Genomic DNA, 71,788 nt, shown 5'->3' on the forward strand with positions numbered 1-71,788 from the left:
GTGACGGAACAGTGAAGTCAACTGGTGTGCGCTACACGATCACTCTCCCCGAGGCTGTGTGCGTGCGTTCTGAGGCACAACTCGGTTATTTAGACAGAAACATTTGCTGAAAATCAGGGGAACGACAGTGGGGGCACGGTGTGCCTTGGCTCCCCCTGGTGGTCAGAGCTACGACTTGGGGTGCCCCTTGACAACCACCCTGAGATACGTTTTCAAGTGTAAAACAACAATACGAATTTAAAAACACGGTTTAAATTAACTTTTGTTACGATGCTTTCATTTACGTTCCACGTGTTATTTCAATTTAAATAGAGTGGTAACGTATATTATTGGGTCTTTCGATAAATTCTAGATTTGAAGCTTTCGTGACTGCAAGGATTCATACTCTTAGTTCTTTCAGTAAAGTCACGTAGGCAAAAAATGAAATAAAAATAAAATAATAAAATCACGACGTTTCGGAGGCAACACAAGTCTCCGTCATCAGGTGGGACTGTCACAGCCAGATTTGCTGCATCAAGTGAGGCAGGGATTCCAAGATGCAAGCTCTTAAATACAAGTTAAGGGGGAGAAGAGGGGGGGGAGCTTATCAGAATGTGGTAGCCAATGAATGGAACGTATCGGGAGGGGGGCGGGGCTAAAAGAGAGCACGAGGTGCTCGTAGGCGTCGACGTGGACGTGTTTGTGCACAAGTCCCTGTTGGTGCACATGATAACGCATTGGAAGGGGGGGGGGGGCTAAAAGAGAGCACGGGGTGCACGTGTACGTGGACATGTCTGTGCACAAGCACCTGTTGGTGCACATGATAGAAGAGAACGAATATGCCCATGTTTATACCAGTGTTGGCTGACAATAAAGAGAGTACTGTTAAATGCTGGGGATGTTAACACTCGGTAAAGTAAAAGTGCCTGTCAGAAAAGATGGTCCAAAAACGAGTAGTTAAATCTCTTTTGCATGGTTAATAACATCTTTCCAATGATTACTAAGTTTGTACCCATCATCACGGTTGAAATTATGTCTGTGTTTGTATATCTGAATGACTTCCTGTACAAACCTTTGATGGTAGCCAGAGGGTTTTGCAGAGCACCATGGTCTCATCCCCAGCGTTTAACAGTATTCTCTTTATTGTCAGCCAACACTGGTATAAACATGGGAATTTTCGTTCTCTTCTATCATGTGCACCAACAGGTGCTTGTGCACAGGCATGTCCACGTACACGTGCACCCCGTGCTCTCTTTTAGCCCCCCCCCCCTTCCAATACGTTATCATGTGCACCAACAGGGACTTGCGCACAAACACGTCGACGCCTACGAGCACCTCGTGCTCTCTTTAACCCCGCCCCCCTCCCAATACGTTCCATTCATTGGCTACCACATTCTGATAAGCTCCCCCCCCTCTCCTCCCCCTTAACTTGTATTTAAGAGCTTGCATCTTGGAATCCCTGCCTCACTTGATGCAGCAAATCTGGCTGTGACGGTCCCACCTGATGATGGAGACTTGTGTTGCCTCCGAAACGTCGTGAGTTTATTATTTAAATTGTTTTTATTTTTATTTCATTTTTTATCTTTCGATAAAGTCACGTAGATAGGTTCAAAGAAAATAGCAAACAACGTTGACGTTTCTCCTGATGACGATTGCTTGTGTTGCGATCGAAACGTCGTAGTTTTAAATTTTTATTTTCTTTGAACCTATCTACGTGATTTTACCGAAAGACCCAAGAATATGAATTCCTGCAGTCACGAAAGCTTTAAGTCAAGATTTAGCAGAAGCGTAATTTTGCAAAGAGGTACTACGGAGCTGTAGTGGCTGCGTTTTGCGAACACGGAGTGCCCCTACAGCGTTAAATATTCGAGACCGTGAGCGTTATGACGTGATTGGACAAGAGGAGCCGCGATACAAATCAATTATACTGGTAGGAACGAAGTGGACCAGACCACCAATAGATTAATGTGTCCGTCCGTCCGTCCGCGTTTGTCCGTCCGTCCGTCCGCGTTTGTCCGTCCGTCCGTCCGCGTTTGTCCGTCCGTCCGTCCGCGTTTGTCCGTCCGTCCGTCCGTGTATCAACATCGCCCCCTACTGCAAACACTTGGCATGACCCTGTCTGACAAGATGGCCGCCCGCTCCCCCTGCGATGTGAATTAAACAAGATGGCCGTCGCTTCCGGCGCATCACGGCAAAACTTTAAACTTCGCTTCAAAATTACTTTACTGAAACGCAGCACGTTTATTTAAAAAATTACGTTACTGAAACGCTGCACGCTTTTTAACACAGAGACAAGAAACATTTATTAACACAGAAACGAGATACATTTAATCGCCTTATTTGTGCACGAAAAGCACGGCACGAGGCCTAGTGCGGCAGGCTTCGTGAGGCCTAGTGCGGCAGGCTTATTAACACGGAGATGAAACGCAGCACGTTTATTTAAAAACAATTACTTTACTGAAACGCAGCACGTTTTTTTAACACAGAGACAAGAAACATTTATTATAACACAGAGACGAGATACATTTAATCGCCTTATTTGTGCACGAAAAGCACGGCACGAGGCCTAGTGCGGCAGGCTTCGTGAGGCCTAGTGCGGCAGGCTTATTAACACAGAGATGAAACGCAGCACGTTTATTTAAAAACAATTATTTTACTGAAACGCAGCACGTTTTTATAACACAGAGACAAGAAAGATGTATTAACACAGAGACGAGATACATTTAATCGCCTTATTTGTGCACGAAAAGCACGGCACGAGGCCTAGTGCGGCAGGCTTCGTGAGGCCTAGTGCGGCAGGCTTCGTGAGGCCTAGTGCGGCAGGCTTATTAACACAGAGATGAAACGCAGCACGTTTATTTAAAAACAATTATTTTACTGAAACGCAGCACGTTTTTATAACACAGAGACAAGAAACATTTATTAACACAGAGACGAGATACATTTAATCGCCTTATTTGTGCACGAAAAGCACGGCACGAGGCCTAGTGCGGCAGGCTTCATGAGGCCTAGTGCGGCAGGCTTATTAACACAGAGATGAAACGCAGCACGTTTATTTAAAAACAATTATTTTACTGAAACGCAGCACGTTTTTATAACACAGAGACAAGAAACATTTATTAACACAGAGACGAGATACATTTAATCGCCTTATTTGTGCACGAAAAGCACGGCACGAGGCCTAGTGCGGCAGGCTTCGTGAGGCCTAGTGCGGCAGGCTTATTAACACAGAGATGAAACGCAGCACGTTTATAAAAAAAATTTACTTTACTGAAACGCAGCACGTTTTTTTAACACAGAGACAAGAAACATTTATTAACACAGAGACGAGATACATTTAATCGCCTTATTTGTGCACGAAAAGCACGGCACGAGGCCTAGTGCGGCAGGCTTCGTGAGGCCTAGTGCGGCAGGCTTATTAACACAGAGATGAAACGCAGCACGTTTATTGTTGTTGTTGTGCATATTGGCAGTGGTACCTGACTCGGCTGAATCTGCAGCCCGGCAGCGGCAGAGCAGAGGCAGCGAGAGGCCTCGTCGCTGCTGCTATTCACTCGCTTATAGTTCTACCGTGTTCACTACATCTCTGTCGTGTTCACTACATCTGCTGTGTTCACTACATCTCTGCCGTGTTCACTATCATCTCTACATCTCTGCCGTGTTCACCACATCTCTGCCGTGTTCACCACATCTCTGCCGTGTTCACTACATCTGCTGTGTTCACTACATCTCTGCCGTGTTCACTATCATCTCTACATCTCTGTCGTGTTCACTATATCTCTGTCGTGTTAACTATCATCTCTACATCTCTGTCGTGTTCACTACATCTCTGCCGTGTTCACCACATCTCTGTCGTGTTCACTACATCGTATTCACACGTGTATCAACATCGCCCCCTACTGCAAACACTTGGCATGACCCTGTCCGACAAGATTACCGCCCGCTCCCCCTGCCATCACGGCAAAACTTTAAACTTCGCTTCAAAATTACTTTACAACAACAAACTTGCACCATCGCTACAGCTGCCGCGACGAGAGATGTGGGAGAAGCGGCGACCGCTGCCTTGCAGGTGAGAGGTGTGTATATGTGTGTGTGCGTGTGTGTATGCGCGTGTGTATGTGCGTGCGTGTGCGTGCGTATGCGCGTGTGTGTGCGTGCGTATGCGCGTTTGTGCGTGTGTGTATGCGCGTGTGTGCGTGCGTGTGTGTGCGTGTGTATACGCGTGTGTGTGCGTGTCTGTGTGTGCGTGTGTGTATATGTGTGATTGTGTGCGTGTGTGTGCGTGCGTGTGTGCGTGTCCGGCCCACTCGAGCGGCGTGATGAATGGGCGCTATTGGGCTTCGGATCGTTATTCACGGCGAACTGGAAGCGTAGCAACACAACTTCATTACGTGTGCGTGTGCGTGCATGTGTGTGTGTGTGTGTACGTGCATGTGTGTGTACGTGTGTGTGTGTGTGCCGTGCCGGCCTTCATAGGTGCTGCTCGCTAACAGCACTTGCCCCGACAGTCTGTTCAGGCTACACGGGGGATCTTTGTCTTTGTGTGCGTGCGGTGTGTGCGTGTGTACGTTTATGCGCGTGTGTGCGCGTGTGTGTGTGCGTGTGTGTGCGGTCGATATCCCTGTACCGGTATTAGTATTATTCCTACCAGCCCACCCCGCAGGGTCCTGTTTGGGGCCCCACATTACGGATTGCCGCACCAGCTGAGCTGATAATGTCGTTACTACGCCGCTGCTGAACATGCCTCTGATCACTTGCAAGGATTCCTGGTGGAGGATGAGGTATGGACTTGAACTTTGCAGAAGGTCTTGAACTCGCTTGCCCTTCTGTCCCTCAAGCTCTCGTCAAGGATTGTCAGTTGGGGGTGTTGCGTCTGTGTTGAATTGTTTCACTGTCTTCTAAACCATTGGAATGTTTTGCTCTAAGTAAGTTCCCCAAATGTAAATGAGACTACAGGATTCATAATAGAGGGTATTTTACGCGTCAGATCGTGTCATAAAACCCGCCGCCACCCGACACAGCCAATTCGTAAGGTTTGTCACGTAAACGTAAACAAAACATGGCAATGCATGACTAGTTCAGCACTAACCGGTGTGTTGGAGAGTAAACCCCACAACATTTACAATTCGACGTTTCGCCGGTAATTACGACCAGCCTCATCAGGCGACAGCCAGAGGAGTCCCTTGACACCTTCCTTAGTTTGGCTGTTGATATGGATCGACTGTGACAGGGGTCGGAAACCAAAATAACAAGAAGAGACATTTTTGTACTGGAATTCGGTAAAACAGAAACGTCCCTCGACATTTAAAGAGCCGCCACGGGGCACCGCGCAGCGCACCCAGTTGGAGTCGCATCTTGCCGCCGTGGGCGACATCCATACACGTCCCGGGGCCGGAGAGTCCGGGCCTTCACGTGGAGGTAAGACCCCGTGTGTGTGTGTGTTCAACCCGTGTGTGTGTGTGTGTGTTCAACCCTTGTGTGTGTGTGTGTTCAACCCGTGTGTGTGTTCAACCCTTGTGTGTGTGTGTTCAACCCGTGTGTGTGTTCAACCCTTGTGTGTGTGTGTTCAACCCTTGTGTGTGTGTGTTCAACCCGTGTGTGTGTTCAACCCTTGTGTGTGTGTGTTCAACCCGTGTGTGTGTGTGTTCAACCCGTGTGTGTGTGTGTTCAACCCGTGTGTGTGTGTGTTCAACCCGTGTGTGTGTGTGTTCAACCCGTGTGTGTGTGTGTTCAACCCGTGTGTGTGTGTGTTCAACCCGTGTGTGTGTGTGTTCAACCCGTGTGTGTGTGTGTTCAACCCGTGTGTGTGTGTGTTCAACCCGTGTGTGTGTGTGTTCAACCCGTGTGTGTGTGTGTTCAACCCGTGTGTGTGTGTGTTCAACCCGTGTGTGTGTGTGTGTGTTCAACCCGTGTGTGTGTGTGTTCAACCCGTGTGTGTGTGTTCAACCCGTGTGTGTGTGTGTTCAACCCGTGTGTGTGTGTTCAACCCGTGTGTGTGTGTTCAACCCGTGTGTGTGTGTGTGTTCAACCCGTGTGTGTGTGTGTTCAACCCGTGTGTGTGTGTTCAACCCTTGTGTGTGTGTGTTCAACCCGTGTGTGTGTGTGTTCAACCCGTGTGTGTGTGTGTTCAACCCGTGTGTGTGTGTGTTCAACCCTTGTGTGTGTGTGTTCAACCCGTGTGTGTGTGTTCAACCCGTGTGTGTGTTCAACCCTTGTGTGTGTGTGTTCAACCCGTGTGTGTGTGTGTTCAACCCGTGTGTGTGTGTGTTCAACCCGTGTGTGTGTGTGTTCAACCCGTGTGTGTGTGTGTTCAACCCGTGTGTGTGTGTTCAACCCGTGTGTGTGTGTTCAACCCTTGTGTGTGTGTGTGTTCAACCCGTGTGTGTGTGTGTGTGTTCAACCCTTGTGTGTGTGTGTTCAACCCGTGTGTGTGTGTTCAACCCGTGTGTGTGTTCAACCCTTGTGTGTGTGTGTTCAACCCGTGTGTGTGTGTGTTCAACCCGTGTGTGTGTGTGTTCAACCCGTGTGTGTGTGTGTTCAACCCGTGTGTGTGTGTGTGTTCAACCCGTGTGTGTGTGTGTTCAACCCGTGTGTGTGTGTGTTCAACCCGTGTGTGTGTGTGTTCAACCCGTGTGTGTGTGTGTTCAACCCGTGTGTGTGTGTTCAACCCGTGTGTGTGTGTGTTCAACCCGTGTGTGTGTGTGTTCAACCCGTGTGTGTGTGTGTGTGTTCAACCCGTGTGTGTGTGTGTTCAACCCGTGTGTGTGTGTGTTCAACCCGTGTGTGTGTGTTCAACCCGTGTGTGTGTGTTCAACCCGTGTGTGTGTGTGTGTTCAACCCTTGTGTGTGTGTGTGTGTTCAACCCTTGTGTGTGTGTGTTCAACCCGTGTGTGTGTGTTCAACCCGTGTGTGTGTGTGTGTTCAACCCGTGTGTGTGTGTGTTCAACCCTTGTGTGTGTGTATGTGTTCACCAATACCCTGCCGTCCTGCCCGAGTTGGTGATCATTAGGAGGATTCAATACAGAAGGTTGCGCTACCAACCACATGGCCAGGCCGGACAAGGGATATCCTGGAAACCCCGACTCTGGCCAAGACACTTTGCCGAGTAAACCGTGGAAGTTTTACTCAAGGAGTCTGATGACTGTGAGAGTCGGTGGGAAGTGTCCGCCACGAGAGTCCACGGATGATTGATAACACAAGTCAAAGTCGCCGGAGCATCGCGGCGGCTAGGAGATGTTAACTACCTCGTCTGGTATACAGCAGGTCGTGGGTTCTACCCCGACGCCTGCTGTGTATTAGAAGTGTGAGTGTCTCTCTCCCCGTGGTCGCGTGGATTTTTCTCCGGTTCCTCCGGTTTTTTCCCTCCCCCTCCACATCTAGAAACAACACGCTCAGAGTATTTGACTGCTATCATTTGTGGCCAGGTCGCTTCTGAAACAGAGCTATACTGTATAGTTCAGTGGGCCTTATCTGGTAAAATTAAAACAGTTTATAGGTTAGTTTCTCCAGAGCAACCGAACATTGCAGACAACTTCGTCCCAGCCAGCAACCAGACACCACGAGCAGCCCAGTCCAGTCCAAGGTTTTGCCTGTTGACCATGAACTTAACAAAATGACTCACTTTCTTTAAACTCAATAAATACTTGACATTAAATTTCTGTTTCGTTTTAAAGCTTTCGTGACTGCAGGGATTCATATTCTTGGTTATTTCGATAAAGTCACGTAGAAGGGAAATAATAAAATAATAAAAACGTCGTGAGAATGTTCTTTTTTCTTTTCATTACTTCCCTTCTACGTGACTTTACCGAAAGAACCAAGAATATGAAATTTCTGGTCTCAATATGTATCGTCGCAGTATTTTTTGCTAAACTCCAACACTTTGCAGACTATAGGTCCAGGCAAAGTACACTACAGTACTCAATTTGTAATTTGCAATTCCCAGCAGAGAGACTGCGGCACTGGTGAAGGTTGACGCTCGACGGAGCGACGGTGAACGCCTCAAGGCCCCCCCAGTCGAATCAAGTCACACTCTGGATTCCTCTGGGTTCCAGCGGCAGGGTCAAGCAAGGTGGTAAACGAGGTTGAGGTCGCGTGACCTGGAGACAAAGATTGACAATGAAAAGCCACGTAGATAGAAAAATGAAAAAAATATCACGACGTTTCGATCGCAACACAAGCAATCGTCATCAGGTGAAAAAAATATACCGGAAGAGCTACTGAGGCAGGAAAAAATATGAATTGACAATGAAAGTTGATGGGAAGATGGCGGGTTGCCCAGAAAAGGCTAATCCTGTGCAACTTGATGTTGTATGTATGTTGAACGCCTTTCCCATCGTGCTAGTTTGGAGGTGCGGGGGGGACAGCAAACTAAACACAAAAATACGTTAAAATGATGGAGGCGCTGAAACAGTGCCACAGAAATGGAAGTTGGCTTCACAAACTTCACTAAACCTCGACCAACGAATGTTGTGCCGGCTGTAGCGATTTTCATGCATTGTGTGAAATCCCCACCTTACTGGTAACACAGTACTTGTACATGGGCTAATTGTAAAAAAATTCAATACTTCATTTCATATATTGTGGTTAACAGGAAGAATTTACACCAAAAAGTGAGAATCTCAGGCAAATTTTTCCATGGATAAAATGGCTGCAGGTAAAGTGAAGTGGATACAATGTCTGGATCAGCATGGTTGTTTCTGTAGCTTGTATACTGACTGCATTTGTTTTGTTTTCCATTGCTATTGTTGGAATAAGACTGCCCTTTCTTTCTTCAACAGGTATGGCAGAACTAAGCAAAACGGATAACCTTTCAACAATACCTGGTTTGTAAATATATATATTTTTACTGGACTCACAAGGTATTAAAAAGATGTCTATTGTGAGGAAATGTGCTCCTAGTAAGGAGTGTCAAACAATTCGAAGTGCTAAGAAATGTATTGTTTTTTTGCAGTCTTAATTATTTCACATTTGGGGTGACATCGTGGTTGGTAACTTGGGCGCATGTCTGTGGATTGATATGCTCTTCCGCTGTTATGCATGGCTTTCTTAACCCTCAAAACTGCGGCAAATAACTACACCACTGCCCCACTTAAAGACAAATACCCCCCATATAGCATTAACAGACTAGGCACAAGTGCTGTTTGCGAGCACCTATGAAGGCTGGCATGGCACGAGGAGGTGGGTAGCCAACACCACGCCCCGCCACCTTGGTCACTCCAGTGGTGATGTTTACACACCGCTCCAGGTACTCATTTGAGGCTGAATCTGGTTCAAATAATCGTCATTGGTGTTGGCCGTGAGCGGGAATTGAAATTGGGGCGCCAGGTCCGTAGTGCAGTGCGCTAACCGCTACACTACTGCTCCCCAAACATATACACCCACTTACACCCACCTCAATATGCTGGTTGCCAACGCAGTGTTTTGTTATGTGTATGTGTAGGTGTTCCATACTCTGTGCATGTGCTGCGGGAGGGATATTGCTACAAGGACAGTGACAATCACACTCACGCAGATGGGACTGTGACTCTCCTGTTGAGTGTGCCGGGAGAAGCAGAAAGGTGGGTTCATTCAGCTCCTTCCTGTCTCCAATTCGAAAAGGTTTCCCATCGCTAGACAGAGTCCGCGTTTTGTACGTAGCAATGGTCGATTCAGATAAATCGCCCAAAATATATATGTAGTACAATACTTATTCACCCAGGAAAGCCAAATACTCTTTTTAGGGATGATCCTGCATTGGGTTGTTTGACCAACACCAGTACCATTGTATTTTTCCTAGCTATGATATGAAACTGGAGAACCTAGACAAATTATACTTTTTTTCGGTAAAGTCACGTATGTAGAAATACAATTTAAATAAGTAAAATAAAAATAAAATAAATCACGACGTTTCGAACGCAGCACAAGCGCTCATCATCTGGTGGAAATGGGGTGAAACATTTAGCGAGGGAACACACAGGGCGACACCACGTGCACAGCACATAGAGAACGGCAAACTGCACGTAAGCAAATGCAACAAGAAGATGGGAGATGAGAAACTCAACAGACCTTAGAAACATAATATGATGCAAACCAGTCGGCCAACAAAACAGACACTAACCTGGTTGACCACGTATTTCAAAAGACTGATAAATCTCTCGTGTTCATCATCTGGGCTGAACATGCCAACGGAAAACAGGACAAGGACTCATGAACAGACACGAGGTACATATACAGAGAAGACACACAGGGAAAGATATTTTTGGGCAGCCCAGAGGGACAACCAGAGCAACACCACACGAAGAGACATACACACATGCAGAGGCAGCCAATGCAGAATTGGGGGAGAGCATACAAACTCCACACAGAAATTTGCCCGAGTCAGGAATCGAACTCATGTCCTTCTAGATGTGAGGTACAAGTGTTACCACCATGCCACCCTGCTGCCCTCTTTATTGTACCCTGTGATTATTTGCAGCCCCTTCTTCTTTACCCTCCCAGAGGACACCGTGACAGGTTGATCCCGAGCTACTGGGAACTGGAGACCAACGTTTAGTTGCGTCAGTCATGGGGTTTGAGCGCGAGTTGGTGAAGGGAACACATTTTGTCTCGCCCCTCGCCGAGTACCTGACTGGTATGGGCGCCTCTATCCATTAGAGCTCCTCGGGTCTACGCGGCACTCAAGCTGTGCGTATGAGTTTTTGGTGTTTTACCACAGAGGAGTGTAAGTGTAACTGTGGTATGTTTAATAGACCTTGTGCCATCCTGGTGGACACCGGAGGACCGTGGGCCAAAGAGGAACTCATCACCTCCTTGCAGCGGACGGTGCAGGGCTGTGTGCAGCAGAGTCTGGCGCCGAGCGATGTCCTGCAGCTGGTGCACACGGTGGTCTGCACGCACGGGCACTCGGACCACGCGGGAAACGTGGGGTTGTTCCCTCACGCGCGGATCATCATGGGGTTTGATGTGTCCCAGGGAGACCTCTATGAAACACATGGGCTTGCCGAGGGAAAGGCGTACGTGATAAATCCGTATGTGCAGGTACCTATGTACGTTTTATAACCTGTTTGTGTTTTGTGCAAAGATTTGTTATTTCAACTTTCTTTTTACCTCTTGTGTATTTTACTTCACGTCTCCCGTTTAAAAAGAAAGTTTATCTCGTTGGGCCTGTGACTGATATGTTAAATGCGTTTTACCTGAGTGGCTGCGATTGCAAAGCAGCGGTTCCCAACCCAACAGGCACAAAAAGCCTCTCGGGTGTGAAGCGCATGCTATGGCATGGATATCGTGCAGGGGACATTTTGAAAATGTGTTTTAAATGTCAACGCCACGTTGTTGCTGCAAAACACGCATATTCAACCTGGTCTATTAAGCAGTACAGGTACACTTTGTCATCTTTTACTGCTCTTCAACTTGTCTGTGTCTTCTGGTAGTGTTTTACATTGCAACTTGAAACAGGTTGCATGCAGTATTCCCTCATTATTAGGGTTAGGGTTAATGTTTTACATTGCAACTTGAAACAGGTTGCATGCAGCATTCCCTCATTATTAGGGTTAGGGTTAATGTTTCACATTGCAACTTGAAACAGGTTGCATGCAGTATATTCCCTCATTATTAGGGTTAGGGTTAATGTTTCACATTGCAACTTGAAACAGGTTGCATGCAGTATTCCCTCATTATTAGGGTTAGGGTTAATGTTTCACATTGCAACTTGAAACAGGTTGCATGCAGTATATTCCCTCATTATTAGGGTTAGGGTTAATGTTTCACATTGCAACCTGAAACAGGTTGCATGCAGCATTCCCTCATTATTAGGGTTAATGTTTCACATTGCATCTTGAAACAGGTTGCATGCAGCATTCCCTCATTATTAGGGTTAGGGTTAATGTTTCACATTGCAACTTGAAACAGGTTGCATGCAGTATATTCCTCGTTATTAGGGTTAGGGTTAATGTTTCACATTGCAACTTGAAACAGGTTGCATGCAGCATTCCCTCATTATTAGGGTTAGGGTTAATGTTTCACATTGCAACTTGAAACAGGTTGCATGCAGCATTCCCTCATTATTAGGGTTAGGGTTAATGTTTCACATTGCAACTTGAAACAGGTTGCATGCAGTATTCCCTCATTATTAGGGTTAGGGTTAATGTTTCACATTGCAACTTGAAACAGGTTGCATGCAGCATTCCCTCGTTATTAGGGTTAATGTTTCACATTGCAACTTGAAACAGGTTGCATGCAGTATATTCCTCGTTATTAGCGAGGGACACGTTCTGGAAATGCTCGTGAATAGCACATTTCGCAGATGATGAAACTAACGAATTACCATAAATACGTATATGAGCTTTCTCATCACTTTCTCCCATCACGTTCTCTCTCACCACTTTGTTTCTCCATCAATGGAGTCATGCCGAGTTCCAGATGTGATTTACGGAGAGACAAAATTGCGGATAGCAAGTTGGTGAATAACGAGGGAATGCTGCCCTCTCAGCACATTGTCTACAGGCGTGTGGTCTCTCTGTGTGTCGAGTGCCTTTGTTAACTTGTTTGTGTTTTTGGGGCTCGGGCGAGTGGGTGGCGCAGGGGCCAGTGTTGTTGACTGGGCTGCTAACCCAAAGAGGTTAAGAAGCACTGCTGTAATGGGTTAAAAGCGTGCAAGTGTGTTACACAACAGAAGCAATTAAGCTGCAGCGTTTAACATGGGATATTGCTTTGAAAAAATGGAACAAAGTTAAGTGCAGAATGGTTTCATAGTTTAACCTCGTAGGCATTTTTCCACTAAATCCTGACAAAAGAATGTTTCAACATTGAGTAGGAATTTCATCTAATGGATAGGGGCATTTTGCTTCATTGTGCAAGGTACATTGCATGTACAGTAGTGGTTTATCATGAAGTAAATAAGTAAGAACATTTGTTATTGCACACTTATGAGTCCAGTCCATCACGAGTGAGCATTGATCGCACATTGAAGTCGGCTCTCTGAAACAACAACAGCAGCAGCGTTTGGAGTCTTGCAGAACTGGCTCAGACTCAGGGATGGATCCCACATGTGAGCTGGGAGCATGTTCCAGGTCTTTGGGCCGAAGAATCCAAAACTGTGCTGGGTGTATCGCGCACGAGGTTTACACGTGGGAACAGCAGCAGGTCGCCGCGAAGAGCAGCAGATCGTAGCCAGAGTCCATTTGGGTCTGTTGAAGCTGGTGCGCACTGATCGGCGAGATAGGACGTAGCAGGTTGATGTAGACTCTTGAAGACGAGTAGGCATAATTTGTACACAATCCTGTATTTAATAGGTGGCCAGTACAGTTCATCACGTATCAGACTCGTGATCGGATCATATTTCTGTTTCCTAACTATCAGACGAGCTGCAGCAAGAGCATGGTGATAGGCTATGGACGATGGTAGCAAGACTTTTTGTGGCAGAACCTACTGTGGCTTTGCTATAATCTCGAATTGTTTTCTATGAAAAATAGTCAACTTGTGTTTAGATGCGGAGATTCCATCCGTGCATGCAAATGTGCGTCTACGCAGGTGATACCCACGCCAGGCCATACGTGTTCGGACGTGAGTGTCGTTGTTCGCGACACAAGCGTTGGCACTGTCGTGGTGGCCGGAGACGTGTTTGAGCGGAGTGACGATGACGACGACTGGAAGGAGCACAGCCATGATCCTGTCACACAGCAGGTAACCCTTTCATTAAATACAACTTAAAACATGTTAATTGTATAATTATGTTTGTAATACTGTACTAACTACTTGCATTGGGGGTAAGGATGCACTTGAACTTTTGTTCAATATCTGTACATTAACAAATGAGTTTGAGGGGTTGTCCGGACCAATATTCTGCAGCACCATTTCCATGAGAGATCCCATTGGCTGTTAGACTAAACAAAAGTGCATTTGCTAAAAAATATTTACGTAATTGCCCATGAAGCTACTCAGCAGTGCTTAATGGTACTCTATTAATGTTTGTCTTGACTAGAGCTTCACGGTCAAAGTGTTCTTATGAATAACATCTGAAAACCCTGCTGCTGATGATGATGATGGTGTGTGAGAGCTCATTCATTGACAGAGGCAGAACAACAATAAAAAGCCACTAACATTCACAGTATGAAATGTGGAATAATTATGAAGATGGAATAGCATTGAATGTCATCATAGCAGCTGAAACTGATTTATCAGAGATAGTTACTAAATGTATTCACAGAAATGGCTCACTAACGGAATGGTGCTGATCTAATTTGTATCCGATAAAAATGTATATAAACGAACACACACTATCAATGCATACACACTGTCGATCAAGCTCTTAACATTTGAACTGATCAGGAATGACAATTTTTTTAAATTTCTATCCATATTAATTGTTTATCTCAAACAATAAAAGTTGCCAATCAAATATTAATATAAAATCATTGAAAATGTAAAAACAACCTTATTATTGAAATTAAAGTTGTTACTGTCTCTCCCACATTTTCTCCAATTGTTCCAGCACCGCCAAACTCTAAACAACATTGACTGCGTATACAGACTTTGCATTTTGGGAAATTGGCTATGGTGTGATCCTATATTGCAAACTTCAAGTACCTGTTTGCTGTGCGTGAATGTTTGTGTATATGCAGATCAGTCGGTCAAAAGTTGCATCATTGGCCGATGTCATTATTCCGGGACACGGGCCCCCGTTTCGAGTGATGAACAGCTCGGCAGCAACGGCCGCAACATTAACCTTGAAGCCACATTGACACGTAACACATACAGTGAATGGGGCATGACCCTGCTGTTCTTCTAGATCTTCACTTATTGCATATGGCAGAAATATGTTCACGAGCTAGATGCCAATGTTGAGGTTTGCTAGTCACGACGAGAGGGCCTCAGGAGAGAGTTCGTGTCGTTTTGCTGTTCCTCCATTGAATGAGTGCAGGCTACAGTGGATTACTGTGTGGCAGTGTTTTGTTGGTACACTCAAAGAACTCGTCCGATTGGTTTCTTGGCCTCTTGATCATATCTGGATTCAAATTAATGACGCCCATTTCGCTTAGATGGTATTCGTTGTGTTTGTATGTACGTGTGTTGAACTTCTTTCGCACCGTGCGTAGCCAACCGCCGCTAATCAGAGGTGTGTTTAAGGTAATATGAAAAGACCTAACAGACGGGGCCACCCAATTTTTCACTAATTGGCAGACATGTCAAACAATTTCACTTCAGAAGAGCCGTGAACTGTTATTAATTTGTTGTGCTTTGACAGTGTACATACAAGTGAAATATGTCAAAGGCTGCAAGAGTAGGCCCATTGTGTGCCGGCGTCATGGTTCAAATTTGCTAAATTTGAAATATCACCAGAAAATTAGTCCACTGGAATATACATCGCAATCATCTCCCCCGTACTGGCAAACACACTTGAACATGAGTTATGAGACCAGGCATGTTTGGGTAAACAAGCGTAATAAACAATACATGTATCTTGTGGGTCCCTTGTCTTCTTTCGTATCTCTTTTTTTAACCTTAGTCTACGTCTCATCTCTCATCTCACAGCAGCCTTAGTAGCTCTTATCTGCATTCCTCATCTCATCTAACACCCTGGTATGTTGTTTGCATAACCTGTGCGTCTTGTCTGGAGGGATGGGCAACAAGAAAAACATGGACACATACAAATAAGAGATCTATTGAGATACTAAACTATGCGACTAAACTTTTTATTTCCAAGTAAGCCCCATTGAGCTATATAGCTCTTTCAGAAGCGACCTGGCCACAAAAATAATAGCTCAACGAAGTGGCTTGTGGAAATTTATAGCAGCCATATACTCTAAATGCATGTTGATGATTAATATCGGGGGAAAGCTGGAAACAAATACACGTGACCACAGAAAAAACATGCAAACTTCAAATATGCAGGCGTCAGGGTCGGGATAGAACCCACGACCTCCCGCATACCAGACGAAGTAGTTAACATCTCGCCACAGATACATAGTCCCATACTGTACACAGATGGAGACTCAAAAATACATAAACGACGAGCCACAGTCGTGCGATTGTGGCCATGCAACCAAAACTATGGACAATATAGTCAACCACTGTCATCTGAGGAGGAATAGCAAGACGACACAAACTCTGCCTGCTGCAGGAAGCCCTCTCCTCGTGGCAAGCAGTCGACATTGGCATCGAGCTTCTAGGCGTGTTGCTGCTGCCACCTTGCGCGATAATGGAAGAATAACGCTCGCTTCCAGATTCGCTTCTGTGACAGTCTCGAACGCTCTCCCTTCCGATATTAGGAAGTCACTGGAGCTATGCACTTTTAAATCCGGATTGAAAACTCATTTCTTTGGAACAGTTTTTGTGTATTTAGTTTATTGTCCTTCCCCCGCACCTCCGATTAGCACGGTTGGCTACGTGCGGTGCGAAAGAAGTTCAACATACAAACTATAAGAATATGTTTAACCCTTTCTGGCAATAGAACACGTGTTAAGATGTTAAACATGCAACAAAAACATGCTCTGGTAGGATATGCAGCTACATCATGGAGGTCCCATGATGTAGCTGCTCATGCCGAGCTCTCAATGTCCTGATAGTGGCATTGTCTTTGTGCTGTTCGCCTTTAGGCTATCCTACCAGAGCGTGTGTGTTTTGTTTGCATGTTCACCACACGTATATGTGGTTAATGCAGGCATGATTCCTTGCAAAAGGTTTCTGTTTGGTGTTTTAACATCTTAAGACGTATTTTATTGCCAGAAAGAGTAAAACCTATTCTTACACAGGGTGCTTCAAAAAAATGTTAACACTTCGAGAATTGCAACAATACCACAATAAATGTACGTCCGGGCTCTGGAAACCACCTGGAGAAAATTCCAGGTATGTGTTGACAATGAAGGCGAACAAGTGGAGACTCTTTGAAGCTATGCACATACATTTGTTATCATGTTACAGTGTTATTATCCGTTCTTTTCCCATTAGAAACGATAGACCCGTATAAGTACTCTTTGGGTCTTTCGTTAAAGTCACGTAGATAGAAAAATAAATAAAAATCACCGCGTTTCAATCGCAACACAAGCAATCGTCTTCAGGTGAATAAATACAGCAGGCGAACTGCTGAGGCAGGATAAATATAGCGAGAGAACTCATGCAGCAAGAGGTTATATAGGTTCGAGATGGGTACAACCCAAGGGTAAGTGGGCGGGGCTAGAGATGGAATTTACACGTAAAATACTTCGGCCAATGTATTGCTAGAGATTAGCATGTCAATCGGTTAATGTAACTCCACGACTACGATGCTGAAGAAGCCATTGTATTGCTCGAGATTAGAGATTAGCATGTCAATGTGAGATGGCTCCCGCAGCAGCGGCTGTGTTAATGAGACACATTCAGCCTAGTAAACAACAAGAGCCACCACCACATCGAGGAAAAGGGAAGCAGCGGCTATGTTAGTGAGACATTTAGCCTGTTAATGTAAAGACATTTAACAAGATAATGTAACTCAGAGAGTCGGAAATAACTGTAAATATCGGCAGGTAGGATGGAAGCATCACAGCCAGTTATGACTTTACTTGGTTATTAATAACGTTCTTCCAATGATTGCTCAGTTTGTACCCATTTTCTCGGTTGAAATTGTCTGTGTTTTTGTATCTGGATGGCTTCATGAACAAATATTTGTTGATAGCCAGTGGGTTTGTATAGCACCTTCGTCTTGGAAAAATCTATTTAATGTGTGCCCACAGCGTTAAAACAATGATCAGCTACGGCAGAGGTATTAATCCTACCGTGTTTCAGATCCGCCTTGTGTTCACGAACACGGTCTGAGACATGTCGCTTGGTTTCTCCAATGTAACTACTGCGGCAGGTACAACTTAGTTTGTAGACACAGGAGTATTGCATGTCAGGGATCACATCCTTCACAGATGAGATCAGATCACGAATTTTATGTACTGTGTTGAATCGAACCTGGATCTTGTGTTTGCTCATGATTTTGGAAATGTTTTGGTGACCCCTGCTATGTATGGCAAGGTGATGGTTTTGATTGGGGCCTCAGGTGGTTCTCTTCCAACGGTTGGGGTGACAGCTTTACGGATTGTGCAATCCGAATATCCATTCATCTTGAGGGCTTGGTGTACGTGATCCAGTTCACTGGCTAGGTGGTGATGGTCAGAAAAGCAAGGAGCCCTGTGTTGTAGAGATTTGATGAGGGAATTCTTCTGGTCTGGATGGTGGTGGGAGTCAGGTTTTAGATAGGCATCCGTGTGGGTGGCTTTCCTGTAGACAGTGTCCTAATGAGCCATCTGGTCTCTTTTCGATTAAAACATCCAAGAATGGTAACTTGCCATCCTTTTCCACCTCCATGGTGAATTTGATGGCTGGGTGTATGGAAATGCTGTGGTTGAGGAATTGGTTCAGAGCTGGAAGGCCGTGTGGCCAGATGACAAACGTGTCATCTACGCATCGCTTCCACAAGGATGGACGTAGAGTGGATGCCTGGATGGCATCTGTCTCAAACTTTTCCATGAACACATTGGCTACCACTGGAGATAAGGGAGAACCCATTGGGGTACCTTCAACTTGTTTGTATTTTATTTTATACCTACGTGACTTTACCGAAAGAACCAAAGAGTATGGATTCCTGCAGTCACGAAAGCTTCAAATCAAGATTAAAATCAAGATTGTTTATAGAATGTCCCATTCCAGGTGAAGTAAGTGTTGGTGAGGCGGTGTCTCGCCAGGGCCGGTACATCAGCATTCAGTCCTTGTTGGACCAATTCTTCCGGTATAAGTGTTAAAACAAATTGTGAAGCATCCTGCATTTTGATGCTGGCAAGGGAGGTCCCATGATGCAAACGATAGAGACTCCTCCTCTGCTGTCTGGGACCCCCGTCTCCCTGAGCAGTGGAGGCACCAGACCCGCATCTAGCCGCTCCCAGCCGGGGCCGCTACTCGTCACGCAGTAAATCCGGAGGCTGCTGCTGCTGGAGGCCGCGTGGAGGAGGAGGATCGTGAAGGCCGCGGCTGGGTGGTGCCCGGCTAGGTGCACTCTGGGGCTGCCGTGCTGTGCGAAGCGAGGTGCACTCTGAGGCTATTTGGGCGGTTCCAGGCTAGGTACAGTTTTAGGCTACTGGGAGGTGCCAGGCTAGGTGAGCTCGGAGACGAGGGCCAGTTGGGAAGCAGTCGCCATCCAGCAACAACGGAGGGCAGCAGTGCGACGCTCACAACAACGAGCAGAGCGCCAGGCGGATAAAGCGCAGGGACGGGGGCGGCACAGGTGGCGCATCTGCCATCTCAGCCAACCCATGGCACCTGGGGGGGCTGCCCCGTGATCAGCCAGCAGCGAGAGCCCTTCGACATTTGCACGCACTTTGGCATCAAGGTACACCTAGCCTGGTACAAAGCGCCGTTTATGACCGCACCGCAAATTCGGAGACGGGTGGCGGCAGGCAAACTTTTGGCGACGTCTTTGACCTTGCGGGTCTTCATCAGCAGTCGGACTTTGCCCAACAAACTCTGTCGCCTTTGTTATGGAGCCTGGGGGGCAACACTCAATGCCCTAAATTTAGATTTAAAGCTTTCGTGACTGCAGGGATTCATATTCTTGGTTCTTTCGGTAAAGTCACGTAGAAGGGAAATAATACAAATAAAACAACATTGTTTTATTGCGTGTGTACTTTCCCCCCACCCTGATCAACTTTATTGGGGCGGTCATTCGATTGTATTCACGAAAATGCCTCGATAGAGAACAAAATAACATCCACACCTCTTCTCCCTCCCCGTCAGCCAGAACTGGCAGCATTTTATCGAAGCAGGCAATATTGTTTATTTTTATTATTTCCCTTCTACGTGACTTTACCGAAAGAACCAATAATATACTCAATGCCCTCTTTATAGCTCGTCGGATTCCTCCAGATTCCTTCAGCAAGTTCTGATTCTGAACCAAATAAAGAGTCGCGGGGATTTTGCCTGCTTCGATAAAATGCTGCCCGAGTTCTGGCTGACGGGGAGGGAGAAGAGTTGTGGATGTTATTTGTTCTCTATCGAGGCCTTTTCGTGTAGGAAAGAGCTCTAGAGGCTAAGCAAGGGAGGCAAGACGGGATATGTTTAGCAAGCGAGCCAGGAGGAGGAGGAAGGAGAGTAATGGGTGTCAGGTAAAGGAAGCGCCGTTGAGAAGGGTGTATTGTATCTTCAATGCAGAGACGAGACTTGTGTGCGTTATTTAATAGTTGCCCAGTGTTCTGCGAAAGTACGTAATGATATATTTTCCCTTAGGGCTCAACTCCGTCAGTGAGCATTCTGTGGTCATTCGTTTGACACTGAGTGGACACCTAACAGTGAGTGAATACTGTGTTAAAACCTAACAATGAGTGAATACTGTGTTAAAACCTAACACTGAGTGAGTACTGTGTTAAAACCTAACACTGAGTGGACACCTAACACTGAGTGAACACTGTTAACACAACACTGTTCAAACTGAGTGATCACTATAACAATTGGGAACATGTAGATAACATGACAGCCTCTTCAGCTGCCTCAATGTCAACTAAATGCAAAGATAACCTGATTTCCAAGTTCAACCTCCTTTCCAAGAAGAAGCCAGATCCATCACGCGGCCCCCCCTACCCCACCCCTCTCTCTCTCCCCCCTTGCCTCCTCCCCCTCTCTTACCAATATAACCTCTTGCCACGGCAGCTCTCCCGCCGACTTCAGCATTTCATTGCTGTGGTTGTCCCACCTGATGAAGTTCGCTTGTGTTGCGATCGAAACGTGATTTGTTTTCTTTTATTTCTACCTACGCGACTTTACCGAAATAACAAAATAGTATGTTGACAAGATTGTTATCAATCAGAGTAACAGTCCAATTTCCGACAGCCTAAAATCGGTTCTAGCCAAAGGGTTGAATTTCGCAGTCACCCCTAAACACATCCCAGTTGATGATATCATTGCCCAGGTCGACGTAGCCCTTAAGGGTTTGGGACACATTACTGCAGACGTGGCAAGATCGGAAATCGCTGAAATCTTCAAAAACTCTAAGATAACTATTAGCAACATCAGTAAGGATGAGCGCTTTGAGATTTCTCAAAAAAGATAAATCACATCGTCATCCTCTCAGCCGACAAGGGCAATGCCAGAGTCATCATGGACAAAACCACATACAATAACAAAATTCAGGACCTACTTAATGATGGCAGCTATACCAAAATTAAAAGAGATCCGACCAACTGCCTCGTCATGAACACGAACAATATCACTGATTCGACATCTTTTTATTGAACCAACCAAGCGGTTTTCCTTGAAACCCTCGGCTGCTAGGCCACCCAGATTGTATGGCTTACCAAAAATCCGTAAAGAAGGGAAACCCCTACCGTCCTATCGTCTCCACCATTGACTCACCCACCTACAAACTAGCCCGATTTCTGTCTGACACCTTACAACCATTCACTGATAAGACCACCTCAGCTGTACTTAGCTCACTTGATATCGTTAATTAAGGATATCTCACTATCTCCAGGTAATTTGCTCATTAGTTTCGATGTGGTATCTTTGTTTACCAAAGTTCCTGTGCCTGACACCATTGCAATCATTGAAGATTTGGTCCAACAAGGACTGAATGCTGATGTACCGGCCCTGGTGAGACACTGCCTCAACCAACACTTACTTCACCTGGAATGGAACATTCTACAAAAAAGTTGAAGGTACCCCAATGGGTTCTCCGTTATCTCCAGTTGTAGCCAATGTTTTCATGGAAAAGTTTGAGACAGATGCCATCCAGGCATCCACTCTACGTCCGTCCTTGTGGAAGAGGTACAATGATGACACGTTCGTCATCTGGCCACATGGCCGACCAGCTCTGAACCAATTCCTCAACCACATCAATTCCATACACCCAGCCATCAAATTCACCATGGAGGTGGAAAAGGATGGCAAGTTACCTTCTTGGATGTTTTAATCGAAAAGAGACCAGATGGCTCAATGGGACACTGTCTACAGGAAAGCCACCCACACGGATGCCTATCTAAACCTGACTCCCACCAACATCCAGCCCAGAAGAATTCCCTCATCAAAACTCTACACCATAGAACGCGATGTATTTCTGATCATCATCACCAAGCCAGTGAACTGGAACACGTACACCAAGCTCTCAAGATGAATGGATATTCAGATTACACAATCCGTAAAGCTATCACCCCAACCAGTGGGAAAGAACCATCTGAGGACCCAATCAAAACCATCACCTTGCCATACATAGCAGGGGTCACAAAAAATATTTCCAAAATCATGAACAAACACAAGATCCAGGTTAGATTTAACACAGTACATAAAATGTGTGATCTGATCCCGTCTGTGAAGGATGTGATCCCTGACATGCAATACCCCGGCGTCTACAAACTAAGCTGTGTCTGTGGCAGTAGTTACATTAGGGAAACTAAGCGACATGTCTCGGACCGTGTTCGTGAACATAACGCAGATCGGCGACACGGTAGGACCAATACCTCGGCCGTGGCTGATCATTGTTTTAATGCGGTGGGCTCACACGAAATTGATTTATCTAAGACGAAGGTACTTTGCAAACCCACTGGCTATCAAAAAAGATTAGTTCATGAAGCCATCCATATATACAGACACAGACACAATTTCAACTGAGAAGATGGGTACAAACTAAGCAATAATTGGAAGGACGTTATTAACCAGTTTAAGTCATAACTGGCTGTGATGTTCCCACCCTGCCACCTTCTCATGTTAGTTGTTATTTTCGGCTCTCTGGGTTTTTTACATTTGTAGTGACATAGAATGGTCACTACTTTGTCGGCCTGTACGAGGGCTGGGGGCCCCAAGGGGGTGCCTGGGGGGTCACGTGCTGGAGGGATCCGGACCTTCCCAGAGGTGGGGGAAGTGAGGCGTGTCCTGGGAAGGGAGGCGTGGCCTGAAGAGAGCCAGCCACGCCGGGGCGGAGCCAGCCACGCCAAAGCAGATATAAGCGTGGTGTGAACGCAGAGCGAGGCTGTTGTACTGTACTCCAAAGTGAAGACATCATCGGTCGTCAAGTCCCGAGTCGTCGTCCTGGGCCAGGCAGGCCGTTGCCTGCCTGGTCCAGTCTGTGTCGTGTTCCAGAGTGTTAGTGAGTTGAGGAAGGTGGTCACCACCTTATGTACAGTGTTATATTACTTACCGTTTAATAAATAGTGTTGCCTCCAAGCTGCGTGTGTGTGCACCTAATTCGAACCTACTACATTTGGTGTCAGAAGTTGTGGAAATATAAATATTGCTAGGTGTTATCCTAGGGAAGTAAAATGGGCACACGAAAAAAAAGACAAAACTCATCTGGACGCCTTCGTACGACGGGGATGGTGTGACGACCATCCTTCGGACAGCCCCGGGGATGGCAGCCCCGGTGACAGAGAGAGAGAGATGGCGCTGCACGCGGAGCGGCGGGACTGGCATCGCACCGCTGCTTCGCCGCCATCGGGAACGGAGCGATGGAGCCGCGGGGAGAGGACACCGTCGTCTCTGCGGTGGCTGGCGGGGGGAGGCCCGGGCATGGGGGCCACGCGGTGGGGCCGCCAACTCGGCGGCTGATCGTGGCGCGGTTCCCGCCAAAACGCCGCTCCCGCCAACTCGAGGGCTGGTCGGGCGCGGTTCCCGCCAACTCGAGGACTGGTCGGGGCGCGGTTCCCGCCAAAACGCCGCTCCTGCTGCCGAAATGCCGCTCCCGCCGACATCAACGCCTGCAGAGGGGGAGTTCCAGCCTTCTGCTCGAGCGCGAGAGGTGGATGGGTTCGCAAGAGCAGGCCGTGTTCACCATGAAAGATTCTTCGGGCCGTTCCAGTGCTCCACCTTGCTGCCCTCCGCTATTCACAGTTTGCCAGGCGAGTCGTGACATGACAAGCACCCGGCCCCAAGAAAAATAATAATAACTTCACCCATCTTGCGTGTGCCGGGTTGCGATCGCGGGTGTTTTTTTTACTCGCTGGTTTGCGGTGCGTGTTCGTCCGGTTGTGTGCGTGATAAAGTGACGCGGCGACCATGCGGGTTTCTGCTTGTAACAGTGTTGTTGTTAATTACGGCGTCGAGATCGGTATCTTCTGGGTGTAGTTAATGATTAATTCGTTGTTGGTGTCCCGAGCTCCGTTGATATGCTGTAGGTTGCCGTGTTAACGACTCGTGTTGTTACATCGTTTTGTTGCGAAATCGACATTGTTATTGTGTATACTGTATGGAGTTTCGCTCGTGATTGTCACGTGTAACTGTAAGAAACTTTGATCGTCATTGTTGCCAATGTACAGACCGTATGGAGCTTTGCTTGAAATTGTTAACAGTGTATGGAATGTTGGGTACTTGCTTGTGATTATTTACTATGTACGGATTGTCTGGAGTATTGATTGTGTGTGTTGCCATGTGGGGACTGGATGGAGCATTGTGCCAAATGATTGACTGTACGAACTTCGTATACTGCATATACTGTATTAATCAATTCGGCGATTTTGGACGTTTGTGTCTAGTTTTTTTTTGCTCTCAAAATTCGAATGCCCTGAGTCCCATGGTTAATGTTGAAGGGGATTTTGAAATGACAGGTTCGGTTTGTTTCAAACTCACTGGTTGGTTCCTGTCCGTTGTTGCACAGATGATGTCTTTTGTGCGGGAATGCTCCTTGTGTTCTACGTGGATCGGGGGTGCGTTTCCGTTAATTGCCGTCAAATTGCGTTGCTCTCTCCACTCGGTTGGTACAGCTGCATGCTGCAATGCGAGTCTCGGAGATGATGTGTACGGATACGGGATGTGAGGTGTATTGTTGTGACCATTGAATTTTCGGGATCGTCACAAATTGTGCGTACCTGTTCGGCATTGGATCAGTTCTGTGGGGGATCATAATTCAAATTGTATGTGTTGTGATCGTGTTAAATTGCGATGGTGACATGCTGCCAGGGATTTGGAATTGTGCTGCTGGCTGTCACCTATCTTGGGGCGCAGGTCCTGACCAGGATGGCCCAGTGAGAGTTGCGTGTCTAACATGAACGTTGTGGTCCCGTCATGCTATGGCTGACGGCTTGACCTGACAGCCCGGAGATTGAAACACTCCGTGGTATGTCTAGCCTAGTGGGCTGTGCGCTCACAGGGCTCGGAGAGTGTGGTCCCGTCATGCAATGGCTGACGGCTTGACCTGACAGCCCGGAGATTGAAACACTCCGTGGTATGTCTAGCCTAGTGGGCTGTGCGCTCACAGGGCTCGGAGAGTGTGGTCCCGTCATGCAATGGCTGACGGCTTGACCTGACAGCCCGGAGATCGAGACACTCCGTGGCTTGTCTAGCCTAGTGGGCTGTGCGCTCACATGGCTCGGGGAGTGTGGTCCCGTCATGCTGTGTCTGACGGCTTGACCTGACAGCCCGGAGATCGAGACACTCTGTGGCTTGTCTAGCCTTGTGGGCTGTGCGCTCACATGGCTCGGGGAGTGTGGTCCCGTCATGCTATGGCTGACAGCTTGACCTGACGGCTCGGAGGTTGAGACCCTCCGAGGCGCGTTGAAACAGTGGGCTGGAGATTCGTAAGGTTCAGGTGGAGTTGTCCTGTTACGTTGAGACTGTATCCCTCAGTTGTTAGGGTGCATGTTGTGCAGTGAGTGAACGATGGGTCGTCTCAGCTCGGTCGGTACAGCTATATGCTGCGATGCGAGTCTTGGAGAGAGACTGGGTTAAAATCCCACCGATATGGCCGACGCGTGCTGCTGGTTGTGACGCCGCGTCGGAAAGGCGGTGGGGTGGTAACATGGAAATTCCCCCCCCCGATATGGCCGACGTGTGCTACTGGTTGTGACGCCGCGTCGGAAAGGCGGTGGGGTGGTAACATGGAAATTCCCCCGCCGATATGGCCGACGCGTGCTACTGGTTGTGACGCCACGTCGGAAAGGCGGGGGGGTGCTAACTGGTGACTGTCATTGCATGCGTGATTCTAACGGGGGTTGGGGGGGGGCTGTGCTGGAGCGTAAGTGGGTTAGCCAGTTTTCATGTATATTTGTTGTTAATTCCCCGTTTTCTGTGCGGTTCCCTTTTACCCTCGTCGATTCTGTATATATTACGTGATTGTATTTCTTATCGGTCGCCGGTCATTTATTGATGTTGCTGGTTCGGAGGCACACCTTTTCGATTTTTCACAGTTGTGTTACAGCCGGGGACGGCTGTGTGTTTATACAGGGGGGGGTGATGTAGTGACATAGAATGGTCACTACTGTGTCGGCCTGTACGAGGGCTGGGGGTGCCTGGGGGGTCACGTGCTGGAGGGATCCGGACCTTCCCAGAGGTGGGGGAAGTGAGGCGTGTCCTGGGAAGGGAGGCGTGGCCTGAAGAGAGCCAGCCACGCCGGGGCGGAGCCAGCCACGCCAAAGCAGATATAAGCGTGGTGTGAACGCAGAGCGAGGCTGTTGTACTGTACTCCAAAGTGAAGATATCATCGGTCGTCAAGTCCCGAGTCGTCGTCCTGGGCCAGGCAGGCCGTTGCCTGCCTGGTCCAGTCTGTGTCGTGTTCCAGAGTGTTAGTGAGTTGAGGAAGGTGGTCACCACCTTATGTACAGTGTTATATTACTTACCGTTTAATAAATAGTGTTGCCTCCAAGCTGCGTGTGTGTGCACCTAATTCGAACCTACTACACATTAACAGATACATTTGCTCACTAACACGGCTACCTCGCGCACCATCCTCGAGGCTGCTGCTTCATGATCTTCCATTAACATGCTAATCTCTCACATCAACATGCTCATCTCTCACATCAACATGCTAATCTCTCACATTAACATGCTCATATCTCACATTAACATGCTAATCTATTACATTAACATGCTAATCTCTCACATTAACATGCTAATCTCTCACATTAAAATGCTCATCTCTCACATCAACATGCTCATCTCTCACATTAACATAGCCACTTTGGCGCACTCGCCGTGGAGGATGCTCGGCGATCTTACATTGACATGCTAATCTTTTGGCTGGCAGCCCTTTGATTGGTGGAAAGCCCAACACCATCGCTGCGGTCGCTGCCCACCACTTGCGTTGGCATTGGCTGCTGACATTTGGGCTATGCCCATTTCAAACCTCTAGAAGCGAACCCCCCTTTTCCTGATGACGACCACTTGCGATCGAAACGTCGTAGTTTTTTGTTATTTTCTTTGTACCTATTTACGTAACTTTACCGAAAGACCCAAAGAATACTATAACAATAGGTTTTTCCCTGTCTGGCAATGAAATAGGTATCAAGATGTTAAAACACCAAACAGAATCCTTATTCAAGGAATCCTGTCTGCATTAACCACACGTACTTGTGGTGAACATGCAAACAAAAAACATGCTGTGGTCGTATATGCATTGTCTTTGAAACTGATTGGTCCACACCAGAGACAGCATTATACATCATGTTTATTATTACAGTATTGTTATTGAACTTCCATGCAGTCAGTAATTTGTTTAATAACTAATTCATCCACATCCATAATTCTTGAACTTAGTTATTTACTCATGTACTCAGAAGTCATCAATCACCAGCCATTCTGTCAGTCACAGCTAAATTGAGCCCTCTGATGGTGTTCAACTTGTGTCACCTCCGGCCTGGTCCTTGCACAGCTGTCAACCCATACCGTTTTACCCGTATTCTTGTACAGGGAAATTGAGTTTTCAGGTCCATATGGCGTACAGCCATTTCAATATGGGCTTTGTAGGACGAATGTTGAGATATCTCAGGTCACGTGGGGACCAATAAGGTCTGAATTGGTCTGTAATAAGTTAGGCACTGATAAGGGTTCACAGGTGCGTCCTTGCTGCAGATGCAATTCTGTTCAACGCACCTTTGTACACTGCCCTCCTGCGAGCCAAATGTGTCCACTGATTTGTCCCGTGGCATTAAATCTCAAGCTCAACATTAAAATAATGGTTCCATTGCACGCGACTGTGTGAGATAAGTTGGCCGTCTTCGTGACCATGCAAAAATGTAAGTGCTGTGCGGGAACAACGAAAGCAGACCGCGATAGATTCACCGACCTCGCTAATTTTAGCCAATCAAATGAAACGAGGGGCTTGTGTCAAATCATTTCTTGATCCGTGGATCTATTGGCAATGAATTGACACAGCGATTAACTCGCAAATTGCTGTGATTAACATGGTATTTTTTATTTGTATTATAAGTCTGTCTTTATATTGATTTAATGAGTTGCATACAAAACAGTGCTATTCTTATGTCCCATTGTATATTAATATTGATTACGTGAGCGATACAATTAGCCTCGAGTTACGATCCACAGGTCCATATGGACTTCCATATGGACAAAGACTGGCCCCATCGGCTGACGCCACGCCCGCTTACTTCCTTTTTTGGGCAAATCTGTGATTGGTGATTTGGTCGGGTGAACGATGTTATCGTATTGTACAGCACACGGAGGGGGTGAAGGTGAATGTGGGTGTGCACCTGGGAGTGGTAAACAGTGTTGACTGCTTACCTACTGACACAGAGACAACGTGTGTTCGCGTGTGCTCGTGTGTGTGGCAGCAGTGTCCAGGATGGAGTGGCTGGGTGCACTACTCCTGGCCGGCATTGCTGCTCTCTTGCTGGTGCAGTTGATTCGTCTGCTGCTGGCTGATGGTGACCTGACCCTCATGTGGGCTGAGCGCAGGGGCCCTGATCCAGGTACAAACACGAGTGCAAACACGTTACATAGCTCTCTTTGAGACAGCAAATGGATGTATTGGCGGTACACCGGTGCAGCGTAACACGCCAGTCCTCATAAAAAGCAACTGCGTCCGTGCAGACGCAGTTGCCGTCGATCGAACTGCCGACTCTCCAGCTGACGATGAAGCTCTTACAGACGCTGTAGAAGCCTTTGTTGATGCTCTGCCCGAGCCGTTGCTGTTGCCGTTGACTGAGCTGCTGCTGTGGACCCACCAGTTAAAGATGAGGGCCCGAACTGACGATGTGCTGTTGACCCTTGAGTGAGCTGCAGACTCGCCATCAGAATGGCCTTAAATTCAGCAGCTGCTTTCCCATTCGAATGTGTGGCACCATGAGTCACAGTCTTTTGATACCACCGTCCATCAGGGAAATGATTACGGAAATGAATCGAGAAACCGTCCAACCAAGTCTAGGGCATGAGTCATAACAGTCGTCTTCCGACTGCTTCGACATCACGAGAACTGATTTTGACGCACCATCACCACCCCGCAAGATTTTCTGACCGGGATTGTGAATTGCGGGAAAAAAAATGTTGCAAAAATGTTGCTTTTTTATACTGTGCGCTGGTGTACCACAAATACGTTCAAATACTGGGGATACAAAAGACAGAAAACACGTGTTCTGTTGTGTATTGTATGTCTGTAGATGAGTTTAATATTCAGCTTGGATTACATTTAGCACATTTAGAACAAATAGTGTTTGTACATATAAACACGTATTTCGTGAATATGGCGAAAACACCCTTTATTTGCATTTGAATCTCTCACACATCATTATCAGCCATTGTCTAAGGGGGCGAGGATAAGAGGGCCTGTCAGTATTCAATGAGGATTGGCTCTGGTTCTAGAGCTTCCATCTCATTGAGCTCACCTTCTTCATCTTCATGTTCATCTTCATGGTGGTATTGTTCAAAGGAGGAGTGCCCCACAAGCAACCACTCTGAGGCCTGGCGGTGTACAATGGGTTATTTACTGCAGCCTTGGACCCCTTTAGTTCCGAGTCGTTTAAAATATTATGTTAATAAATACATAGATTTGATTAAATAAAGTGGTTGTACTTACATGCCCTTGATTAATTTGTGTTTCGATTATTTACTTTTCAAAAAAATGTGGCATGTCTCGCACCCCAGAAAGGGCATCTCGCACCCCTATGGGGTGCGTGCACCCCAGGTTAAGAACCACTGCTCTAGGGAGAGGAAACGTCAAGAAGGAAAAGTTTACACGTCGCATGCTTCTTTGACGAACGCGTTCCGTCTGTGGGATGCAACCGTGGCTGTTGCACAAATGGAAGAAAGCAGTGAAGCCGTTGAGCCGTCGTGGTCCACCGAGTGGCACTGGAACAGGACAAAATGAATTCCATGATTTCATGGATATTAAATTATGTTGCATTATGTTAATGTTTCAGGACCATATATATGCATGCATTGGGCGTGGCTTTGTATATGTGATCGAGCAGAGGCGATATTTTAAATCTGCACGGTGATTCCTGTCACCATTTATGGATCGAAATAGCCCATAAGTGGCGTTTTATTCTTAGAAGAGCAGGACTATAACGCGCGTGCCTCGCCTTGCAGTGGATACCTTTCCCATGAGGCATCCATTGTGAAGAATTAAAGTTGTTAAAACAATCACCGGTAACCCCTGTGGATAAAGGGGGGGGGGGCAATTGAAGAGACTTCGTAAGTGAGTGATATTACACATTTGCAATGTATTTGAAAGGAAAAGCATAAACATACAAAATCAATATGACAATTAAAAAAACTATATTGTTTCTTCTGTGTGATATTGGTGTTGGTATGTGCAGCTGTGAAGCTGCGAGGTCACGTTGTGTGGGTGACCGGTGCCTCCGGTGGAATTGGCGAGGCCCTTGCTCGGGAGTTGGCGCGATGTGGCTGCCAGCTGGTGCTGTCGGCACGCCGGGAGGCGGAGCTGCAACGCGTTCGGAAGAACTGCCTGGGTGAGCCTGGTGCAGGAAATGGTTTAAGTCTGGGTTCGTACCTGGAATAGTCTGCATGTGGTCGATGGTGAAGATACTTTTCCTGACCCCGCTTTGCTTCCGTGGTGGGTTGGCCAGCCCCTAATTTGTTATTCTGTTCCCAGTGATCTTCGTGAACGATTTATATACATGAGATAATGGATATGTACATCTTAACCATCTTGGTTTTGCCTGCAATTAGTTTTGCCCTCCTATTGGCTATTTTAGGTGTAGCTTACATCTCAAAGTCTATGGTGTCTTCCCGTTTTGAATGTGTTGAGGGACAGGGACATTCCCATTGCTCTCACGTTTGTCTGTTAGAATAAAGTTAATATCCTTCCTATATTCAGAATTTGGGTTTCTCCATCTGTACATTCTAGACTCCTTATTTTTAAAAGAGGTATTAATCATCTTCATGCTGGCTGCCAACATACTATCATCAAATCATATTCTTAAATCTGTACACACACGCATGCGTAGTGTACTTTTCCGTTATATGGAATTCGGTTAACCAATTCCATTGTATGCTGTGTTAATCCACGTGTTCTTTTCGTGCGATCTTTCGTTTCTTCACAATTTGGTTTACTTTCATGTTTAAAAGAATAAGTAACATAAATGTTTTAAGCCTGTCAGAATATACCTATGCAGTCTTCTATATCCTGTGAACCTCTGCATCCATGTCTGTGGTGATGGCAAGTGACCCGGATTAACCGGTACTTTAGTTGCTTTTAGTTAATTGTTATTAAGTGTTAATTAAGTGTATTCGGTTTGAATTTCATATAATGTAATAAAAATGTAAATTTTCAAACTAGGCATTTCTTATAACCGTGTATGCTCTTCCCCCAATTAGTCCAACGATTAGAGGTTTTTACTCTACAGTAAGTCCTCGTTTAACGTGGAAGATGTGTTCCTGAAAAGTGTCAATTGAAGCAAAAACGCATTAAGCAACAAACCATGTTGTCGTAAATAATGTAACGATAAAGTTTGGCGAGTTCCGAACATACGCGCACGCATTAAGATGCAGGACAAATAACTGAGGGTACGCCGCCACATCATTGTATCATTCCGCGTAGTGTATCATTGTACCGCTCGGCCACGCAGCTCAAGAAAGTGGTTCGTCGTCGACCACTCAGAAACCGCGTTGTAACGGCGCACGTTCCGCGAAAAGTGCTCCCTCATGGAAGAACCACATTACGGCGAAAATGCGTTGCGTGGACTAACCGTTCAGCGAGAACATTCGTATTTGTAGAATGGTTAAGCAATATAAATGAAGTTGTTTTGGCTAGATACGAAGTTGTAACTCATAACTGCGAATTTTAATTAGGTTGTTCATAAGGAATGTAGATAATGCTTTAATGTTAATATCCAATGAGACTGTCCGTGAGCACGCACGTGTCCGTTCTTGTCCCATCTCCAACCACCCCACAGAGGATAGCTCATTGAAGGAAAGTGACATCCTGGTGCTGCCTATGGATGTCCTGGACTTGTCTACACACGAAGCATGTACCAAAGCTGTACTCGACCGATTTGGACGTGTAAGCAGTTTCGGTCCCCGTGTAATTTGATATTCACGACTGGCTATTATATAGGCTTCTGTTGTACAGAAGGGATTGCTTTGAAATGCCATTGTGTGCTTGTGAAATCGGTTAACAAACAATTGTGTGCACTAAAAGAAATGTTAAAACGTTGATTGGTAAACTGCATTGTACATATATTTGTATTACTTGAACAAGCATGGGGTTTTTCTCATCTATTTTTAGCTCCCCGGCCTAAACCAGTGATGGAAATTCTACATTCCTATGGCAGGGAGGGGCGACTGTTTGGATAATGTGAACTAAGATCCTGTGTTAGTGAGCCAAGGTAACATTACAGCTGCCGTATGAAGACATGGTGTTCACAATCCATGTCCCCCACGTCCCAAGATTCCCAATCCCCATGGCAATTCACTTGACCACCAAGGCCACTACGATGAGCTTGGTGTGAGTGTAATCACTCCTCTCAACGTGTTGAATATCACCGTCAGCCATTGTCTATCCACTGCTGGATGAAGGCCTTCCTACGCTGTTGCCATCCCTCATGGTCCGTACTGGCTACCGTAGGCCTCACTTCTGCACATGAGCTGATCTCCTGTCTCTTCTTTCCCAGACTGGCCATCTCTTTGGGATCTCTCCTGTGGCTGCTATTCTGCCACGGGTCTCAACTGTTGGCCATCATTCAGTCTAGCAATGTGGCCTGCTCATGCCCATTTACTTTTCTTAATTGTCAATACGGTGTCACCCATTTGTGTGTGCTCACTGATCGATGCGCTCCTTTTATGATCTCTCAGTGTAATGCACTGATTGAAAATTCCAGACACATGAGCATCTTCTCTTATTCATCATAAAGGCCCTCCGACCTGCTCTTGTTCTCTTTATTTAATCATTTTGATCCTGATCACTTTGAAAACTACCCTAGATGCACATTCTACTGTATTTCCAAATTTACATTCAATGTTATTTTTTAAAAGAATATTTGTTGTACATTACTTTGTTTTTTAATCATATTTTTGTTAAGTCCCACTTCTCAGCCTTCTTTGTAAAATGCTTTCATCATTTGATGACATTCCTTTTCAGGGCTACCGTTTCAGGTAAACATTACGCCGCAAATATCCATATTTTCCCACCCCCGTTAACCCTTTTTCAACTCATCTCCATGCAGGTTGACGTTTTGGTCAATAACGCTGGACGCTCTCAGCGGTCACTCTTTGTGGACACGGACCTCTGTGTGTACCGGACACTCTTTGAACTCAACGTGCTGGCCCCTGTGTCCCTGGCACGCTGTGTTCTTCCTGGCATGATGGCACCCGGTCGTCACGGGGGCATTCTCCTTGCCGTGAGTAGCATTGCTGGGCTGGCCGGAGTGCCGCTCTCAGCCGGATATTGTGCTTCCAAGCACGCTGTGCAGGTCAGTAGCTTTGCAGAGCATCGGCATATAAAACACAAAAGTTAACAGAACTAGAAGCACTGAAAAAGTAAAAAGCAACAGTCCCATATAAGCTTAAACAAATGCTCTCATTGTACAATGTGCACAATTTATGTGAAGGTCTACATAATGTTCTTATGACACCATGGAAATACAGTGCTGTGTGCCTTGAGTTTTTTTTTTGTAAAAGATTTCCGACGTTCTTGTTATAATGTAACGTATTATCGTCTGTTGTAATACAGGTTTATTTGTGCGACTTACTCTGGTAGAATTGGGTATTTGAGACAACTTGCCTGTTTCCTCTGCAAGGCTGAAAAAAATGGCATAATGCAGTTTCTGGTATTTCAACGAATCTTTCAGAATTGCATCATAATTTATTTTGTAACACAGACAATATTTCAGATATAAATGACCGTAAATCTGAGGCACGGAGCCAGGACAATTATAGCAATGTACTGTAAGCAATTTGGAAGAACATGTGGTTGAAAACGCATTATGGATGTAATTTGGAAGAAAAGGTTGCAAAAGGACAATTATTGAACCTCTAACGAACATTCATATGCTGGTGTGTTGCACGCATTGTCCCTCTCTGTCCACACCAGGAAAATTGATGTCATCCTCAGAGGATCACTCTTTCTGCTGGCAATGACAACAATGCAAATTGCACATCCTTGGTAGTGATGTGAACACTACAATGATTTTATAAGAACCCCAAATAAATTAGTTCATTATAAAACTAAACGTAATATTTAGTCCGTAGGTTACAAAACTTCAATGATGACAAGCAAAATCAACAAAGGCCCTGAGTATCAGCGTCCTTTAAATAGGACAGGGGTGCTAAGAATCTCCGAGCTTGTGTCAAAGAACCCTTTCAAAGTAGCAACTTGGAACGTTAGAAGTTTACTTAAAGCAGGAAAACTAGCCAATGTCATACAAGAAATGGATCGACTTAAAATCAACATAATCGGTCTAAGCGAAACTAAATGGCCTGGAACAAAAAAGTTTATATCGAGTGAACACCACATCTTCTGCTCCGGAGGAGAAGAAAACACCAAACAAACATACGGTGTCTCCTTTATAGTACACAAGAAATTAGCGAATAAAGTCAACAACTTTACCCCAGTATCAGAACGAATAGCACTACTACAATTAGCAGGCAACAAAGTCAACGTGAACATTCTACAGGTGTATGCTCCAACAGCAGATAAACAAGATCATGAAATCGAATCGTTCTATGAGCAACTAACCAACACGCTGAAGCCGCTGAAGAAGCAAGACATCACTATAATCCTCGGCGACTTCAACGCCAAGGTTGGCCACGGTCGAATGCAGAACATTGTCGGAGAACACGGACTCGGAACACGGAATGAACGAGGCGACAGACTGGTTCAATTCTGCCAAGAAGAACGTTTCAGTATTGCTAACACGTGGTTCCAATTACCACCTCGACGACTGTACACGTGGACCTCGCCGCAAGACTCCGACAACAACATCGTCAGGAACCAAATCGATTATATCCTAATTAACATCAGGTTTAAGTCCAGTGTGATTACAGCAAAAACCTACCCTGGAGCCGATATATCGTCAGATCATAACCCAGTAACAGCTACAATAAGACTCAAATTGCGATCAATACAATGTACAAAGACGAGACGAGCAGACCTGGAGAAACTGAAGAACAGCGCCGATAAAAGACAAGTACAGCAACATCTCAACGATAGCATCCGCTCAATAACAACAGAAACAGCAGATGTTCAGGAGTACTGGCGCTCGTTCAAACAATGCATCACAGAAACAACAGAAGTCATGCTGGGACATCAGCCACCGAAAAAGAAACAACGATGGATGACACATTGTATTCTCGATCTAATGAGCAAACGAAGAATGTACAAAAATAACAACTTGGAGAAGTACAAACAAATGCAACAGAAGATCAGAGAAGCAATCCGACAGGCAAAAGAAAAGTGGATGGAAGAACAATGCGCCGAGATTGAAGAACTAATTAAAAAACATGACAATTTTACTCTGCACAAGAAGCTCAAAGAAGCTGGTAACATCTACAGACCAGCCCCAACAGCTACCTTGTATGCGGACAACAACCAACCAATCCTAAATAAACAGGAAAAAATGGACACCTGGACAAACTATATACACAAGCTCTATGGCGCCGCGAGAACATCTGCAGAAAAAGACCAACAGATGTCGAAAGACGCTCTACACATTTTAACATCAGAAGTAGAACATGCAATCAAAACAGCTAAGTCAGGCAAAGCGTGCGGGCCCGACACAATCCATGTAGAATTGCTCAAACTATTAGACAGTAACAACATACGACAACTGAATAATTGGTACAATCAAATATACAATGGCAATAAAATTCCATCGGACTGGCTACAATCCATCTTTGTGGCCATACCAAAGAAAGCAACAAGCCGGAAATGCGAGGACTACAGACTGATAAGCTTGATGAGCCACGTGCTGAAAGTCTTCCTGAAGGTGATCCAACAGCGCATACGCTCCACATGCGAAAATGCATTGAAAAACACACAGTTTGGCTTCTGCAAAGGACTAGGCACAAGAGAAGCAATCTTCTGTCTACAGATACTACTACAACGATGCTACGAACATCAGAAAGAAGTGTACATCTGCTTCATAGATTACGAGAAAGCCTTTGACTCAGTCGACCACGACCGACTAGCTGCTCTATTAAAACAACTGGGACTAGATAAAAACGACATCAACTTCATCATTGCTCTTTATTGGAAGCAAACAGCCCAACTCCGATATGACAACGAATTGACAGATCCAACACCAATACAAAAAGGTGTACGACAAGGCTGCCCACTTTCACCCAGTCTTTTCAACATCTACTCGGAGCAGATTTTTGATCTAACACTAGCAGATAAAAACATTGGTATTAAAGTCAATGGACAATACATCAACAACATCAGGTATGCTGACGACACTGCACTGCTGGCCGATTCGGAACAAGACCTACAACAAATCTTGGACGAGGTTGCCACAGAGAGTCAAATATGGGGCTTACGAATTAATAAAAAGAAAACAAAGGTTATGAAGGTCAGCCGAACTACAAGCGAAATAACAATCAAGCTTGGCAGCGAAAAATTGGAACAAGTACACCGATTTAAATACCTTGGTGTAATCATTGACGATCAGTTGAACCATGAAGTCGAAATCAAGAGCAGAATTGAACAAGCAAGGCAAGCATTTATTAAATGGAAAACACTCCTTGCAGACCGCAACTTGAGTACATCACTGAAACTGCGCACACTGAAATGCTACATCTGGTCAATTTTGCTGTACGGAGTAGAGACGTGGACATTGACAACAACAGCAACAAAAAGGCTTGAAGCTTTCGAGATGTGGCTGTATCGAAGAATGCTGAAAATCCCATGGACAGCCAAAACCACCAATACACAAGTTCTGCAAGATATGGGCACTGACAGGCAACTGCTGAAGACCATCATTAGCAGGAAGTGTTACTACCTAGGCCACATTGCCCGAAACGACCACAAATACCAGCTATTAAAGCAAATCCTGGAAGGAAAAATCGAAGGGAAAAAACGACCAGGACGGCCAAAAACGACATGGCTCAGTAACATCAAAACATGGCTACAATTAACAACAGCACAAACTCTACACGCCGTGCTAGACCGGGACCAATATCATCGTGAAGTCGCACACGCCGTTAGGCAGCACTAAAGAAGAAGAAGAAGAAGGTTACAAAAAGTATCGTGGGCAGACTAAAGCCCATGGCTCTCAGGCTTTGAGAATAAGAAAGACCTTTTCTGCATATTGCTCAAAGATAATTATTGAATGAGTCAAACATATATGTTCCATAACTATGTTGTCTGATATTGATGCATTGCTTATCTTCCTCGCCTGGTATACAGGAGGTCGTGGGTTCGATCCCGACCCTGACACCTGTATATTTGGAGTTTGCATGCTCTCCCCGTGGTCGCGTGGATTTTTTTTACGGATCCTCTGGTTTTTCCCTCCACAATTAGAAACATGCATTTAGATAATTTGGCTGCTATACATTATCAAATAAACCATTTCATTGAGATATTCTTCATTGAGCTATCATTTGTGGCCAGGTCGCTTCTGAAAAACAACTAATAGCTAAGTGGGCTTTACCAAGTAAAATAAAAATAGTTTAATTGTTTATTTATTTGTGATTTGCTTACCTTTCCCTTACTTTGCACTCCAATCATCGGTTTGTTGTTGTCACTTTCTGACCTGCTCCTCCCTGCTGGACATCTGTGAGAAGGAGCATCATAGCTCATCGGATTTATCCAGGATAAATAAAGATTCTGATTCTGGTGTGATTGTCATCTCTGCTCTCAGGGTGCGTTTAATGCTCTACGCTCGGAGCTGGACGAGTACCCACACATCACGGTCAGCACGGTGTGCCCTGGGCCCGTCCAGTCCCACATCATCAGCAATGCCTTTTCTGGAAAGGGTGACGAGGTCAGTAGACACACACCCTAGTGATTAAAGGTGATGGCTATGATATGATTTTACCTCAATCATCTATTTGTGTTTAATAATTATATATATTTCCGTTTTTTAGTGTTTTTTTTACTTATAGTTAAATATTACCCTGACCTCATATATAAAATACAAGGGCGTTTCAAGGGTGTAAAATACTTACTTAATAATTATGTAACCTATATCAATGTGTTTTTTGGTAAAATTTCCATTGGGAATGTGGAATTAATATTTTTGCCAGGAGACGGCAGATGTATCACATCATAAAATATGGTAGTGCTCTGCACATTAGAAGAGCTGTGAGCTGTTAATTGTTTGCACCCTCTTAACGACACTCGGGATGTTTTTTTTGTTCTACAATGTGTTGGCAGCGCTATTTCAATCTAATTTTAATGCACTCAATATTATAAAATGTTAATGTGGCACACCTTTTTTTCTGCGTAGGCTGTGGGTGAGCAAAAAGATCAAACTTATAAAATGTCCGCCGAGCGATGTGCACGCCTCATCGCCGTGAGCCTGGCCGCCCGCCTCCCTGAGGCTTGGATAGCCCAGCAGCCGTACCTGTCTGCAGCTTACCTGTGGCAGTACACGCCCACCCTGGCGTGGCGCCTCACTGCCAAAATTGGACGTCGTCGCATCTCCAACTTTCGCAATGGGCTGGTAAGGTCTACTACCTTCATTGTGATTGCACTAACGTGATTATCCAATTGGGTGACACACAGCAGCAACATCGCCCCCTCCTGCAAAAACTCGGCAGGATCCTCCTGCAAAAACAGTAGTTAATCTGACCTATCATCATTCACATTTTTCATATCGTTTAGGGGTGACACATGGACTGCCAACATTTTTAAGGAACCAGCTTCATGCGAATCCCTCAGAATAACAAACCTCAGGGGACCTGCCAGTACACAGCTCAATGCTAAACATGACCAGTAATTGCACAACCAGGCACTGTCCCGTGCGATCAGAAGACGCAAGCCGTCCATGTGTCGTCACTGATACGCAGATACAAGTAGAAAAACACCCAGAGCACCGTGTGTGACGGCTCACGGATTTACACGCACCTCCACCAATCTGGCTCACATTGGAGAAACTGGTGAACGCATGCGTGGCCTCGGCTTTCATTTATGATGGGGGTGGGGGGGAATGAAGCCAGAAAAGGGACAGAAGGCCACCAACATCATGTTGAAACTGAATACTGTTCACCCGGCAGGGCCGAATTAATGCCTCACATCCACTTAGAGCGTCACTTTGTTATTGTGTGCTGGACAAACCATATCTCTATCTAGTTTCATTTTATTTATTTTACGTGTCATAGTTCTCCATATTTTATTTCCCAGGCTTCTCTGCTTTAGATGTAACCGTGTTGAACAGCACGTTCAGATTTTTGTGTCTGGTCTTTTTTTGGCTGTGCTTGTGCAAGCTTCTGGCTCATCAGCAATACATTTTCCTCAGAAATGCATGCCAATTAAATTCCTTTTATTTTAATTGTAATTGGGCACCGTAATGTACTGCCAAGGAGGCTGTGCCTCGTTTGTCCTCACAATAACCTTCCCACCATGCATTGTTCCAGCAACATTTTATAATTTAGCTTTCAATATAAATGAGTTTATTTAGTACAGTGATACCTCGGTTCACGAACTTAATTCGTGAACTGACTCTGGTCGCGAACCGAATTGGTCGTGAACCGAGGCACATTTTCCCATAGGGTTCAATGTAAATCTGGTTAATCAGTTCTGACCTTTTTTTTTGGTTTTTGAAGCACAAAAATATGAAACAAATTACAATACACATTAGTACTGTACAGTATAGTAATGTATAAATAGAGAACACTAACCTTGCTTGAGATGACTTCAGTAAGCACTCAAACGGGTGAACTGTACAATACAGTAAGTACAGTATTGTACAGTACAGTACTGTATGTGCTAAAAAGCAGACCAAAAAGCAAAAAGTCACTGAAAGTGTCTTCACAGTACTCACAGTACTTCTTTCTGTGTCTCTTCTTCTCTCCACGATCTTCCTACAAAAAGTCACGACCATGTGACAGCCTGGAAATAGCATTAAAATGGCCGCGGCTCCTGTTCGTGAACCGAAGCGGAGTTCGTGAACCGGAGCATATTTTTATGAACTTTTCTGTTCGTGAACCGAAGCGGAGTTTGTGAACCGGAGCATATTTTTATGAACTTTTCTGTTCGTGAACCGAAGCGGAGTTCGTGAACCGGAGCATATTTTTATGAACTTTTCTGTTCGTGAACCGAAGCGGAGTTTGTGAACCGGAGCATATTTTTATGAACTTTTCTGTTCGTGAACCGAAGCGGAGTTCGTGAACCGGAGCATATTTTTATGAACTTTTCTGTTCGTGAACCGAAGCGGAGTTTGTGAACCGGAGCATATTTTTATGAACTTTTCTGTTCGTGAACCGAAGCGGAGTTCGTGAACCGGAGCATATTTTTATGAACTTTTCTGTTCGTGAACCGAAGCGGAGTTTGTGAACCGGAGCATATTTTTATGAACTTTTCTGTTCGTGAACCGAAGCGGAGTTCGTGAACCGGAGCATATTTTTATGAACTTTTCTGTTCGTGAACCGAAGCGGAGTTTGTGAACCGGAGCATATTTTTATGAACTTTTCTGTTCGTGAACCGAAGCGGAGTTCGTGAACCGGAGCATATTTTTATGAACTTTTCTGTTCGTGAACCGAAGCGGAGTTCGTGAACCGGAGCATATTTTTATGAACTTTTCTGTTCGTGAACCGAAGCGGAGTTCGTGAACCGGAGCATATTTTTATGAACTTTTCTGTTCGTGAACCGAAGCGGAGTTTGTGAACCGGAGCATATTTTTATGAACTTTTCTGTTCGTGAACCGAAGCGGAGTTCGTGAACCGGAGCATATTTTTATGAACTTTTCTGTTCGTGAACCGAGTTGTTCGTGAACAGAAGCGTTCGTGAACCGAGGTATCACTGTAATATGTTTGATTATTCAGGGGTTTGTCTAGTACTCAACACTATTCAATAACTGTCTATATGCCTATTTCAAACTGGTCATCAAAAAACATATTTACAATTTAATTCTCCTCAGGCCCCATGTTGTTAAGTGCATAACGCACATTAACGATCTCTCTCTGGCCTCTGTTAATGTGCTCTGAAGAAGGACCATTGCCACAAACATTGGCGATTATATATTTTCTCTTTTAAGGCCACGGTGTTGTTGATGAGTGTTGAGGGTTTTTTTCACAGTTACTACAGCTTGTTTTGAGTTCTAGAAAGTCATTAATAGGCTTGTTTGGCTATCTTTTCAGGATGCTGACGTTTCCTACTTTGGCTCAAAGGCCATGAAGAAGGATAAAGTCTCCTAAAGCTATACTCTTGTTGCTTCTCACGTCAAACAACTTGCTGAGGCATACACAACAATCATCTGTGCTGCCGCTAACTCAGAGCTTGGCTGCCAGGGATCGCCATCTTTTCACATTGTCCACTGCTCCAACATTCTTATATGTTGAGGCCATTTCAGTCCTACGTATTATCAATCTGCCTCTTAGTCACCATTTTTCCTCCACCTCCCATGAACACGGTTGTCTACGTATGGTACGAAAGAAGTTCAGCATACATCGGTACATATTGCTCATTCCATTGGTCTTTCTGTTAGGTTATTCTGCAACTGTGCTGCTCAACGCCACACTCAAATTATTTTCTAAAAAATCCACTCCTGCTATTATTCATGAATCTCCCCCCCAATATGTGTTATTCACATCATCTCAACATCTCTTTCTTGATCCAGCAGAGGCCATTACATTTTAGACCTTTGTTATTCTTACCATTGTCAATTCATTCAGCCAGTGTCTTATTCTCCAAATGTTACCTATGTACCAATACACAGGTGTACCAATACATCCGTTTAAACAGATAGCATGATGTAACAATGTCTTGATTAGAACTGATAGAAAATTATGGAACATAAATTAGTAGGTGAGAGTGGTGTAAAACAACGTAATTAAAACTGCTATGATGATTTAACAATGTCTTGATTAGAACTGTCGGAATAATGAAACAACACACACATTATACATGTTACACTCATGTAAAAATGCATCCACTGCCAATGTTAAAATAATATCACGTCTTCATCAGAACTTATGGAATTGGGTATCAATTCGCTTAGAATGGATATAATTATGTAAATCATAATGTATATCAACTGTAAAAATCATGTAAGAATGCCATAATGAGAACTGTGAGAATGAAGTAATTTTGCCTGAATTGTAACTGCAACATGCAACAAAAAAAACCTTAATTACAATTATCTGTGTCTCTGCGCGAATCTCTGTGAGTCTGAGTCTGTGCGTGAGTTTGTCTTGCTGAGCGTCACCGTGTGCTTGTATATTTGTGATAGCCTGTGTATCTGTGATATTGTGTCTGTGTGTATCTGTGATATTGTATCTGTGTGTATTTGTGATATTGTGTCTGTGTGTATCTGTGATATTGTGTCTGTGTGTATCTGTGATACTGTGTCTGTGTGTATCTGTGATATTGTGTCTGTGTGTATCTGTGATATTGTGTCTGTGTGTATTTGTGATATTGTGTCTGTGTGTATCTGTGATATTGTGTCTGTGTGTATCTGTGATATTGTGTATGTGTGTATTTGTGATATTGTGTCTGTGTGTATATGTGAGATTGTGTCTGTGTGGATCTGTGATATTGTGTCTGTGTGTATTTGTGATATTGTGTCTGTGTGTATCTGTGATATTGTGTCTGTGTATCTGTGATATTGTGTCTGTGTGTATATGTGAGATTGTGTCTGTGTGGATCTGTGATATTGTGTCTGTGTGGATCTGTGATATTGTGTCTTGTGTGTATCTGTGAGATTGTGTCTGTGTATCTGTGATATTGTGTCTGTGTGTATTTGTGATATTGTGTGTGTGTATTTGTGATATTGTGTCTGTGTGTATTTGTGATAATGTGTCTGTGTATATTTGTGATATTGTGTCTGTGTGTATTTGTGATTTTGTGTCTGTGTGTTTGTGATATTGTGTCTGTGTGTATTTGTGATATTGTGTCTGTGTGTATTTGTGATATTGTGTCTGTGTGTATTTGTGATGGTATGTTTGTGGAGAGCATGGGTGTGTGTGGATGTAATATGTTAAGCACGAGGCTGCTCGCTATCGCCCGTAGAATCTCGCATACATTTACACAATCCCCTTAAGCGCAAATTTTATCAATTGCCACAAGATAAGCCACCTCGTTGAGCTACCATTTGTGGGCAGGTCGCTTCTGAAAAAGAAGCTAATAGCTCGGTGGGCCTTACCTAGTAAAATAAACATAGATTAGTTTTATATGTATTTTTTGTCGTGATTTGCTTAACTTTTCTATACTTTGAACCCCTAACATGTTTTCTGTAAAGTTTGTTGTTGTAACGGTCTGACCCGCCCCTACTGGGCATCTGTGAAAAAGTGTTTTATAGCTCATTAGATTCCTCCAGTATAAATACATATTCTGGTTCTGAAATCCTACAAATGTTGGCCTGCTCAATCTATGGAATTTCGTGAGCCCTTCGGTGCTTGGAACCCAGGTCTCCAGAGGTCCACAGTTTTCAAGGTTCTTGCTGTTCTGGAAGAGTAGACAAAACAACCCTGCAGAGGGGGCATTCTGCACACTCCATAACTTCGACTCTGGCTAGGAGGGTGCACCAATCCTGAGGGTGGCGCACCTGAGCTGATTTTGTCCTTCAGCCCGGTCTTAACAAATCGCAGCCATTGCGGACCGTGATATTTGCACGTGTCGAGAGAATGGATGCCCCTGGGGGTAGAGGAAGGGGTAGGGAGGTGTGATGTAATACAAGCCCTACCAATCCCTGCAAAAGGCAGCCCTTTGACGTAATTAGGAGGCTGCCTTGCTTGTAACCAGCCACGTGAATTCAATCCCACTTGCATTACTCATTGACAAACCTGCCCTACATTTTATACTGCGTTTGACACAAATCCGCAACTGTGACTATTGTAATTTTTACTTGCGATGTCATTATCATGCGCATCAATTCCCCACTTATACTTACGTGACCGTGATACATAATGTGAGGTTAATGACCGTGTTTATTTTACATGGAATTTTTTTTGTCATGTATCGTGCTGGAGCAAGTCACTTAATTTGCGCTTTGGATAATTTTATAATTTAGCACAAAAAATAAACAAGCAGCCGATGGCCTACTTTTGCTACTGACGTCACGCTGTCATTTAGACGTTCTGCTACTTCTCGCTGAGAGGGCCTTTTTTGGCGATGCTGCATAATGTTCAGCATATGGCAGGCGAGTGAGATTTGTCCAATATAAATACATATTCGCGGGCTTTCAGCTCCGTGGTATAGTGCATACGCGGGCTCGTTTTTTTTTTTTTACCAAATCGCTGGTTCCATGAGGGTCTCCCAATGCCCCTGTGGTGTCGTGAGGAATACTTGACGATACTTCCCCACGCTGGTCAGTGCGGATTGGTCAACGTGGGGGAGTGCAATTAACAAACGTCTTTTTTTTTTGCTGCACGGCCATCCACGTCCATTTCACCTGTCGTTTACCCATGGCGATCACCCATCCCAGTACTAGCCAGGTTCAACGCCTGCTTAGCTTCCGAGATCTGACCAGATCTCAAATCGGTGTGCCTTTTGGGTGATTTGGTCTTAGGACAAAATGTTGATGTCAAGCTTGCCATTTTTTCGCCACGTGCCTGCCCCAAGATAATCTTAAATTTGTTAATGTGCATAGAACATCTGAAAATGTGTATTTTGCGAATGTCCTTGTAGTTTATTCACATAATTGCAGTTATGACTGTAATGTGTGATATTGGGTGGCAGATTACCTTTGTAGAGATGCTATAAACCATTCAAACATTGTATATGAAAACTGAAACCCTAATCGATTGGCTAAATCGCGGGCATATGAAGCCAAAATGAACACTAATTATAACGTGTGTACATCCCTTTGTCAATCCACTGCTGGATTAAGGTCTTCCACCAGTATCTTGTTCCGGTGGAAGGAGGTGGGGGGGGGTGACCATACTTGAGCGTGCTGGGCAGTTGGTGTGAAGGGGAGCATGGTCCAGGACCAGACCACACATCACTCGCCACTGATGCTAACCGTGCACAGGAATCAAACGAAAGTTGCATAGTTCACAGTACACCACCCCACCCCTATAAATACCCGTTCATAGTTCAAATTATAAAAGCAGTAACATCAACCAGTAAAGAAAGGTGCCCTTCTCAGCAATATCCTCTAACAGTTTCAGGGTTTATTTAGCGTCTTGAGAGTTTACTTTTATGCTCATCCTCACCTTGACCAACCCCGCACAGACCTTCATGGTGAAGCATGGTCGACTAGCCCCCACGACCTGCGGCGGCGTTGGAAGGAGGCCGTCATCTAGCAGTGGATTGGCAAAAGAGGCTTTACATGAATGGAAAGTGTCGAGTCAAGCTGACAAGGTTTTAGCGTTAAGATTTAAGTTTGCGCACTTACCAATCCGAATTATGTAGGGTTGGGTGGGACTAATGCTGCAACCGGCCTCTTCTGCTTATCTCGCCACTCGATATTGCATTTGTTATCAGCGCTCGGCCGTGATTAAGAGTGATAATGTTATCAGCGCAAGCAGATGCTATATCGGTGCTGTGTAAGGCAAGCAATTTCTCTCATTCAAGCCCCCTCTCCCTTGCAAAACGAGCAGTGGTGTGGTCCGTGCCGCAAGGTGCACTGCACGTGGACAGTTTGTGAGTCAATGAATGGACACAGCCGCCTCATGCTGTTAAGACTTAAGAGGGAACCTTTAATGTTTCTGTTAAAGGGAATAGATCGTGCCTTTAACATTGCTCATCAATAAAGCCCCGTAGTATATTGCTCCACACAGCCACAGCATACAAATATACAAAGTCACCTATCTGCATCACCTATCTGCTCATATATGAAGGTGGCTTAGTGGAAGGTTGCAAGCTCAAATCCTGCTTGGGGAATGACTCAGCCATCGTCTCTCTCGGCCGTCTGGAGTCAATAATATGAAATTTTAAAAAACATTGCGAGGAGTAACACGGGGAAATATTCTCCCCCGCCATGGGGATGTGGAATTTCCACCACTGGTTAAGGGCTACAAACAGATGAAAAATGGGCGGCAAGTTTATTCAATCTCACGCAGCAGTTTAAATGGGGACACCACAGTTGATCGACAGGTAACGTGGTGGGGTAAAGTGTGGGTATTCCCCCCTTGCTAAGACTAAACGATGTTTGTTTATTTTACCACTGAGCTATGTAGCTCTTTTTCACAAGCGACCTGGCCACAGATGATAGCCCAACGAAGTGGCTTATCATGCGGAAATGTATAGTAGCCAAATACTCTCAACGCATGTTTTTAAATGTGTCGGGGGGGGGGGGGGGACCGGAGAACCCGAAAAAAAATCCACGCGACCACGGGGAGAACTTGCAAACCCCAAATATACAGGCCTCGGGGTCGGGATCGAACCCACGACTTTCTGCATATCAGCGAGGTCGTTAACATCTCGCCACCGTGGCGCCCTGGCCAACGTGGAAGAGTAGGCCAAATCAATCTCTAGAGGGAGCTGTCCAGAGTCAGAGCTTGCATTAATCATAACATAACATCAATGTGAACGTATAGTGCAACATAAAGCATAACAATTTAGTATAAAAATTATATCCCCTTTTCAATCGACTGTTGGACGGTCTCCCCACAGCTCGTCGTTCATGGGGGTTGTTTGGCCATACTTCACCACGATGCCCAGTGTGCGTTAGTGAAGGGGAGCTCCAAGGTGTCACTGGCCCACTGATGTTATCCGTGACCGGGAACTGAACCTCAGGTCGCCGGGTTCATAGCACAGTGCAGTGAAATATGAATAAGTCACGAAATAGACATTAGTGTATATAAATACGTAAATTAACCTTAAGTGTGCAATGTGTAACGCATTAGGTAATTAACGAACATGTAAAAAAAACATTTGGAGGAATGACATACGCACTGTTTGAGTGTGCAGTGTTTGACGTCAGACAAGCGTGAAGCTACATTTAGCCTTGACTGGCAACATACAGTGGTTGATGTTTATCATTTATCATTGAGCAAGAGCCGATGATAGTGATGAATATAATGCTCACAATCAAAAACGTAAGATTGCTCGTTCTATCAATTCATCATATGTATGCGAATAAATACCGTACCGCTTGCTAGAAACGAGCGAATTACCACATTTAGAAAAATCTTGATTTCCCAATGCCGTGTTTCCGCGTGTGTGTCCCTTGTGTATGGGTGCCCCTGGGTTTCTGTCCAGAGCTATCCCAGCTCAATACTCAGTCAAGCGTCCTACCCCCCGGCCACTGCTCACTGATAAATGTACAGTGTACTCGGAGAGCAAAACATCTCCGCCTGCTCCAGCATCATCATCACAACTGCAGACGCAATGCAGACATTATTAGGGCTCCCTTCACTCCAATGGAATTGCTACTGACGGTGATGATTATCACGGTTGGCTACGTACGGTGCGAAAGAAGGTAATGCATATATACATACAATGAGGGCTGGGGAGCTGGGGGAATGTATGGTGCTTGCGTTGGCGTTTGATGTCAAGGCATCGATGGTGCAGTCGGTGGTGGGGGCATTAACGATGCGTGTGATGGGAGTGTTGCTAGTGAATCTGACAGTCATCTCAGTCAGTGGAACCATGGCACCTGCTGGGTCTCCCCCGTGACCTCCTTATCAGCGAGCTTTCGACGCTTCACGTGGCCTCAAAGTGCACCTGGCCTGGCACAGGCGCCGTGGTGGCGTCACCGCCACTTCGTGACGAATGGCTGCCTTTGTTGTTGGTGCAATAGCGGTCTTGTGGTGGGGCAGCCATGGTGTTGGCTGTGGATTAATAATGCCGGCCAGTGGTGGTGGCGAAGTTTTGATGGTGCCGATGAGACGTTGATGGTTCCGAGTCGGTATCACCGTATTCTGAGGATGATGAGACACTCCGGAAAGTAAGCCGCACTCGAAACGCGTGTCCTGGGTCAATGTAGAACTGTGGTTATACAAATATGGTCACACACGCACACAAACCTACCGCGTATCAGAGGCACCCCCAAATGATGCTTTCAAATACGGGGTTTGGGAGGGGGGCAGTGCGGCATATAATGCGGAGAATACGGTAATACCTTCGTGCTAGTTAAAACTAAGTTAGATTTGTATTTTACTAGGTAAGGGCCACTGAGCTATATAGCTCTTTTTCACAAGCAACTTGGCTACAAATAATTGCTAAAAGAAGTGGCTTATTCCGTGGGAATTTATAGCAGCCAAATACTCTAAACGCGTGACTTTATTCTAAATGTGGAGGGGAAAACCGGAGGACCTGGAGACAAATCCACGCGGCCACGGGGAGAGAGAAACGCAAACTCCAAATAGACAGCAGCAGCAGCAGGCGTCAGGGTCGGGATGGAACCCACGACCTCCTGCGCACCGGGCGAGGTGGTGAACATCTCTTGTAGCATATACTACAAGATCTCACGAACATCTCTTGTAGCATATACTACAACATCACACGAACATCTCCCCCAGCCACCGCGGTGCCCCCTGCAGTTGGTGCGGCTTCGGCGGCGACTTGGCCGCGGGTTGTTCAGAGGGACCGCTGCGCTCGTGGTTAGTGGGGGGGGGCAAGGGGGTGGGGGGGAGGGGCCAAGGGGGTGGGGGGGAGGGGCCAAGGGGGTGGGGCGAGAGCGCTCCTGGCGGTGGCGGTGGCACGGGGCATTGACGGCGAGAAGGTGGAGGGAGGGGGGTGACGTCAGAGGAGGAAGGGGAGCCGGGGGCGGGAGGAAGGGCAGCAGCAGCAGCAGGAGGAGGAGGGGGAGGAGTCTGAATACTTGACGTGGTGGTCGGGGGAGGAGTCGCAGCTGCGTGGGAGAATCTCCCTGGAAGGTTTTTTTTAATTTTCATTCGGGTTCGCGTCGCTGTTGTCGCCGGTGGAACATCCATCCCGTCTCCTCCTCTTCATTGCCTCCCCCCCGCTCGCTCTGCTTCCCTCCATGCTGCCCATCAACGGAGACCTCACGTAAGTCGTGAGCGAGCAGTTGAGCGCCGTCGTTGTCCGACCGACTTCCCCCGGCCACCTCTGAGAGAGACTGACGACGACGAAGACGACGATGACGACGACGACGACGCTCTGCCGGTGAACGCGCGTGAGCGGAGAGGCTCTCTCCTCGGTGCTCTGAAGATTCAATCCGTGTCGGTCAGTGTGGGTCCCCTTGCCCCGTGTGTACATGTAGCATGTACACACACACGTGTGTGTGTGTGTACATGTAGTATGTACGTGTGTGTGTAGCCCTGCATGCAATGCAAGGCTACACACACACGTACGTCATGTAAACGACACGCCATGTACGTGGTGACACACGACTGCAATCACTACAGGCGCAGCGGGCAATGCACACACAGTATTCTATATTGAATACTCGATTCTCTGTGAATACTCTATACGATGTACACGTGCATATACTGCAACACACACGTATTCTTTGTGAATATTGTGTACTCATTGGTATACACGATAGGTGCATACTCCACTACACATTCTATGAGTAATGTGCAATGTGTGTTTAGCTTATGCAATTTACATGCTAACTGCATTTACTACACAGGTATACAGATGTTGTGTGTGGTAGTCGTCTATTGTATGGACACGGTCATAATGCAGTACATGTACACATGACATGCTACATGTACACATGACATGCTACATGTACACATGACATGATACATGTACACATGACATGATACATGTGCACCTGGACATTATATATGTACACATGACATGATACATGTGCACCTGGACATGATACATGTACACATGACATGCTACATGTACACATGACATGATACATGTACACATGACATGATACATGTACACATGACATCCTACATGTACACATGACATGCTACATGTACACATGACATGTTACATGTACACATGACATGATACAGGTACACATGACATGATACAGGTACACATGACATGCTACATGTGTGTGTGTGTTTACACATTCGCAATATTGTACTGCGTAGCGGTGGGCGTGCAGGAGGGTTTGTACTTTACTACTGTCACGGTAAATGGGAACAATGTGCACTGTAGTAGTAGACACTGCACATGTCAGTACAGATGGATACAATACTGCAGGTGACGATAGGGGGGGACATCCTGCACACAGTCGTCACCACGTGCACGATGCACGCACGGTGCACACCACCACAGTGCCGTGCAGGGCACTAACTACTAAGATCATCACAGTGCCGTGCAGGGCACTAACTACTAAGATCATCACAGTGCCGTGCAGGGCACTAACTACTAAGATCATCACAGTGCCGTGCAGGGCACTAACTACTAAGATCATCACAGTGCCCTGCAGGGCACTAACTACTAAGATCATCACAGTGCCGTGCAGGGCACTAACTACTAAGATCATCACAGTGCCCTGCAGGGCATTAACTACTAAGATCATCACAGTGCCGTGCAGGGCATTAACTACTAAGATCATCGCAGGGACGTGCAGGGCACTAACTACTAAGCTCATCACAGGGACGTTTAGGGCACTAACTACTAAGCTCATCACAGGGACGTGCAGGACACTAACTACTAAGATCATCACAGGGACGTGCAGGGCACTAACTACTAAGATCATCACAGGGACGTGCAGGACACTAACTACTAAGCTCATCACAGGGACGTGCAGGGCACTAACTACTAAGATCATCACAGGGACGTGCAGGACACTAACTACTAAGATCATCACAGGGACGTGCAGGGCACTAACTACTAAGATCATCGCAGGGACGTGCAGGGCACTAACTACTAAGATCATCACAGTGCCGTGCAGAGCACTAACTACTAATATCATCACAGTGCCGTGCAGGGCACTAACTACTAAGATCATCACAGTGCCGTGCAGGGCACTAACTACTAAGCTCATCACAGGGACGTGCAGGGCACTAACTACTAAGATCATCACAGTGCCGTGCAGGGCACTAACTACTAAGCTCATCACAGGGACGTGCAGGACACTAACTACTAAGATCATCACAGGGACGTGCAGGGCATTAACTACTAAGATCATCACAGTGCCGTGCAGGGCACTAACTACTAAGATCATCACAGGGACGTGCAGGGCACTAACTACTAAGATCATCACAGGGACGTGCAGGGCACTAACTACTAAGATCATCACAGTGCCGTGCAGGGCACTAACTACTAAGATCATCACAGGGACGTGCAGGGCATTAACTACTAAGATCATCACAGTGCCGTGCAGGGCACTGACTACTAAGCTCATCACAGGGACGTGCAGGACACTAACTACTAAGATCATCACAGGGACGTGCAGGGCACTAACTACTAAGATCATCACAGGGACGTGCAGGGCACTAACTACTAAGATCATCACAGGGACGTGCAGGGCACTAACTACTAAGATCATCACAGTGCCGTGCAGGGCACTAACTACTAAGATCATCACAGGGACGCTCTATGGCAATGCACCTCGCATGCGTACGCCACGTTAGTAATGCAGAGTGCGCAGGGTTAGTTTGTTCGTGTTACTCCACAGCTCGATGAAGGGTCTGGTCGTGGGGGGGGGGGGGGGGTTAAACCATACTTCACCACGCTGGTCAACCTGCAGTACTTGGATAGGCGACCCACCATGCATAACAGGTGTTACAGGCTTCTTTCACGGGGCTGGATGATTCTTATATTCCTCACTAACACCGTGGGACGTGTAATGAGACGGTACACAACGCAGATGTACCCTGCGCCAGCATGGTAAGAAGTGTGCTGCGTAGGTATGAATTTAACCCCATACACTGATGCACCCGCACGACACAGATACATAACACAGTCAACACCTCGACTAGACTCCATCTGTACATCGTATTGCGCGTTAAACGTGGGGTGGGCGGGAAGTCCGTATACCCCCGCAGCTTCCGTGTAATACTGGCACAGGCAAGTGGGTGGTGGGTATGGCGACTTCCTCTCTGTGTCTGCATGCTCGCCACTTCATCCACCGGGGCCTCCCCCATTCGACCTACACACATTCCATGGGTGGTCGCTACTTCTCCACTGCTGTTCCCACGGTCTGGAACGTCTCCTGGCACAACCTGCTTGTCAAGCCCAGGCTAATGATCTGATTCCATCTGCCCAGTTGTGTTTATTCCGTACAGAAATAAACTTCCTTCCCCCGCACCCTGCTCCCCCTACATCTTAAGAAAAATCCATTATCTTTGCCTTAGGTGCAATGACATCCATGCCGCTCTCTGTACAGCGTATTGAGATGCAGTCACGTTCAGATGATGTAGACATTGCATTGTATACACCATGCATACCACACCTTGCTCGTGGCAACGCTACATACAAAACTCATGTATTGCATGCTTACACTACACACGTGTACCGCTTCATGCATGGCAAGTGCATACACGCGCCACACACACCGCACCGTACAATATACAAGCTGCAGTAACACATACACGGCATATATACACACCTAACCAGTGCGTTATCTACACACGTAGTAATACACTATGCCCACAGTACATGTCACTAACGGTAATGCCCCACATAAATACTACAAATGCATATATTTACACTGCATACATAAGCACACACGTGCTATACTTTACAACGTACACAAAAGCATCCATGCATACATTCAGTGCACACATAGGTGCAGGGTAAACTATGTACGATGGTCATACGTGAACATCCACGCATCTCTGGAGAGAGAGTCAGAAAGTTTTGATAATTAATTAACATGAAACATATTTGGCACACACTTATTCTGACACCCAATCTTTAATTTAGTGGTCATATACAGTGATAGTTTCACTTGGTATTGATGTGACTTGTGTATATTAACATTAAGGACGGTAATCCATGTGAATTTGTGACCTTTTGCTGTATGCAGTTCTCAAAAACCTTTTAAAAACCCTCCTGGATATGTGCCATCAGCACACTCATGGCCAGAGTCACTATCCCTTTGAGAGCTGCGCCTGTTTGACTGTTCAATGCCACTCATGCGACCTTCACATCTTAACACCTTGTTCACGCACAGAGCTTTTGAACACAAGCGCATGTGTCGTTGTGCGTGCGGGTATGTACATGCGCACACGTGTATGTATGTACTTGGTCCCAAGGATAATGGAGCGAAGTGTTCCATCGTCTCTCCACCGAGCGAGCGAGAACCCCGCCGCGGATCCTGCCGCCGACGCCGACGCCGACACCGCCGTGCCCGCCGCGCCAGAGCCCGCGTCGGCGAACGGGCCCGTCAAGATGAGCATCCCCCGCAACCTGAGCTACGTGTCGGACCTCTTGGAGAAGATGCACTTCTCCAACGAGAGCTCGGCGCTCTGCGCCACCAAAGAGGAGTGCGACGGCGGCGGCCCCGCGGCGGCGGCGGCCTCCAACGGGCCCAGCGGCGGCCACGGCGGTGGGGACGCGGCGCCCGCACAGGGCCCGTGCAGCGCTTGGGCAGAGATGCACGCCTTCGGCCGGCCGTGCGACTACATCATGATGGACAGCCCTGCGTCGCTGCCGCTTCTGCGGCGGCGCGCCAAGTCACTACCCCCACCATCGGTGCGCGCCAAGCAGGCGGCAGCGGCGAGCGGCACGGTGACACCCAACACGCGCAAGCGCGTGCGCTTCGCCGACTCGCTGGGGCTCGACCTCATCAGCGTGCGCCACTACAGCAACAGCGAGGAGGTGTCCATCCCGAACCGCGTGCTCTCCCAGCTGCGCCGCGGCAGCGCAAGCGGCAGCGTGCCGCGCTTCGGCTACAGCCAGCGGATCGAGAGCCGCTTCCTGGAGCCGCAGTTTCAGCAGCCGGGCACGACGCCGGACTTCCTGGAGCGCGTGCGGTCACAGAAGGTGTCCCTCGAGAGCCTGGTGGTCACGTCGGAGCTTGGGCTGCATGGTCTCATTAGGGTGCTCAACCTGCACTTTGAGAAGTTTGTGTCGGTGCGCTATTCGCTCAACGGCTGGGCGACGCAGCAAGAGGTGGTGGCGACGTACGTGCCGGGTTCGAGCGACGGCCACACGGACAAGTTCGGCTTCTCCATCAACACGCCGCCCTTCATGGAGGCAGGCGCGCTGATACAGTTCGCCGTGTTGTTCGTGTCCAAGGGTCAGCAGTACTGGGACAACAACGGCGGCGCCAACTACGTCGTGCGGTGCCACTGCCTCAAGCTGTCTCCGCCGCGGGACTACGAGGACTCGTGGATTCACTACATCTAGGACCTCCCCCCCCGACGGATTTGCGGGGTCACTTCCACGTGTGAACGTGCGCATACGCACTCGGAGGATGCGAGGCGCGCGGAGGCGACGCGAGGGCGCCGCTCGCGAATCGTCGATTGAAGGCCACCGCGAGCACCGTCGTCAATTCAGCCGTAGCCTCCATGCACCGCGCGGCCGTGCTGGTCACAGCTAAGGGGCCATCGGTGGCATCGCACGCCTCACTGCCCCCTCCCCCTGCCTTTCCCTTGAGCGCCCTAAGGAGGGCGACCCAGACTGAGGGAAAATTATCCAACAGGGCCAAGGTGGATTTGAGGGGCCTGCTAGAGATTTGGGACGCAAGGAGGGGACGACGGGAAGGGGTTTTTTTTCAGCGTAATGGAATTCGATAATGGCAGCATACGTTTTGGGTTTTGAGTATTGATCACCTGGGTCCATTAAACATTTTTATACCGACGCTTTGGAGATTTGCTCACAGCCGTTTGTGTAAGGTGGTTAATTAACCCCATGGTTTTAAATTGTTAACACTATTGCACGTGAAAAAATAGTAATCAGTCAGACAAAAGGATGTGTAAGTAAACTGCTAAACTGCTGCAGTTGGCGTGTGCCCATGGGAGGTAACACAGACCAGGGTGGTCCGGTTATGGGTCCTAGAGGTAGGAGTCGCGAATGAAACGCATCGAGTTCTGCAGTGTGTGGCGTTCTGTCACTTTGACGACGACGACAACGATGATGATTATTTATGGGCAGTGTGTTGCTTGTTGTGGCGCCCGTGTGATTGTGGGGTCGGGTTCAGTGTGGACTGTGACTGTTGGCTTAGGAGGAGGCATAGGGCAGGCAACGATGTTCATTTAAATGCAAGTGTGGGGAAATTCACTCGCCCAGATAGGGTGAACACTGAGGTCAAACTGGGGTTAATAACGGGCGTACTGTACCATGTTCGGGGAACATGAGTGTTGGTGAACATTTTTTTGCAATATCTACATGCGTCATCATCATTACCATTTTCATCATTTAACATCCTCGCGACCTATCAACATCAAGCAAATCATCATTGCTAGGGGTGTAACAACATATTGATTGATATTGGTTTGTAAGGCTCCCCAGCTAAGCGTTGAATTGCATATGTAGGAATTTTCATCGGCTATGATCGAGCCACTGCTGGATGAAGGCCTCCGAAGCCGTCCTTATTTCTCCACCATCTTGCGATGGAACGGTCCATTGCCCCCCCCCCCATCTCCACGGTTGACGTCCTCTCGGGCGTTTCCTCCTTTGGCTGCGACTCTGACGTTAGGCTCGACCTCCGGCCATCATCCCAATTAGTGACAAGTCCTGGCCGAGCCCGTTTACTTTTTAATTTATCAAAATGGTGCCTCTAACATGCATTATCTCTGTAATCTGTGCGGTTTATTTTTTGTGCCACGCAGTGTAACTAAAAGCATGCACCTTTCCATGCTTCTGTGCACATGTTTCAGCTTTTGTTCTGCTGGGTCAACGTCCATGTTTCTGATTCACGTGTTGTGTTACTCATATTGAAATTATGTGCAAACATTACGTTTTGGAATAATGGAGTGAACAATATAATACCAGCGAGATGGTAAAAACGACGCATCGTAGAATAAGTAATAAATTATTGAGTAAAATCTAATCTCAGCCCTGAATCGTGGCAAGTCATTGCATCTCCTGCATGGAGGTAAACCATTGCAACCCTAATGATCAATGGAAATCGCCAATATCAGCATCAGCTGCAGCAGTGCAAAACCAACATTTTCATTATCATTAGGAGCTGCATTGGTAATTAATGCAGTGCTGAGTGAAAGCCTCACCCGTTCTGTATAGCTCCAATTCATCTCCCTCTATTGTGTGCTCCTTACATGTTTTTTATGTATTTTGTTTTCCATTCTTGGAATTTACCCATACCTATGTGCTTGCTGCTTCTATGCTCGAGAAAATGTATGTGGCCTTCACGTGTGTGTTTGCTATGTTCAGTTGTGAGCGGGTGTTTGTGTGTGTCCACGTGTATTTATGTGTGTATGTATGTACATGTGATGGTGAGTACGTGGTATGTTCTTGCATTGTATTCTGTAGTAACACTGGTCTGGGTGTATATTTTGGGTGTGCTTGTTTGTACTGAAACTCGCCAGGTCAGTTACTGTCAGGTATATTCCTGCCCAGGCATGCAGTGCTCTGTAATTTTCACTAAAGTTAAGCCTAGCATTGACATTTCGACTTTTTCTTAGCATTTTTGTCATATTGTAAGATTCACTTTTATAATGCATATGACGTAGCCTAATTCATTATCACGAGATTGTCGACACAACCGCTCCATCTGCTCACGCTCTATTTGGATGTGACCTTAAGATTTGCAGCTCTAATTTTGGACCCGTAGTGTTCTAAATGCTACACTGGCACTTGCCCTACGACCTTGGCAACTTGATTGTATACTGGGACCTTACGAGAGAAACTGTACGAGTTGTGATGCGAGTCGGATACATTTGCCTGTGTGCGCGCGTGTGTGTGAACCACTGCCGATCCCGTTGGCCACATTTCCAAGGCTTGCATCCGGCTATTGCAAGGGACCCGCGCAGCGTGTGCGCGTGCGCGCCAAAATTTTGGGTGATATCCAATGACCCGGTTAGCTTCACGTTTGGAGCAGAAGCCCTGCACTGCCTTAGAAGGGTGACCGAAGGACAGCCTCCTTCTTGCTGGACGAGAGGGAGCTGCGTTTAGCACCCAGCAGTGCGCACTGGCCCTGAGTGACTGCTCTGACATTTAGCGCCCATGGCAGAGGAACGCTTTTAAAACGAGCCGCCCTGCTATGCTGGGTGTGGGGGGAGGTGGTGGGGGTGGGGTGGAGGCTGCCTTGAAAAGCTCACTCCATCACCTTGTGAATGGCAGAGGTAAAAAAAGACAAAGTTACAACTGGATGAGTGGCATCTTTTTTTTTTTAAACGTCCGCGGATGCGCGGGGATGTGTGGTGGTGGTTTGGGGGCACGTGGAGAAGGCGCACGCCGGCCAACTGCTGTAGTTTGAAAATGTTGCTAATGTTGTTAATCCGGGAAAATGCACACACGCTTTGACTGCGCGGCGGCAACGAGGGAGACTGCGCCGGTATTGGGATCTACTGTCGATGTTTGACAATGCACCGACGAGCGACTGAAGTTTAAATCGTTTTCCGGCAACATAACACCATGCAAGCAACTGTGCTTGAGCGTGCACCGAGATGTAGCAGCGCACACGCACGCGTGTGCACCGTATGTACACAAGCTGTCAGCCTTATCCAGACCACCAACTGCAAAGAACTGAATGTGTGGATATTTTGTCGTTTAGACAACCAACTGTAAGAGTTGACAAAATGTGGCCATTCCAACATATGCCACTTCGGAGCTGGTCTTCTGAATAAGGACGAGTGCTTTTGTCCGCACAACGCTGCACACCTTTGTGTGCGTGATTTTTATATGCTTGTTTCCAGCCTGCATTAATTGTCCTGTTGTGATGGGCTTTCTCGTAGTTTTGCAGTTGCGATTAAGTACACCTACAAGCGCAGTTTAGTGTCTATGAGCTCGGAGCTTTAAAATGTGCAAACACTGTGTTCACCTGAGAGGTGAAAGTGGAATAAACGCTGCACAATGAGCAGACTGTACACTGGGGCTTTTCAAATGTAAGAAAATGTAATCAAGCGAACACGAGCATTGCGACTTGAGATGGCGCGTGCAACGGTACCGCAGCAGAGATGTGTGTAGAGCAGCTTGCAACGCTCCTCTTCTCTAATGTACAGAATGACGGTCGTTTAGCCCTGCGCTGTTGGGAGTGCGCTACAGTGCGTGACATCTGGAGGGATTGGAGACATGTCACCATCGATCGGCCAACTTATTGTTCAGCATCTTTAATGGAATTAATTGGCTGCGTCGCACTGTTGTGCCATCAATCAAGGGAATTGTGTTCTGAAGAGGGAACTGGTTGAGTCGGGGAGTGAGGGGGTTAAAACCTGCGGTCATAACTCTGCTACTCACCACTGCCGACCATCTGTCTTCTCATACTCTACCGAGATTCGCTATTCCAATGCAAATTATCTGCTGATGCATCGCTCACAGCTGTTGATGGCAAACATCGATCAGTGTCTTTATTCAGAAGTTGGGTGACGGCCCTTTCATATTCTTTCTTTCAGTTAACGTTTTCTCGTTATGCAAGGGAGACTTCGGGTTTACCCTCCAGAAAGGGTCCCTAACAAATACAGTATGTGAATCATATTCTCAGGTTTTTTCGGTAAAGTCACGTAGGTAAAAACATTAAAATTAATGAAAGTAAAATAAAACAAAAATAAAATTCACGACGTTTCGGAGGCAACACAAGTCTCCGTCATCAGGTGGGACCGTCACAGCCGAATTACGACGGTCCCACCTGATGACGGAGACTTGTGTTGCCTCCGAAACGTCGTGAATTTTATTTTTGTTTTGTTTTATTTTAATGTTTTTACCTACGTGACTTTACCGAAAAAACCTGAGAATATGAATCATTGCAGTCACGAAAGCTTCAAATCTAGAACAGTATGTGAAACAGAATTTTACTTTCAAATTGGTATCCGGACTATGGCATGGGCACAACAAGGGCCGCATCGGTATTTTATTTTCGTGAGTGACATCACAGGATCTTGAGGGACCAATTTACAACAGTCGGCACGCTTTGGTAAGAACAACAGTCGGCACGCTTTGGTAAGAACAACAGTCGGCACGCTTTGGTAAGAACAACATCGCACAGATTTGAAGCTCGAGGCTCCGTTTCGTACGTTGCCAAAAAGCAGTTTTCCATGGACCTGGTAGGAAACTGCCCAAATTGACAGAGCATTGCATAGGTCTGGCCATGTTTCCACCACATATTTGCGGAAACTAGCTTAACCACAACACAATGAGCAGCAAAAGGATCGTGGGATAGTAGTTGCTGTTTTAGGCTCCTTGCTGAAAAAGACACGGCTGTGTGAATTGTTGAACACGAATGAACATGGCTGCTGCAACCCCAGGAGAATGTAAATATACTACCAGTTCATAAAACATTTAAAAATATATTTTTACTTGAAAAAATATTTACAACCCCTTTGTCAGCGCCTGCTGGATGAAGGCTTCCCCCACGCCCTGTTGGTCATAGGGGTCCATTTGACCGTTACCTCGTGCTGGTTTGTGAAGGGAAGGCAACTACTGCTTCAGATAATCGCTCATCACTGATGTTAGCCGTGGCCCGGCAGAAAACTCGGGTCACCAGCTTTATAGCGCAGTGCGCAAACCACTGCGCCACTGCTTTGGCGCGGTATGCACTGCACTTTATCCACCCTTTTCTCTTTAAATTGCGAGCCAAGTGAGAAGTTTCACTTCAGGAGTTCCACGACTCTGTGCAACAGCTCCTTATTTCCGATGGAGAAAGCTGACCCTGCACAGTTGCTTCTGAGTTCACGTAAACCTTGGTCTGTACACACCGCTTCTGAATTGGTGCTGTCTGACAAACTATGGGTTACAGCTTTACACACCTGAAGCAATTAAATGAAAATGCAGAGAGAGCTCGGCAGAGCGACAGTGGATGGGAGCAGTAGTACTAAGCCACTTGCTTTCCTTGAGCCGAGATTGGCTTGGAATGGTCACATCACTGAGCTTGTTTCAGTGTGTGCTGCGAAATGAGTAAAACTGTACTGCAGTCTGTGGTTGCCCTATGGAGAGACTGGCCACTACCAGGGGAATGTGGAGTTTTTTTTAATATGGCTGGCTTGAACCTCCCAAGAAAGTTTAAGACTGCCTTATTGATCAGGGATACACGTTGAAGTCATTGTAGTTTATTAAAATCGATTTTTGGGCCTTGTTAACAAAAATACATTCATCATATTATTGGCTGTAAAAAGCTACGTGTTAAATTGTAGTCTATATAAACACTTTTGATTACTGTTTTTTGGGAAGTCAGCAATGGTTGTGCATAAATTGGCCCCTGTCTTGATAATGTGGAATTGCCACCACTGGTCCAGGACCACCAACAGAGATGAGCACTGACCAGTAGTCATGTGAGTCGGGAGTATTTTGTTCCCATAATATTATGTGGATAAAAGGTATTCTGCAGATAACTTAATAACACTTCAAGGTGCTCGGGAAAAATTAAGATCACGCTCTGACTGGATGTTAAACATTACACACTGGACAGGGTGAAATCTATCTCAGTTGAACGACAGTTGGTGGTTAGAGAGAAGCGGAAAGAGCACTGCAAGGAGATATAAGTAAAGGAAATGGTCGTCCCCCCAACAGGCCTCAAGGCCAAAGGACTATATAAGTAGATGCATTGATATGCTCTAATCGAAATTGAATTATATTGCAATTGAAAACAACAACAGTGACTGCAAGTGTACCCAGCATGTGCTTGGTAAGAGATACACCCACGATCGAGTTGGCCTGGTAGTCATGGGGCCTAACGCATCTGTCAAAGCATCGAGCCACCTCCCCTTACCGGCCTGGGTTGAACCCCAGGGGGTCACATAGAGTGGAATTAATTGTCACGGTCGGTGAGCTTTATAATAATGATGACAATTTCTCTAGCACCGTAATATGGAAAGCCATCACAAGGGCACTTGGTCAGGAATTCCAAAGTCAAAATGTCTCCCTCACTCAAACACGCATAGGGCGGGCACTGTCCCTCAGTTGGTGGCCCTGAGCCAGTGGTGGAAATTCCACGTTCCCATGGCAGGATACTATAGAGCACGATCACTGATGACTGCACAAAAACAGTTGAACATTATATTTGTGCTGGAATTTGTCGCGGCCAGCTCTTGAGGGTCTACCAGTGTCGGACACAAAAGGGAAGTCCATAAGAAACGAAACCTAATGGAGCGACGTCCTCGAAATGTTATGCTGATAGCACAATTGGTGTGTAATTGAGTAGAGAGTCAAATAATAACAAAACATTTTAATCCTCAACAATAATGTGCAGTTTAATGACAGCCCATTCGTAAATGCCTCACGGAGGTCGGAGATACCCACTGAGATGAGAACTTCGCGCTCGGGATAATGAAATTATGTGCACGTCGTGGGTGAATTCCCAAGCCTGGAGGCGCGCCGGCTGATTTAAATTTTTGTCGTTGATTTAAGCCCCCCGCCACCACCACAGCACCAGCACCTTAATAACCTACTTTTAAAAGAACACTTTCGTCAATAACAATGCCTTCAAAGAATATATATAATCTTGATTTGATGCTTTCGTGACTGCAAGAATCCATACTCTTTGGTTCTTTCGGTAAAGTAACGTAGGTAGAAAATAAAATAATGTCACGACGTTTCGGACGCTTGTGTTGCGCCCGAAACGTCGTGATTTATTTTATTTTATACCTACGGGACTTTACCGAAAGAACCGAAGAGTATAGTATATATAATAGGAGACATTTGGTACAATGGCCCTTCATATGCTACAAAGGGCCATTTACCACAACTCCGCCAATGATATATTTTATCCCTCGTAATGTGAAGGAGATTCGGAAACTTGTTCTTTTTTAACGCAGTGTTATTGGCGAATATGAGGCGTTTTGTTGTTCATTAATTATGCTTGTGCACCACTGCCAACGCAGCAGGATCACCAAATGTATTTTTACATGTGTTTTGTTGTTGTTAAAGGCACTCTCTGACGTGAATCACCCTTTATGGGATGACGGATACCGGGGGAGGAGCGGCCTCCGTGGTGCCTATCGACGGCCTCCTTCCTGGGTTGTTGGCTGTGTTGATGGTTTGTTGTATGGGCCTTGTCCCGCTCTCAAGTTATGCAGGAGGACGTGGGTTCAATCCCGACCCATGACGCCTGCTGATTCTCTAGAGTTTGTGATCGCGAGGATTTTTCTTCGGATCCTCCAGTTTTTCCCTCCACATTTAGAACGTGCATATTTAAGAGTATTTGGCTGATATATATGTCCACGTGATGAGCAACTTCTTTGAGCTATCATTTGTGACCTGGTCGTTTTTGTAAAAGAGCGATATAGCTGCACCCTCTCTGCAGGAATGTTCAAGTGTCTAGTTAATCGGTTCATGTGGAGAAGCTCTGTGGATCATTCTCAGGATTGTGAGAGATGGTGGTGGCTCAGGCAGGCCTTCAACCCAGCAGGGGATTGATCATGGCTAACTATGATGATGATGGGAGTGTGTGTTTGTGTTGCTATATTTATTGTGGGTGGCATCAAGAGGAGAAATAATGTTGCATCTGTTCCGGAACTCGCAGCAACTTTGTTGCAAAATCTGGAAAAGGCTCCGTGTTGCCATGGCCAACAGCGATGTGATTGGCTGAGTGTGATCACGTGAGATGGATACGGTTGTTATGACAACACAAAGGCAAAGATAAATATGGCGGCGATTGTTAAAGCATGCAGGTGTTAAATATTAATAATGTACTTGATAAATATATCTTTATGATGGTAAATAGTACACTCATTATAAATTATACATAATTTCGTATATAATTTTATTCATGTAAAATTCCTTCATGTTTTAATACAGTTCATTATTGGACCTGGCTCAGGTTGTAGCTCATTATTAACAGAGTTAACGCTCCCAATGAGATGCGGTTAGGGCAGGGGTCGGCACCCTGTGGGTGCAGAGCCGCATGCGGCTCTTCAAAGGACTCCTTTGTGACGTCAGTTATTAACTACCACCGTCTCATATTCACATGCATTGCAGCTCTTTAAATATGGAGTTTTTTTTTTTACCGAATTCGAAAAATATGGCTCTTCTTATTGTGCTTTCCGACTCCTGGGTTAGGGTCCATCGGTGATCATATTCGTAGCCGGGCGGTTACCCACAACCTTCAGCTGACATTGGGCAAGGAACCACGTCAAATTAAGGAGCCATGTTCAACGATATTGACTTTGGTGTCCGTAACCTGATGAGCAACAGGAGCACGTGGATCAGGGAACAAACACAAACCAGAGACGTCACATTGACAAGAGGACTAAATGGGCTCGGGGTAGGACACATCGCCGGACGGAATGATGGGATGGCAACGGCGTGGAAAGGCCTTCATCCAACAGTGGCATTGACAATGGCTCATGATGATGATGATGACGAATATGTTGAGAGTTCGGCGATTGAAGCTTCTCCGTGTGGCACACTTGGGCGGTGGGAGCGTAATGGAAACGCCTCACACTGTGGTGAGAGTGTCCCAGTCGCGATCAGAAGGTCAAGGGTTACAATTCCGGTCGGGGTGTGGTTGGATTGTCATCCCTTCTGGTTGGTTAAAATTAATAGCACCACTTTGGTGAAAGTAAACAGCAGTTCTTCGAATGCACTGGTCCCCGTCGTAGGAATGTGGAATTCCCACCACTGGCTCAGGGCCGCCATTGAAGATGACACGTGGAGTTTAGCCGTCGGAAGGTGAAAATCACCCGGTTATCTTGTCAGGACAATCGAGTTACCATGGACTCGGCGTGTTCCGTGTGTACACAGGGTGGGTGGACATTCTGGACCTCGGACAAAGTTGCGATAGACGGTGCCTTGGGGACGTTTGAGTAATGAGAATTGCTTGTGCAGGAGGATTGGGAGCATTCTGCGAGAGAGAGGGAGACGGCCAGCACTGTACCGTGTGGCACGTGCGGGTGAATGAGCCTCGGTATTATTTTTATACGTAAACACGCACGTGATGAACACGCAAGCGCGCAGCCAAAAAAACACCGGACACGGGGATGCGCGCACGTGCACTCCGGCAATGCTCTGCGAAAATCACCAAGGCTCCAGAGCGGGTGTCTCGTGGCTTTTCCGGCCTTACGTGCGAGCATTTGGTGTGGTGGGTTCCCCCCCCCCCCGCCATCAAATTGTTTGATCGCAATACATTTCGCTATCACTTGGCCGGGATTCCCATTGACTGGACGCACGTGTTACGACCCTCTTTTATGGGCCTCGCCAGTGACTCGACATTTCAAGTTGTTTTACACGTACAGCTAAGGGGCTGTTGTCTGGTACAGCCTTAAGCAATATGCGCGCTGGCGAGACGAGTGGCCGTTAGACTGGCGCCGCGCCATGAGAATGTCCATTAGTTCAGGGTCCGTTAAGGGTGACGAGATGGCCCCAGATGCATTGCAACCTTAGATAACACATCTCACTCTTTGCCTTTGGATTATTATGCAATAATAAGTCAGGGAAGGCGATTTTGTTGAAGTCACTTGAAGGAAATAACATTCTATCCGTCAGCCTGTTGGTTATTTTTCCACGTTGATGTTTGCCAGTAGCATTTGTTTATAAGTTGAGAATTTTGGACCAATTTCATCTTCGCTCTCTTTACATCCCTCCGCCTCTCTCCACCTAGCAGTATAAAATTGGTACGCCACAATTAAGTTGATTTTGCAGATCGTGTGTATTGGGTTAAAGTGTGGGTACTATCCTGCCTTCCAAGACGTCCGGTCAGCCAGCGTGGAAGAGTAAGCCAAATACCCTCTAGGCCGCTCCCCCTGTAGTAGAATCTCATCGGCAAGGTGTGCACGCTGATTGGCTGCCTTGTGCAAAGCCTGCTTTCAGTTGTCGATCTGACCCGCAGTCTTCGCCCGATCCAGATTGGCTGTAGCACTGCGTGCGTTTGATGTCACGATTGTGATTTATTTATTCGCGTGTCTAAAATATCCGCGTGCGTGGGCCATGGCGGAGACGCTCACATCTTGAATTTCCATCCTCTGGCCTGCCGGCAGAACGCCGATCTTATGACTACTTACTGTAGTGGAGTCGACATAAAACTTTCATGGGGAAGCGAAGCCGTGCAGTGCTCATACCTTAGCGCAGAGCGTAAATCTCATGAATAAATGATTGGACTCGCGTTGTGCCCATCACCACTGGGACATCTTTCGGATGAAAACAACGAGCAGTCGACAGTGAGGACCGTCCTTTCTCTTGAGTGCTTCCTGCCGAATGCGTTACAAGTTTTTTTGTTTTTCAATGAAATACATGGAAAGATCTGCAGCCTTTCAGGCTTTAAGTGGGCGCCAAGTTAGGCTCTGCTGCATACTTTAGCATTTAATTATAAGTGCTGTAGTGCTCTCGACTGTCTCTGGACATCAGAATTATTATCTATCCAAAGTGGTGAGCCAGGGACGAATTTAAATGACTCGAATGTGCAGAACAACAGGGATGCACGAATGGTACAGGCTGGGGACATTCCCGCAGTAGGTCCCATCTGCTGTATACAAAGTACAAGTGGAGCCCTGCAATTGCTTGCTCTACAACTGTTGGCGGAAGAGCCTCCGTTCAAGGGAGCTCTTGGCCGACTCTTCCATGTTGACCAAATGTATTGGACGACGATCTGCTCGTCTTGTTTAGCAAAACATCACATAGGCCCAGGGCCAAGAGGCTACACAGTTTTCAGAGGGTCGTGAAAGGAAACGGTTTACACTCAACGTAAACCGTTTTTTTTATTTTGAATGACCGAGACAAAAAGTCTCGGTGCCTCCCTGCGCAAACTACCATAGGGTGGTACTCATCTTCTATTAGCTGCCCTGAGCAATTGATGGAGATTCCACATTCTTGGCCAGGTCCAGTCTCTCAACAGGACGACCACCATTGATGACTTTGCACATAGTGCTCATTTTATCGCCATTGGACAAATGATGGGGTTGAGTCAACCTTCAGCTTATTGTATCTCGGGTGCTTTGCCACAGCGATTCGTATGTGTAGGCAAATTGCAAGGAACTACAATTTTAATACCGTGGCTTCATAGAGTTTGCAACGTGAGAGTGTCTTGCATAAGTGGAGGCAGATGTGTGGGCTGATGGTGAAATGTGGCACTCACTCAGGGCGACAGTTTTTCGTGAACTTGAGCAGCCCGTGTGCGCCTCGTCGTGTTGTGACGTCATCACGGTGACTGCCGAGAACTTGTTGCGAGATTTCGCAGGAAAGAAACGCTCGCTGGTGCCGCTCTGCTAAAAACGTCGTTGCTCGTCACGCGTCACGCTCGCGTGGTCAGTTTTGTCGACAGACGCGACCGGGTTGCTGCTTCCCCCCCACCCCATGTGTGTGTGTACCGCGCAGTCAGTCTGGTTTCCAAGGTGAAGCGTGCACTCGTGCCCGCTGATAATGGTGCCTCTCCCGCTAACGAGGTCCATTAGCGCTATCCGGACAGCATTTACAAACGGCTGGGGGCACGGCGATCTGATTGGGTGACGTGGCGAGATCGCGGCGGGGAAAAGTTGCAGACATTCCTAGGAATAGTGTGAGCCGGGCAGCAATCAGTATCTGAAAATGTGCTGATTGCTATTAATGGCCTGATCTGATTAGACTGCTTCTTGTGTTACCTTCATGAGTGAATTTGTGTGAAGTTAGGGCGTGCGTAGGCACGTCTCGGTGCAAATCGTTCGGCGTGGCAGGGATTTCTGCGCGGAGCAGTCGTCTTGTACCGCTCGAGGTTAAAATCCTGGTTGGGACGCGACGACAAAACGGACGTCACTTTGTGTGTGAGGAATCGCAACGGAGGTCGTCGTCCCAGGGACGGCGCCTGTCAGGCGAATGTGGAATTTTCTGCCAATGACTCACAGGGCAGCCAATGTAGTTGAGAACTTCTCCATTGGTTGCTATTTGTAGCTCCAGATTGAGGAGAACTGCAACCTGGAGCCATGACCTGCCACTGCACCCCATCGCTTGAGCCGACTTGCAAATCTTGCCTGGTGTGTACGTGATAGCCGTGACCGCATCCTTTTACGCCGCGGAGGATGAGTCACCGCCGCGCCTCCCTGGACATTGCATTATCTTACAAATCCGCGTTCTCACGTAGTGTCATCTAATTGGGAGTGAGGTTTCGCAAGTGGGATAGTGGTGTAATATCCATTTCCTGTTGGTGAGGCACTGCTTATGAATGAGACCCACGTTTCATTGGATGATGGACGTAAACACAATATTACTATCTTGCAATAATATTTGGAATGTGAACTGCAATGCATTGTAGATTAATTGCTGCAATGAGAGATGGTGTTTGGGATTGGGTAAAGTGTTATAGTTAGGGGTAGGGTTATGGGTTGTGAAAGGGATCAAATCCAAACCAAATGTTGTGAAGCGTTGGAGTGACATCATAAATGTGTTTTGAAATTGTTTGTATTGCAGCGATTGGGGTGGAATGGTGGCACAGTGGTGAGCACATTGCACTATGAACTCGGTGGCCTGAGTTCAATTTCCAGCCGCCGATAACGTCAGTGGCGAGTTATAGCTGCACCGGTCGCTCGGCACCCTCTTCACTGCCCACATGGTAAAGTACAGTCAGATAGCCTCTATGGCAAAGGCTTGGGGAGGCATTCCTCCAACAGTTGCTACTGCACTGTATAATATTACATTTTATACAGTGCAGTTGTGTAGTTTGGGGTTAGTGTTGAACTGTCACTGTTAGGCACAGGGATAACCGCTGGGCTTATAGGTCGAGCCGTGGGTGGGCGCAAGCCAAACCCCCAACTCTCATGACGCGCGCGATCCCACAATGATGTTTAGTTTTTGTGTGTCACGCCACGATTGTAAACCTGCCTTGGGCCTTTGGCAGTGTCTGCAAGCGGTTTACAGAATCCGCATTGTGTTACCGAGGACATTGTTGAGGGTAGAGTAATATTTATCTGTTTCTTTTGGAACTACCGCCCCCATTGCTGCATAGCAAATGCGCCTCTGTAGATAACCAGTTCTCCGTGGAATTAGTGGTGTTACTAAATCATTGGCTTAGTTTGCACAGTCAGCTAATTTACCAAGGTGCATCATCGGGTTTTAATCATCTTGTGATATCATCGCGCACAGGAGGAGGAGGTCATTATGTGCCCAGACCATAACGTGAGTCAAAATTGTAAATGAAAAAAAATCTGCTAGCAAAAGTTTTAATAGAATCACCGTATAGAATGGTGTGAGTGTGTGTCACTACTAAGTTGGTCTCCCTTGCGTAAAAAAGGTAATGGATCTCGTTGGGCTCTTGCTTCAGTAATTATAGGACCTTGGCTTGAAATGAAATAAGTATTTGTGACCCCGGGCACACCGAGCGCTCTCCTGTTGTAGAGACCCGTGTGTATTTATTAAGTGATTGTGTGCAGATAGGATAGAACAAGTTGGTGCTCGCAATCGCTGCTGGCCCTGACTTATGATGTCATGTCTCCCCAATGCGGTTTTCGGGTTTGGACCGCATGTTGTCCGGTACGATGTCCAACGTTTCGCATGCCCTGGGAGGCTGTTCAGGAACGGATTTGTTCCTTGAACACCTTCAATTCAGTTTCTGTTGAAGCTCTCGGCACGTGGAATACAAACTTAAAACGCGAAGACACTAACAGACGCATCGGAGAGATATTTCGTCAGACTCTCGCAAAATGACAGTGGGAATTATTATCACGTGACATTTTTATCCGTTAGAAAAAGATACACGCTGAATCTCGGTCAACTCGGGAGAGATCCGTTGGGTGTTGGGCTAATTTTTTTTTGAGTAGTTTTGCAATATAAAAGATGTTGTGCATACACTATTTGCATATAATTTAAACACACGAAAATGACGAATACACCGCACCCCGTATATATTACAGCTTCACCAGAAGACAAACCACAGATTATCCGTCGCGCTCACACGGTGTTCATGGATATGTTCATGTTGCCGTCTAACGTCAGCATTGTGAATGCAGTCGAAGCTGGATATAACCAAACTACCTTCGGAGCAAGGCCACGTGTGCTTATATCCACAGTAGCGTGTTTGCATCAGATGTTGCCATTCACCTTGAGCGGCCAGGTGGCCCAGTGGTCACCTCGTGGCCCACAGCATTCCTGGGTTCCATTCACCGACTCGGGGCGCCTTTCTGTGTGCAGTTGCTAAATTCTCCCCCGCTCTTCTGCGTGGATTTCCTCCGAGTTCGCCGGTTTCCTCCTCCCATAGTTACAAAAAACAACCCCATACAATTTAGTGCACCTAGGATTGACCAAACATCTCAATGCTGAAAAATGAAACGGCAATTTGCTCAAAGTGTGATGACTGTGCGCACAGCAGTAACATCGCCTCCTGCTGTAAAGATGTTTTTGTGAGGCCCCTCCTGAAAACGATTCCTGAGACTGGAGGCATTCCCTCGGCAAAAAAATCGTAGTAACAACAACCTTCCGCCCACCAGCGTAACAATGTAAAAACGTGTGTTGCTTACATCAGAACGGAGCATGTGGTAGGTGTGCTTATATCCAGCTTCTACTTTACGACGATTTGCTAAGGAGTTATAAAAAAATCCGCTGTAAGCGCACGATGGTTGAGTGGCTGTGTGTGTGTGGGGGGGTCTGTGTGTCATTGTTCGTGGCAGATGTTGTTGAGTGTGCGGTGAAACTTGAATGCCCCAAAAAGTGTCGTGTGGACTTGAACGCACAGGGCACAAAAATAAATTAAATCTTTTTAAAAACAAATATCGTATATATAAAAGAAAAATAGAGTGACTATATATACAGAAAATACTGGGTTTAAAATTTGTGAACAGAGTGAGTTTATGTACACGATTATAAATGTTAATTATCTGTGCACTTTTGATTAGCTAGCGTTCGTGACTTGGGTGAGATTGTATTTGAGAGCGGACTCCCGGTGCAATTCAGAGTGAGGCTTAAGGTGCGGCCTAATGAGTTACTCTTCTCTACCTACTACAGAGAGAGATGACCCCTTTGCATGGAAGGTTACCGACAGATGTATAAGTGTGGTTCTTGCTGTCCCCACTCGTACAAGGTCGGTATATATTGGTCAAGGTCTCAGTCCTGCTGTTAAGACTCGACTTGCCATGATACCACAGGACATCAAATTTCACAATGTGACGTTTTTCACAAAATTATGAATTCAAATGTATTCCCATGAATTTGTAATTGTGTTTCACATTTTATCGTTTTTGTTTCTGTGCTTTGCTGTACTTCTCGTACGAATAAAAACGACTTAAACGTTATTCAACCGCAGTCTGCTCGACAAACGCCTGTCTTTTTTTCATACCGTAATAGCAACTTTACACAACTATTTAAAATAATTATAAAACTAATGAATTAAAGGCACCACGAAAATGATGGTGTAATTTTAATACCGTGCTGCCAATGTCTGAAAAAATCATAATGAATAATATATTAAAAACTGTAAATAAATGATTTACAGTTTGTGTGTCTGTGTCTTTGTGCTCACGTGCACGCCAGCATCAAGGTAAGTGCAAATAAAATATTTATTTTTTCCTATTAATATTCCTTTAGTTTATGTTTTGTTTACTATTCAGTATTTATTGCATGCAAATGTCCACTATTTTTTCTTATATATGAGTTTAACAATGCTTCCCTTTTTTGTTGAACCGAAAACATTTTATAACACTGACCGTATGGGCATTTATTCTGTTCCGACTTATGAACCGTTCGACTTACGAACAGGTCTCAGGAACGAATTTGTTCAGAAGTCGAGGACCGTTTGTATCGGCGTGTGTGTTTTCTGTATTTAGTAAAATATTGTCAACAGCCATGCAATTAACGAAGATATTTTGCCACCGAAGTTCAATGAAACTCAATTTTATCGAAGTAAGTTCTTAGAGTGAAGTAAATGCAGAAAACAAACCGACATGACAACTTATTCACTTAACGCTCAGCCAGACATCTTGGAAGAGGTAGCAGCACCCACACTTGACCCCCCCCCCACCGACTGACTGTGCATTACCCATTCACACACTCCGCTGTTCCTGACGCGGCTATCTCGCTTGACCACCTGGATGTGAAGTTGTCGTTGTTGCTCTGCATCTACATCAGCCCAACGAAAGAAGAAGAGGAAGACCCATTTGTATTGCTGGGCGGACAGAAGTTGTGGGGGCATTAAACAAAACCGGGCCCATTGTGAATGTAGTATGTTGAACTTCTTTTGCACCATACGTAGCCAACCGTGCTAACCAGAAGTGTGTGGAAGGACAAGAAACTAAACACAAAAAGCAGTTCTATATCAGTGAGTTTTCAATCCAGATAATTTAAAAGTATGTAGCTCCAGTGGCTTCCTAATATCAGAAGGAAGAGCGTTCCAGACGGCCGCAGAAGCGCATCTGAAAGTGCGCTCGTCTTCTAGATTGCAAGTCCGGTGTGCTAACCATGACACCACGGCAGCTCCCGACATGAATCAACATAACCACAGTGTCAAAGTACAACATTGGCCCATGCATTGGTGAGCATTGGGTGGTGCTCATGTTGGTATCGTGTCGGTGGTGGAAATTCCACATTGCCATGACAGGATCCACAGTGACTTCCCATCAGATGGTGCGAGGCTGAACAGGCAGTGCCCATTTTGCCGGCTACGGAGGGACGACACGGAGCTGCATCGACCCTGTCCAGGATTCTAACTGTTGTTGACCATGCGGCCGCGAGCCGTTCACTCTACCCAGCACAATCACACGCGTTTATCAGCCATGATCAATTCGCTGCTGGATGGAGACCTCTCCAGGCTGTCGCCAAGTCTTGCTTGTGGTCCTGTGACGT

The 71,788-nt window shown here is 46.3% G+C and overlaps 3 protein-coding genes across 24 annotated transcripts; all 3 read left to right on the plus strand.

Annotated features, from left to right (window-relative positions):
• Positions 1-5,311: 5,311 nt before the first annotated feature.
• Positions 5,312-15,397, plus strand: MBLAC1 (metallo-beta-lactamase domain containing 1). 8 transcript variants are annotated; one of them, XM_078875900.1, is made up of 7 exons: positions 5,312-5,397; positions 7,922-8,169; positions 8,757-8,801; positions 9,419-9,536; positions 10,707-10,995; positions 13,486-13,638; positions 14,577-15,397. In XM_078875900.1, the coding sequence occupies exons 3-7, from the start codon at positions 8,759-8,761 to the stop codon at positions 14,694-14,696; spliced, it is 723 nt and encodes a 240-aa protein (XP_078732026.1). In that variant the 5' UTR covers positions 5,312-5,397; positions 7,922-8,169; positions 8,757-8,758; the 3' UTR covers positions 14,697-15,397. The 8 variants fall into 8 exon arrangements, with proteins under 8 accessions (XP_078732026.1, XP_078732029.1, XP_078732027.1 ...); XM_078875903.1 differs by having other exon boundaries at positions 7,922-8,050; XM_078875901.1 differs by having other exon boundaries at positions 7,922-8,047.
• A 3,451-nt stretch (positions 15,398-18,848) lies between these two features.
• Positions 18,849-42,346, plus strand: DHRS7 (dehydrogenase/reductase 7). 13 transcript variants are annotated; one of them, XM_078875889.1, is made up of 9 exons: positions 18,849-19,300; positions 20,194-20,255; positions 28,452-28,589; positions 30,435-30,587; positions 32,034-32,140; positions 33,303-33,548; positions 37,935-38,057; positions 38,523-38,738; positions 41,374-42,346. In XM_078875889.1, exons 3-9 carry the CDS (start codon positions 28,463-28,465, stop codon positions 41,428-41,430), a joined length of 1,029 nt encoding a protein of 342 aa, XP_078732015.1. In that variant the 5' UTR covers positions 18,849-19,300; positions 20,194-20,255; positions 28,452-28,462; the 3' UTR covers positions 41,431-42,346. The 13 variants fall into 13 exon arrangements, with proteins under 13 accessions (XP_078732015.1, XP_078732020.1, XP_078732012.1 ...); XM_078875894.1 differs by having other exon boundaries at positions 18,849-18,996; positions 20,210-20,255; XM_078875886.1 differs by having other exon boundaries at positions 18,849-18,996; positions 20,210-20,255; positions 28,455-28,589.
• Positions 42,347-48,929: 6,583 nt separating this feature from the next.
• Positions 48,930-58,647, plus strand: LOC144946758 (protein phosphatase 1 regulatory subunit 3D-like). Of its 3 annotated transcripts, none has more exons than XM_078875910.1 (2): positions 48,930-49,246; positions 53,257-58,647. In XM_078875910.1, exons 1-2 carry the CDS (start codon positions 49,221-49,223, stop codon positions 54,350-54,352), a joined length of 1,122 nt encoding a protein of 373 aa, XP_078732036.1. In that variant the 5' UTR covers positions 48,930-49,220; the 3' UTR covers positions 54,353-58,647. The 3 variants fall into 3 exon arrangements, with proteins under 3 accessions (XP_078732036.1, XP_078732035.1, XP_078732037.1); XM_078875909.1 differs by having other exon boundaries at positions 48,930-49,129; XM_078875911.1 differs by having other exon boundaries at positions 49,235-49,306.
• Positions 58,648-71,788: the final 13,141 nt, after the last annotated feature.

The sequence above is a fragment of the Lampetra fluviatilis genome, chromosome 42 (genome assembly GCF_964198595.1).
Source record: "Lampetra fluviatilis chromosome 42, kcLamFluv1.1, whole genome shotgun sequence".
In the NCBI taxonomy this organism is placed as follows: domain Eukaryota; kingdom Metazoa; phylum Chordata; class Hyperoartia; order Petromyzontiformes; family Petromyzontidae; genus Lampetra; species Lampetra fluviatilis.

Bases quoted from the DNA above. Each gene is read 5' to 3' on its own strand.
- MBLAC1 (XM_078875897.1), top strand. From the start codon at position 8,666: ATGGTTGTTTCTGTAGCTTGTATACTGACTGCATTTGTTTTGTTTTCC. The intron at 9,537-10,706 runs GTGGGTTCATTC...TATGTTTAATAG, and splicing joins GTGCCGGGAGAAGCAGAAAG to ACCTTGTGCCATCCTGGTGG. The intron at 10,996-13,485 runs GTACCTATGTAC...GCGTCTACGCAG, and splicing joins TGATAAATCCGTATGTGCAG to GTGATACCCACGCCAGGCCA.
- DHRS7 (XM_078875886.1), top strand. The intron at 30,588-32,033 runs GTGAGCCTGGTG...ACCACCCCACAG, and splicing joins CGTTCGGAAGAACTGCCTGG to AGGATAGCTCATTGAAGGAA. The intron at 33,549-37,934 runs GTCAGTAGCTTT...CTCTGCTCTCAG, and splicing joins CTTCCAAGCACGCTGTGCAG to GGTGCGTTTAATGCTCTACG.
- LOC144946758 (XM_078875910.1), top strand. From the start codon at position 49,221: ATGACGACGACGACGACGCTCTGCCG. The intron at 49,247-53,256 runs GTGAACGCGCGT...CTTGGTCCCAAG, and splicing joins ACGACGACGACGCTCTGCCG to GATAATGGAGCGAAGTGTTC.